This window comes from Hyaena hyaena, unplaced genomic scaffold, assembly GCF_003009895.1.
Source record: "Hyaena hyaena isolate Hyena2069 unplaced genomic scaffold, ASM300989v1 scaffold_541, whole genome shotgun sequence".
NCBI lineage: Eukaryota > Metazoa > Chordata > Mammalia > Carnivora > Hyaenidae > Hyaena > Hyaena hyaena.
In genome coordinates this window covers 160,532-225,606 of record NW_024081174.1, presented here as the reverse complement: position 1 = coordinate 225,606, position 65,075 = coordinate 160,532, and the positions used below count along the sequence as shown (strand labels likewise).

Genomic DNA, 65,075 nt, shown 5'->3' with positions numbered 1-65,075 from the left:
TTAAGTTACCTTTGATTTTAGAAGATTGATCAAAACAATATGGATACATCTTAAGCTCTGATTACAAAGTATAGAACAAAAAGAAACATGTTATTTAAAATGTAGCTTTTATTTATTTTTTTAATGTTTTTTTTTAATTTATTTCTAGGAGAGAGAGAGAGAGAGACAGCGTGAACAGGGGAGGGTCAGAGAGAGAGGGAGTCACAGACTGAAACAGGCTCCAGGCTCTGAGCCGGCAGTCAGCACAGAGCCCGATGTAGGGCTCGAACCCACGAACCGCGAGATCATGACCTAAGCGAAAGTCGGACGCTTAACCGACTAACCCACCCAGGCGCCCCTAAAATGTAGCTTTTAAAAAGACACATGACATGCATGTTATTGGGCTTTGATTAAAGATGCTTTCACAGACAATATTTCAAATTGTCCCTTTATTTGATGCCCCAGGGTCTATTTCACCTGCGGGCACTGCCCAATAGTAAGACGTCTTTATTGCCAACAAGTGAGAGACCCATTTGTGACACAGGTGGAAAGGAGAATAGGCATTCCCTTCCACCACAGGCAGGTAAGTTTCAAGCAGACACGTTTAGAAAAGAGTAGACATGACTTTCAAGTGTCTAGATATTGATTGTGATGAAATTATGACTCTGCGCCACAGCTGAAGACCACTGTTTCATATAACTCCTGAAATCACTGTAACTCCAAACAAAGTCTTTTATTCTCTGTCACCACGTCCTTAGTATTCACGCTCTGTGTTTATGCTCCTCCTCCTCTGATTTAATGACATTCTCAGCCAAGAGGAATCCTTCAATGCTGAGTCAGTTTGCAACACTTGACAAACAGTTTGATTCTTTGGATGTGGGGAGGATCCTAGGAGGGTACAGTGAAGACACAGATACACAAGGGCTTAGGAATGGGAGGAGGAGGAGGAGGAGGAAGGGGAAGACAGGACATAACAGGGTCAAACCGGAGGCGTCAATTACCCCATCTGGGGACACGAAACCCTCCCACACAGCATTGTGCAGAGCAGGAAGTGCTAATCCAGGTGTTCCTGCCGTCCACCTGGCTTTCCCATCACCCACCCAGGCAGAGGCTGCAAGCCAATGCGAAGCGGCCATGAGAGGCCATGGCTTCCCGTGACTCACCTTCTTTGCAGCTATTGTGGCACCATATCATTTAGAGAATATTTTTTAATCAAGTTTCCAAAGCCGTGTTGAGATTTTGCAAGCACCCGCCTTGTCCCAGCTGCTGGGTTTGGAAATCCTGGGCAACATTTGCAGTGACGCTGCTCCTCCTGGGGGCTCAGAGTTGGAGTGCCAGAAAAATCTATTAGCCTTAAGATGCCAATGAAAGGCTAATCTTAGTGGTGACGCTGAATATCCTGACTTGAGCGAGAAAGGCAGAGACTAGGCTAGGAAAAGCACTTAGAAGTGAAGGCAGCGTCTCTTCCAGGACTAGTTCGGCCACTCATTAGCTTCATGACATTTAACAAGACCTCAGGGGCCTCAACTACAAATCTGAGGGCTCTATGGGAACAAAATGGGAAAAAGAAACCCCCACAGTGGCAATAAATAAGTGCTGTTAGTATAGTGTGGCTGGTACGCGCCAGGCCTGGTCATCTCATTTGGCATCCTAATGTTAGGAGTTCGGTAAGGTAGACAAAGTGATTTTGTCCCAAACGATTATTTAGTTTGTAAGAACTGGTTTTTGAAAATCAAGGTAGCATATGGTAGAGCCTAAAGCTTGTTTCCTTGAGATAAAGAGGTCAGTTTGTGAATATGTGAAACACAATATGGACAGAGAGAAAGAGCATGAGTAGGGGAGGGTCAGAGAGAGAGAGAGAGAGAGAGAGAGAGAATCCCAAGCAGGCTCCACACTGTCAGTGCAGAGCCTGACTCAAGGCTTGAACTCACAAACCATGAGATCATGACCGGAGCCATGATTAAGACTTGGCCACTTAACTGAGCCACCCAGGTGCCTCTCTCTCTCTCTTTAATGTTTATTTTGAAAGAGAGAGAACATGTGAGCAGGGGAATTTTCTTTAACACTATATATTTCCAACCTTGTTGAGCTATTCTTTTTTCCTCTAATAAGAGAACACAAATGGAGAACAGTTTATAATAATCTGTGTATGTGTATACCCATGCAGTCATATATACTGGGGTGGTAGCATTTTAACTGACTAAAATCTTCTGGGGAAAAAAAAGATTCCCAATAAATCATAAAGCATTTTTAGCTCTTCTGGCTAGCTTTGGGGAATATAAAAATCATTGAGAAGAAAGTAAGATGGAAGAAGAGACTTTAAAAAAATTAATCTTTTGGGGCACCTGGGTGGGTCAGTCGACTGGGCGTCTGACTTCGGCTCAGTCATGATCTCACAATTCGTGGTTTCAAGCCCTGCATCGGGCTCTGTGCTGACAGCTCAGAGCCTGGAGCCTGCTTCAGATTCTGTGTCTCCCTCTCTCTCTGCTCCTCCCCTACTCATACTCTGTCTCTCTGTCTCTCTCAAAAATAAATAAAAAACATTAAACATTTTTAAAAATTAAAGTCTTTGTTAAGTAGCTGAGTTCCTAAAGCTTTTAAATACATATTTGTTAGGTTAAGACAAAGAGTTTAACAAAAACACATCATATGTGTAATACTTAAACACACACCACACACACATTCAAAGTCAGGAAGTAGTTATCACATGAAGACTGGAGGAGAAATTTCTTCAAGTGAGGTCTCTAAACTGGTCCAAAGATCTGAATCATCCAGTGATCCTGTTAAAATTGCAGATGACCTGGTGTCTACCTCAAACTCATTGAATCAGAATGTTTAGTGGGGAGGGGATTTGGGGGGTGCCCATGAGAATTTGTATTTTCAACAAAGACCCAGGCGATTCTTCTCATCAGGAAAGTTCAGGAAACTACACTTCTATGCAGATTTGCCCTATTCTGTTCTACGATAGCTCTGCAGCACAGAGAATTAAAACTGAAAAGTTTCTTTAAGATTTTTTATTCCACTGGGTAGGGTGTCAACTATCGATGGATTGCCTCTCAGGTGCAGACCCACCCTGCTCTGCCCAGCTTTGTGATACGGGAGCTGGGCCTCGGAAGCACGTCTCCCCTGTAGGCTGCCACAGTTTTAAGCTTCGCTGGTTATGTATGTTTGTGGTTTCCAAGTGAAGCCCTCCCAGCTTCTTAAGAATCAGCTAGGATTAGGTTATTTTCTCCACTTTTGAAACTGTACATTCAAGGACCTCCACACTGCTAACTGAAGGTAGCTTCTTACCTTTTTCCTTGATGGTTACCAGTAGTATTCAACACAGCTGAATGCTGCTTTCCCCTTGACAGACTTTGGTTTTCAAAACACAACCTTTGGTTTTATCCTTCCTGTCTTCCTGTTTCACGTTGTCTCCTTTGCTGGTTTCTCTTTTTCTCCTGACCCCTGGATTAGAGATGCCAGCCAACTCACACCCCAGACTTCTCTTTTCTATTTATGTCAAACTCCCTTGGTGATGAAATCTTGTGGCATGGCTTTCGTATCCTCTATTCACCGAAGATTCCAAAATTTGAGTTTGCAGCGTGGCTCTCTGTCCTAAATTTCATCTGCCTGTTCAATACCAACTTTGTTATCTAACAGAAACATCAAAACTTTACATGCTCCACAACTCAATTGCTGATCTTCCTCAGACCTATTTGTCTCCCAATGATCTTCTTCTCGGTTATTGGAAACGTTATGCTTCTAGTTGCTTAGGTGAGAAATCCTGGAATCTTCCTTGTCTCCTCACTCTTCTTCATGCATCCAGTTTGGGAGCAAAACCTGTTGGCTTTATCTTCCAAACCCACCTAGAATCTGATCTCTCCTCATCGCCTTCACTGTGAGCTCCTTCCTTCAAGCCAACAGGATGTTTTGTCTGGGTTATACAGTAGTTCCCTCCATCTCGATTGGCTAGAGTCTGTGATTGTCGAGATGACCTTCTGTCTTCATCTGTTCAGGATGCTATGATGAAATGACAGAATACCACAGAGAGCGCAGCAAAGGGGTGGCTTCTGTCCCACCAGTGGTTCAAAAGCTGGGCAGTGGCATCACATGTATTGGATGCTTAGAGCTCACAGAGAGGAGAGAATGTCCCTACTGCCAGTGTGACTCTCTTCCAACTCAGCAGTCTGGCCCATCCACAGAAATGCTGTGCCCTGAATCAGATGCTGCACATAGAGGGAGCTGGCCATAACTGGTACCTGCTAAGTAAGTGCTCGGCAAATGGTACTTAGTATTAATGACCAAGTTAGAACTGAAACCTAGACTCTGCTTTCTGCTTTCATTCCATCTGGGACATCCTAAGTGTCTTTTAGAACTGTTCAGAGGGCAGACCATTCAACCAGTATTTACAGAACATCTACCATATGCAAATGTTCCATTAGACACCATGGGGAACACGACAGTCCCTGTCCTCAAGAAACTTGAGTTTCAGGTTGACGGCCACACGAGGTCAGGCATCCGCGGCTGTGAACTAGAGTGTTCAGCGAGGCACAGCACGTTTCCTTCCTTTTGTATCAGACATTAGAAGGTTCTTTGTGGGCTCTAGGAACCCACTGAAGCTGCTCCAGACAAGTTCCAGAGATTGGCTCAACATCTTAACAGAGCGGTAACTGCACAGTATCTCATTGTTGACTATAAGCACATCCCTGGAATGTACTCAGCTTGCATGGCTGTAACTTTGTATCTTTTGAATAATAGCTCTGCACATCCTCCTACGTCATCTGGCAACCACCATTCTATTGCTTACCTCTCTACCTTTGACTGTTTTAGGTGCCTCATATAAAAGGACTCATGCACTCATGTAGTACTTGTCCTTCTGTGGTTGACTTACTTCCGTTGGCACATCTACCAGGTCCATCCATGCAAATGGTAGAATTTCCTTCATTTTTAAGGCCAAACTATATTCCATTGTATGCATATACTACATTTTCTTTATCTACTCATCTGTCAATGGATATTTTGGTTATTTCCATTTCTTAGCTCTTGTAAATAATGCTGGTGTGAACATGGGGGTGTAAGTATCTTTAAGAACCTGGTGTTAATTCTTTGGGATATATACCCAGAAGCAGGATTGCTGAGTTCATATGGTAGTTCTATTTTTAATTTTTTGAGGATCTCCATAGTATTTCCCCTAGCGACTGCATCATTTAACATTCCCATTGAGAATGTACACGGGTTGCACCCTCATGTACTGTTCATGGGAATCCAAAGTGGTGCAGCCACTGTGGAAATCGGTATGGAAGTTCTTAAAACAACAGAATTTCCATGTGATCCCATAATTTCACTACTGGGTACTTCCCAAAGAATACAAAAACACTAGTTTGAAAAGAGATGTGCACTCCCATATTTATTGCAGTATTATTTACAGTAGCTCCAATATGGCAGCAATCCAAGTGCCTATCAATACATGAATGGATGAAGAAGTGGTGTATATATGCAATGGAATATTGCTCAGCCATAAAAAGAATGAAATAACCTTGCCTCAACATGGATAGACCCAGAGGGTATAGTGCTAAGTGAAATATGCCAGTCAGAGAAAGAGAAGCACCATATGATTTCACTCATAGGTGGAATTAAAAAAAACAAAAAACAAAAAAGAGACAAGCAAAAAAATCAGACTTAACTGTGGAGAACAAACTGATGGTTATCAGAGGGGAGAAGGGTGGGCATGGGTGAAATAGGTGAAAGGCATTGAGTACACTCACCATGATGAGCACTGAGTAATGCACAGAATTGGCAAATACATGTGAAACTGACATACCTCTGTTCATTAGTTATACTGAAATTAAAAGAACAGGGGCACCTCAGGGACTCAGTCAGTTAAGTGTCCTGATCTCGATTTTGGCTCAGATTATGGTCTCATAGTCAGTGGGATCAAGCTCCATATTGGGCTCTGCACTGACAGCGTGGAACCTTCTTGGGCTCTCTCTCCCTCTCTCTCTCGGCCTCTCCCCTGCTTTCTCGCTCCGTCTCTCTCTTTACCCCCTCTCTACCCTCCCCTGCTCACACACACATGCTCTCTCTCTCTCTTCCTCAAAATAAATAAGCACTTAAAAAAAGAATAACAAAACTCTGAGAAACAGGAGAGTATCTGTGGCTTCCAACACCTCAGCATCCTTGTCAACACTTATCTTTTTTTCCTTTAATATCCCCCAACAGGCGTGAAATGATACCTCATTGTGATTTTGATTATAACAAAAAGGATCCTAATTCCACTTCCCTGAAATAGAGACCAATGACCAAAATTAAACTTCTTCTGCATTTAGAATGTCATTTAACATTATATTATTCACACTTTCTGTTTTAAAGATGTATTTATAAACATGATTTACATATAGTTCAATGAATATATCAAAGATTTTAAAACCATGCCCAATTTTTGAATACTTGATTTTTTTCTAAGGTTTTGCTTTTATAAGCAATGCTGTAACAAACATCTTTACAAAACCCTCTGATGATTTCCTTAGAAAAAGTCCCAGAATTTTGGATTTTCTCCCAGTGCATACATTTTCACGTTTCCTAATCAAAATGCATGAAAAGATTTTCAGATTTGAATTCTGAAAACCTGACCTTGTGGGGAAAAATGTTCAAGAATCAAAAAGAAATGAATATATAAGCAAACAGGTTCTAATTAGGTGACTCTTCCTGAACAACATTGGTGACCAGCTTTTTGAAAGAATTTCAAGCCAAATGGACCAAGGTCATTTTCAGATACTAGAATACAGCTTGGCAGGTAGAGTGGAGAACTTGGTAGAAAATAGCCAGAGTGTGTGCCCACTCAACGGCTCTGAAAAAAGAATGTCCTCAGCAGTGGTCCACTGAGAGTAGTGGACTTTGTGTAAGGTGCTTAACTCTTCGCTGCGCATGGTCAGAGATAGAAAAGTGTTTGCTGCTTTGCTTACATGGTGGCCATATTTACAACTAAAAATTGGCCACAGCGGAAAGTAGACCGAAAATCTACATATTGTAGGAAATCTACATATTGTAGGAAAGCACGCTTTTGTGGTCATAAGCTGTGTGTTCGGTTTTACAATTAAAATTCCATTATAATTATCCTTAATGGGAGTAAAAATTTCTGTTTTCTTATCCATGTAAACTTTGATTCAGTATCTATTTGTGTGAAGTGTGTGAGTAGCTCCTAGAAAATAATTATGTTTCAAAAAGTAATTTGTTGGGGTGGGGCGGGGGCGGGGGCGGGGAGGATTTTTCTACCCAGCATCGGTTTCGCAATAGTGCCATCTTGTGGTAAGAGTTTGCCTTTACAAGCAGGCGTCCGTCCGCTCTCATTCCACCCTGCTTGGTAAATCGTGATTTTGTTCCTGCGGATACTTGAGTGAGCCATGGTAAATCAGTCTCAGGAGACTACCCGCTAAAGATGCTGGTTTGATAGGTGCCTAAGGATGCAAAAACGTTCAGAATGCAGGAAACTAAGAAATGATGCTAAGCATATAAATTAACCAAGAGTGTGTCTAAACTTGGAATGGTTCGTTAGCGGCAACAGTTTTTTCGTGACAAACCTCACAAATGATTTACTGAGGATCTCAGGTTGAGAATCTCCTATCTTGATGTCCCAAATTCAGTGACTATAGCTACATTATCTATTCTCACTTAGTCAACTTTTCACAGTGTACTGAAAGCAAATTTCCCCTGTAGCTAAGGCCACTAATAGCTTACCGAACTAGTATCTGGGTGTGTGAAATCCTTTGTCGTATTGTGATACTTTTAAGCAAAAAATATATACCAATTCTCGATTGTAGAAAATAATTCAGGGGCACCTGGGTGGCTCAGTCGGTTGAGCGTCTGACTCAGCTCAGGTCATGATCTCATGGTTCATGGGTTTGAGCCCCGCGTTGGGCTCTGTGCTGACAGCTCAGAGCCTGGAGCCTGTTTCAGATTCTGTGTCTCCCTCTGTCTCTGACCCTCCCCCACTCATGCTGTGTTTCTCTCTGTCTCAATAATAATAAATATTTAAAAAATTAAAAAAAATAATTCAGAGGTGTTTTCTGAGATAAAAATGACGGCTATAAGACTTACCTGGCTTTTTTGTTGTTTTTATTTTCTTTTAAAAACTGTTTTATTTTTGTTTTTGAGAGAGAGAGAGAGAGAGAGAGACAGAGAGAGAGAGAATGAATAGAGGAGGAGCAGAGAGAGAGAGAGGGAGACACAGAATCTGAGGCAGGCTCCAGGCTCTGAGCTTGCTGTCAGCACAGAGCCCGATGCGGGGCTCGAACCCACGAACCATGAGGTCATGACCTGAGCCGAAGTCAGATGCTTAACTGAGTCACTTGGGCGCCCTTGTTGTTGCTATTTTCTAAACTTATCAAACAAACTTCTCAACAGAAAAGAAAGCTGACTTAAAGGGCCAGCTGATCTCATTTGAGGCACAGAAACCAAAATGTAGTCCTGAATTGATAAATGAATATTAAAAAATTGATAATGATTGTTTCCCTTTATTCCTTCTCTAAATCTGATATAAGCAAATCTCTTAAATCTGTCTCTATCTGTCTTTCTCTTTCTCTCTCTCTTTCACACACACACACACACACACACACAAACACACACACACACATGTGAAAATTGTTCATGTTATCTGAATCTTGGTCAGATAAAAGTAGATTTGACAAAGCATGACAAACCAGATCTGGACGCATGTGAATCTCGGTCTCTGTCTGAGAACTAAGATCTGAGCCATACTCCAAACAAGGAAGAAAGTACAGGCATCTCCGGTTCACCTGCTATATTTGGATTTGTGAGATCATTAGTCAGAGGTCTTACTTATCTCCTACACAAAAGTATTTCAAGGTCTGTGGGAGTTTTTTCCAGTTAAGGTTGATCAATCTTTATTACTTTCAATTTATAGCTTCCCAGATGCTCAAGTTGGCAAAGACTTTTTTTTTTAATTTTAGAAAAGCGAGTTCCTTGATTATAGTTAATAATACTATACTCCATTGAAAGTTGTTGAGAGAGTAGATCTTAAGTGTTCTCACCACAAAAAAGAAATGTTAATTATGTGATGTGATGCAGGTGTTAGCTAATGCAAGGGGGTGATCATTTTGCAGTAGATAAGTGTTTCAATCAACACGCTAAAACTACACAATGTTATAGGTCAATTAAAAAAGAAAAGGAAAGCAAGTTCCTTATCTGCCCTCCTTTACCCATTTTCAGTGACTTGAATTCATATGGCTATTAAAATTAATAACAGAAAGACTTAAAGAGATTTTCCTTGAAAGTCTCTGAGAACATGTACAGTGTAGCATGATGAAATAAGAGTGAGGGGCACCTAGGTAGCTCAGTTGGTTAAGTGTCTTAATCTTGATTTCTGCTCAGGTCATGATCTCACGGTTTGTGAGTTCGAGCCCTGTGTCCAGCTTTGTGCTGACAGCTCAAAGCCTGGAGCCCGCTTTGGATTCTGCGTCTCCCTCTCTATCTGCCCCTCCCCTGCTCGTACTCTGTCTCTCTCTTTCAAAACTAAAATTTTAAAAAGTAATAATAATACTGTATATGTAGAATGATTCTTTTGCATAACTGTCAAGGAAAAGAGAATGGGTGATATTTCTGGAGACATTAGCTTCACCCTTCAGTGGAGATTGGAGGAGAAACTTTCTTCCAATACAGTCAATAGGCTGGAAAAGTGTTATTTGTAGGGACTCCCCCACCCCCTTTTAAAAGACATTCAGATGCTTGCAAAGCAGATCCATAGGTCTGAGATAAGGTCTAAAGTTGGGGAGAACTAATAAAAGTATTTAACAAGTATGGGTGCCCATGGGTGACTGCCCTGGGTGAGGCCAGCATCAGAATGCAGGGGTGCAGTATCCGGCTCCCAGAGTAGAGGGAGGGGCTCAATGTCAGAACAGCTGGGACCAATGGACCTTGAACCAGAGACGGAGCATGTGTGAGATTTGCATGTGTAGTTTCTGCACGTGCTCCTTTGTACACTGTCATCCACAGTTCCTGTGTCTTTTCAGTTGTCTACAGCCCTTCACTGCTGAAGGATTGTCCTTCCTCTCCCCCAGATTTGAATTTCACTGAATTTCCGGGGGTGTACAGGCTCTCACGCTAGGTATAGGGGATGTGCCCTCCGTGACAGATGGCGTGCACAGCTTCGGCAAAACCACTCGCTGTGGTAATAGCGACGGTGTGTCGTTAAGAAGTCTTTGATATAAGAGATTTTCTGAGCCAAGTGAATTGAGCACAATAGATACTTCATAAATAATTGTGATTACTGGTTTCTAGGACTTATATTATCAATGCAAGCCCACCATCCTGGCTGGAGAAATGGAAGTTTTGAGAAAACCAGCCGACCGTGTATTACTAAGTCTGAAATAACCCAAGGAAACACTCTAATAGCATGAATTTCCTCCCAGACTGCAATTTCCCAATTGTTTATGCTGAATTCTGTTGAGCATACATATGTGACGATGTGACATCGTCTGACTGCTCAGACGATTTCCTGTGACACCCCCTCAAGTGGGAAGGCATCTGTTTGGTCTCCGTTGGGAAAGCATGCTAAAAATGTCTCCACTTTGGCATTGAGTCAGCTTATTGGAACAGGATATACACCAAAGTAGACATTTCTTCCTCTTCCTTTTTAGTAAGGTATTTCACATTCATAATCTATCTCTGGAGGATCCAGGGACTTTACATATTACACTTTTTATTTTATTTTTTAAATAAAGTTTATTTATTTTTAAGAGACACAGCATGAGCAGAGTGGGGGGGGGGTTCAGAGAGAGAGGGAGACACAGAATCTGAAGCAGGTTCCAGGCTCTGAGCTGTCAGCACAGAGCCTGACGTGGGGCTTGAACTCATAAACTGTGAGATCGTGACCTGAGCTAAAGTTGGACACTTAACCGACTAAGCCACCCAGGCACCCCATACATTGCATTTTTTAACTGTGAAGGTAAGGACATATTTTTGTTATCTTAAGATAGCAATTGTGTTAATTATGAGAGATAAGGGGGTAACTAAATATTTTTTAAAAAATCAACTCCCACCCTAAGCCAAAACTATGCCACTTAACAAAGTTTACCCTAAAGGAGGATTTTCATAATTTTTTTTGTAATAAACTGAAATTTTACTTCTAAGCAATAGAGAATGATTCAAGCTCTACATGTCTTCATAGCATAACAAATTCACTTAGCATATATAACGCTCTTTGATAAGGGAACATTAGCAGGTTACTTCCCAATGCTTTAGTGACACAAGAGAATTTATCCCAAATCTCTATCTGCTGTAGTAATGCGGGAGCTTTACTGTGCCATTTGAGTTATTCTGTGACAAGAAGAACGTCCATGAACTAGTGACTAGTGACACCACAGGTGTACATGGTGGCTAAAATAATAGCGTTGGAGTAGTATCTTCCTAGTGGATGGTCTTTCTCCAAGATGGCCCTTGTAGTCTATTTTTGTTTGCTATCATGAGAAAATACTCAAAGACATAGAACCATGGCTTACATTTTATAATTTGTTGGGTGATTTCACATACTTGTGGTGTTTCTACCAGCTTTGGAGCAGTTATGATTTCTCCCATTGGGCAGATATACTCCTTTGATAGTGGGATGAGTGTCCTATTCGCTAGAGTTGAGATATAGGGACTATGTGCAGCAGTAAAGGCTAGGTCCAGGGCAGGAAGCAGAATGTTATGGTGGGGGTGGGGGAGTGTGTTGCCATCAGGGGAAGCAGTGGCCAGAGTCTGGGAAGAAACTTGCCGAGGGAGGCCAACTTGTCTGGTCTAGCTGTACTAGGCACAAGCAGCCTTTGTAATTTGTGGTGCCTTCAACCATGCTTGATTTCTCCAGCTACCCTGGGTGTCACAAGTATGGAGGGACACCTCAGCATGCCTCTATTTACTGGAGTGTGCACAAGAGGACTCTGAGTTACTTAGAGTCATTAGACTAATGTCATTAGAATAGATTAGATCAGATTGGATTGGGTTAGATTAGATTAGAGTCATTAGATTAATGATGCAATGGCTTTCAAGGGTTCGTTGAAAGACACAGGACCCAAAGGAGTCTACGGAAGTGTCAACCGTATAAAACTCTAAAAAGGAAGAGATGCAGTGGGCCTGATGACTGACGGGAACCAGGGACACAAATGCCACCAGGGCCATTTTTTTCCAGCTCTGGGCTCTGTTTAACTCAGTATGTTGGCTTCATTCGCTCTTATTTCATATACTCTCTGCATTTGATGAACGCACGGCCACTGAGTTTAATGTCTCATGGTTCTGCTCTGAAAATATTATCTTTTACTCTGTCCAGTATTAAGTTGAATGTGTTTGCATACTAATGCTGGGGGAGTGAGAAGGTGGCAGTTAATTTGTATTTCTGAGTCAGGTGGTCAAAATTCCCAAGGAATTCCCACTGGACAGCTAAGCTCACAGACTCATCCTTGCATGCGTCAGCTGTGGTCGGGTGGGTGGGGTTCCTGAGAACATGGAACCGCCACTCTGGCCAGCTCCCTGGGAAGAGGGACATGGGCTTGGAGGACACATCATGGCTTCTGAGCACAGAAGTAGGATTCCATCAAGTCATGAGGCAGGAAGTCAATTCCTTTCATTATTGCTATCTGAATGCCCCCAATTTTACTTTCACTCAATTCTAAGCTTTATTTTTTGTTTCTTGTCCTTACCAAAAGTCATCATGTATAATAGATGCTTGAAAAGATTTTTGCTAAGTTGGATGGGATTTGTTTTCATGTCAATTATGACAAGAAACTTCATTTTACAATTTTCATATATGTAGTTGAGACTCCAGAAATCTGTGTCCCAAATTTCCTTTCCACATCTGTCAACAAAAATTTTGTTTTGCAAGGAGCCGTAGTCACTACCCCGGCTTCTGCTTTATATACACCAGCGAAGGGCAGAGATTAAGGACAGATCTGCCTGCCTTCTTTTTGAAATCCACAGTAAGGTGGCTGTACCAAGGGCAATGTGGTTAATAGGATGGTGTCCCACATTGGGTGTCACTGGCACACACAGGGCTCATAATGAATTACATGATGCCACTTCATGTGGAAGACTTTAGTAAAGAAAACAAGGCATTGTCGTCATGAAGAGAAGGCAGGAGTCTCCCATCTTCTTTCTTCAATTATCCCAAGAGAGATGGACCAGAGTCCACTGGACACACACCGCGGGTTGGGGGTTCAGTGGAGAGACCATCCTCGTAGGGGTTTTACGAGGCCAGAGGAAAAGCAACCATGCCAATGAGGAACACGGCATCTGTTTGGAAGCCAAGCAGCCTGGATTTGGTTGCCAACCGGTTCTAGGAGTTTTCCAGGGAAACAGGATGCAGATAACTCTGAAGGACATGGAGCCATTAGAACTATGGGAAGATGCGCTCAGAAACAGCTCTTCCTGCGGGAAGAAGGGGGAACTCTTGCTGTTTGTTGGAGCTGGCTTATTAACAGGAGAGTCATTTTGAGGGGGAGGGACTTTAGGGCTCCAGAGAAGAAAGAATGCTTTTACACTGAGGGGTCAATGTGTACTGGGTGTTTTCCATTTAGTCCTCCAAGGCTGCTTTCCTCTCTTCTTTGCCCTTCTCTGTGCTCCAGAAGACAGACTTGGTCACCCATGTGCCCTTTTCCTCTATCTTTTGGCCAGTGGGGGTCCCCAGTAGGTACGGGATGGAGAGAGGAGAGGAAGGCCAGGGAATCTACTTCCACAGCTTCAGCCTGTCTGTGAGTTGGCCTTGTCCTTCCTACTGAAGGTGACGGCTCTTCTATTATACTTATTCTCTTTGGTTTCCAGTACATGCTCCCTGACTTTGTCCCTTCGACTGTGGTGAAAACTACTCCTAAAACGTGATAACACTGCCACTGGCTGGGCCACAGTGTCTTCACTGAAATGGGACCTCGGTGGTGCATTCATGTGTTCACCGCACTTATGGCTTCCACATGTGTATCCAATGTCCCCCTGGTCTTCCAAGTCTTTTTTTTTTTTTAATTTTTTTAATGTTTCTATTTATTTCTAGGAGAGAGAGAGAGAGAGAGGCAGCGTGAGCAGGGGAGGGTCAGAGAGAGAGGGAGTCACAGACTCTGAAACAAGCTCCAGGCTCTGAGCTGGCAGTCAGCACAGAGCCCGACGTGGGGCTCGAACCCAGAACAGCAAGATCATGACCTGAGCGAAAGTCGGACGCTTAACCGACTAAGCCACCCAGGCGCCCCTCTTCCAAGTCTTTTCCAAAGTAAAATTCAATTGGTTCTGATTTTAACTTTTTATTCATACTTTAATCTGAACTTCTACTGTAAACCCAAGTGAATTTAACATTTTTTGAAGGCCAGCTATGAGTCTCATACTATATTAGATATTTTCATAATTTATCGTCTTTTACTTTTCTTTTTTTACAATAACTATGGACAATATATTATGAATCTCATTTTGAGGTTCCAAAAGACTGAGTTTAAGATGTCATGTCTATTTGGCACGGTTGCCTACATCATAACCACTATGCCACACTTCCTAAGTCCTTCATGCAACAAGGCAAAAGTAATTGACTAATTGAAGTAGAAGGAAGAAGAGGCACCCAGGTGGCTCAGTCGGTTGAGTGCTGACTTTGGCTCAGGCCATGATCTCATGGTTCCTGAGTTCAAGCTCCACATTGGGCTCTGTGCTGAGAGCTCAGAGCCTGGATCCTGCTTTGGATCCTGTGTCTCCCTGTCTCTCTCTGCCCCTCCCCTGCTCGCAATCTGTCTCTCTCTCTCTCAAAAATAAACATTGAAAAAATTTAAAGTAGAAGTAAGAACATAACCCACTCTATCCTTTGTCTGTTCTGCTCATATGATAAAGACGAAATTAGGACTAAGCAACCATGTTAGAATCAGTCAGTTGCAAGCTACCCCTTTAAAAATGCAAATTCTCATGGGGCGCCTGGGTGGCTTAGTCGGTTAAGCGTCCCACTTTCGCTTAGGTCATGATCTCGCGGTTCGTGGGTTCGAGCCCTACATCGGGCTCTGTGCTGACTGCAAGCTCAGAGCCTGGAACCTGTTTCAGAGTCTGTGACTCTCTCTCTCTCTCTGACCCTCCCCTGCTCACCCTGTCTCTCTCTCTCTCTCTCCTAGAAATAAATAAAAAACATTAAAAAAAATGCAAATTCTCTTCTTAAACTCATTTTGAGTTTTTTCCCTAGAGAGTCCTCAGCTGTTGCCTCTGACTTTCTTGGCTCCGTCCTTTCCTTTTATTCATCTGTCTTAAAATCAATTCACCATGGCTTCTGGACTTCTTGGATCCTTCTTTCTTCATCATAAGCCCCCATCTGTTTGCTGTTAATTCCAACCTCTCTCCCTTCCTTGGCTTCGCTCTGCTTCTACAGTCCTGGATTTTCAGTCTCACATCAGCCAATTTGACTAGCCCTCCTTCAAGCTTTGGTGGGAAAGAAGGCACCTTGCAGGGGAAGATGCGGTTCCCTTGGCACTGGGCTTGGCTAGTGGACCTTGTCTTTGTGCAAATAAGATACAGCCTTGAGCTTGAATGGCATGTAGTTTGGCTGGAGGACAGGAGCTGAAAAGAGTATTGGGATAATTGGGGAAAAGCAAAGAATTTAATGTAACCAGAGCCTACAATGTGGGATTGTGGGGCTGGGGTGTCAGGGCAGGCAGAAAGAGCCATAAGTAAACCGTAACTAGGGTAAAACCATTCGTAACAAAGTGCTCAAGTTGGCAAGAATATGGATCAGTAAGCATGAATCCCAAATACATTTTGATGATGTTGATGAAAGTTATCTTCGGCACCCACTGCCTGTGCTGTGGAGCCTTCCACCCACGCGTGTTTACACATGCTTTTCTCACTGCATAGTAGAAGTTCAAGTTAATACTAGGAGTTTCTGATTCCTACACAGATAACAGGTTGCTATTTTTTGAGACTTCTGCAAAATAAACTACTCAATGTTTTAAGAGGGTATATGTAAACCAGCGCAATATGCCAAGGTTCACTAGAAATGACTTGTAGTGGGTTGAATGGTGTCCCCCTAAAAGGTGTGTCCAAGTATAACCCCTGGGGCCTGTGAATTTGACCTTATTTCGAAAAGGGTCTTTGCAAATGTAACTTCTTTAAGGATCTTGGGATGAGGTCATCCTAGATATGCGGAGGGGGGTGCTAATTCCAATGGAAAATAAAGGAGAGGGAGATCTGACATGGAGACCCAGGGGGAACACCATGTGTAGACAGAGAGAGACTGGAATTATGTAGCAACTGACCAAAGAACGCAAAAGAATTTCAGCAACCACTAGAAAATGAAAGGCGTAAGGAGAGATTTTCCTCCAGGCTTCAAAGGGAGTGTCCCCGACTGACCACGTGATTTTAGACTTCTGGTCTTCAGAATTGGGGGAGACTACAGTTCTATCATTTTCAGCGACCAGGTTCGTAGTGATTTGTTACAGCAGCTCTGAAAGTAATATATAGCTTTTAATTGAATAGGCAAACGGTCTTATCCATAGTCACACGTCTGTTTATGACAGAGTACCATTTTCAGAATGATATGGACTTATTATCATGGCCATATTCAGAAGGCATTATCTCACGACGAAAGTCATTTTCTCGATATGGTCAACAAGTCTTTTTGTAATGGTTTAATGTTTAACCAAGCCTCGAAGCACATTAGACACTTTATATCTTTGACCTCTGCAAAGATTTCCAGGCGGTAATGACATTTTTTCCCCCAAATCAACTATATAGCTTGGATCAAGTTTCATCTCATTAATTCATAGAGTCTACTCAAATTTCCAGCCAACATTGATCTCCCCTTCCCAATGGCCTGTAGCCCTGCAGTTTTGTACAAAATATTTTGGCGTATCAATTAAATTTGATCCCACATCATATAGCTGGGTATGGGCGAATCCTGATTGTGTAATAATAGCTACCACTTCCTGAGGATGCAGTTTTTGTGTGTGCATCATATATATTATTTCTAACCCCTTCAGCAATGCTGTAAGGTAAGTATTGACCATATTTTATAAATGAGGAAGCTGAAATTCAGGGAAGGTAAGTGACGATGAATACAAGGCAGAATCATAACTGGAATTTGCTGTCTCTTTGACTCCAAAACCTGAAGCCTTTCACCTGGGTTATTCTGCTTTTTCAGAAATTTCTAAAAGTCAGTAATTTGAAATTTAAACATTTTTTTTCATTTTCTTATTGAACGAACTCAGGTCTTCCGGCAGCCATTCACTTTCCCTTACTGTATTTCTTTTTTTAAAAATAATTTACTATCAAATTGGGTAACATACAGTGTATACAGTGTGCTCTTGATTTTCAGAAAAAAATATCTGCCACATATTTATTTAACCTACAGTGTATCTGTACAGCAACATACACTGCCACAGGTGAATGCTCATGTATGAATTCCAGTGCGATAACATTTGAATAAATCCATTCCAGTTGGAAGAGCAGAATTTGGGAACTTAAACTCTGGATTACTGGAAGTCATTTGAGATGTTGGTAGGATTGGTTTGGTAAGATTTCTGATGAGGCAGGGGTTTAAAAATGAGATGAAAGAGATCCAAGGCTTTGGGGGAGCAAAATGCATATTCCTTTGCTAGATTGGACACCTAGTGGACCAGACTTTCTTCCTTCTGCTTCCCATTTTAGGAAGAGTTTTGTGGTTCAGGCATTCTGTCTACAGGCTTTCCTTTCCACTGCATTCAGCAGGTGACTTTGTTGGGAATTTCCTGCCTATTGCTGAGCAGAGCAAAAGCTCACAGCTTTTCCTAAAAATCTTAAAGTAAGCACAGAGCCCTCTAGGTATGTCCAATGATTGATAACCACTAGCATTTTTGGAGAAATATGACGCAGAAGTAATAAAAATGTAAAAATTTTCAAGTTAATAAATGTCCCCCCGCCCCTGGTATTCATTGGATGCAATTAACAAAAACTTTGATTTATTTTTCTTTTGCTATAAATACTTCTTAACTCTTAGGGGCACTAGACAAACTTCTCTTCCTTGTTTTTCTTCCAGAATAGTGGGTTGGGTCTCACATCTTTATAAAACAAGGCTCAGGCTATGTCTTTGCTTCTCAATGGCTTGGCTCTTGATAGTAAAGGTCATTCTTTTTTATTTTGGAGTTTTTTGATTAACCTCTAGGGGGCAGCAACTCCTTACTGCTTAATGTCATTCTCCCGGATGGGATGATGTAAATTTCCAGTGAATCCACGTTGGCTTGTTTGTTCTGTTTCTCTATTCAAATATGTTATGATATCACGGTTTTAATTCTATGATTCCTTCCAATAACTAAAATAGTGAACATGTGAATCAAAGTCAGATGTCTTTGAAAATTAAAAGAGGACAAATTTGTGCATTCAATGAAAAAATCAGTTGATAAATTGGCTCGCAGCTTAATTTAGCTTGCTTCCACTTTTCTGAAATTCATGGTGAGAAATTCATTTTTTTCGCACTAAATCACCCTAAAAATGAGTTGTTCTTTTTTTAAATAAAGTTTTTATTTAAACTCCAGTTACTTAATGTACAGTGTAATATTAGTTTCAGGTGTACAGTATAGTGATTCCACAATTCTGTAAATCATCCGGTGCTCACCACATGTGCACTCTTTAATCTCCATCCCCATTTCACCCGTTTCCCCCACCTCCCCTCTGGTAACCATCAATGTGTTCTCTACAGTTAAGAGTCTGTTTCTTGGTTTGTCCCCTTTCCCCCATTTTGTTCATTTGTTTTGTTTTTTAAATTCCACATATGAGTGAACTCATATGGTATTTATCTTCCTCTGGCTTATTTCACTTAGCATAATATTCTCAAGCTTCATCCACATTGTTACAAATGGCAAGATTTCATGCTTTTTGATGGCAGAGTGATATTGCAGTGTGTGTGTGTGTGTGTGTGCTTGCACGCGCTCGCGTGGGGCACATCTTCTTTATCCACTTATCAGTCAATGGACATTTGGGCTGTTTCCATAATTTGGCTATTGTAGGTAACACTACCATTAACATTGGGATGCATGTATCCCTTTGAATTAGTACTTTTGTATTCTTTGGGTAAATAAAAATTAGATTGTTCTTTAACTATTTAATGTGTTTGTTTCACACCTGTACTGTAACCTTCATGAGGTCAAAGGCTACAGGTTACACTTTTCATTTATTTTTTTAATTTTGCCCCATGCTTGTGAATGTATTTGTGTAGGTACTTAATGGTGTGAAAGCTATTGGCTTAAATTCAATAAATTATTTTAATGAATATTTAAGTGTCTGTTTTAGAAAAGGCTTAATTCCAGATAATTAGGACACAATGATAAATAAGATATAGTCATTTTATTCTCAAGGACCTCACCTATCTTTTTAAAAATCCTTATAAGCAAGTCTTTACGTATTGTTTTAAATAGGCACTAGAGACACGTGCTTCCAAGTTAAAGCAATGTGCTGAGATTTACATTGGGGAGTGTAGCTCCGTCTTAGGTCTCTGCTCGTCCCCCCTCCAAGTCCAATTAATCCCCAGTTGGTAATTATTTTCATTAATTTAACATGTTCTTTTAATGTTGCATTATATAGATGCAAGGAAATACATACACCTATTTCCTTATTTTATTTCTTTTTTTAAATGTTTTTATTTATTTCTGAGAGAGAGGCAGCATGAGCAGGGGAGGGTCAGAGAGAGAGATACAGAATCCAAAGCAGGCTCCGGGCTCTGAGCTAGCCATCAGCACAGAGCCTGATGCGGGGCTCAAACAGGGCTGGAACTCACCAACTGTGAGATCATGACCTGAGCCGAAGTTGGATGCTCAACTGACTGAGCCACCAGGCACCTCTCTTATTTTCTTTCTTACAAAAAATTAAGATGTAGGGGCACCTGGGTGGCTCAGTTGGTTAAGCATCTGACTTCAGCTCAGGTCATGATCTCACAGCTCGTGAATTGGAGCCCCACATCGGGCTCTGTGCTGACAACACAGAGCCTGGAGCCTGCTTGAGTTCTGCGTCTTCCTCTCTCTCTGCCCCTTTCTTGCTCACGCTCTGTCTGTCTCTCTCTCTCAAACAGAAGTAAACAATGGGGCACCTGGATGGCTCAGTTGGTTAAGCATATGAGTTTGGCTCAGGTCATGATCTCACGGTTTGTGAGTTCAAGTCCCGTGTCTGGCTCTGTGCTGACAGATCAGAGCCTGGAGCCTGCTTCAAATTCTGTGTCTCTGTCTCTCTCCTCTCCTGCTTGCACTCTGTCTCTCTCTTCCTCAAAATAAATAAACATTTAACAAATTAAAAAAATAAACACTAAAAAATTAAATTAAAAAAAGTTAGCACATATACCATTCTTACCTTACTTTTTCCACTTAATGTTTTCCAAAGAGGTTTTCTTAAATTTCTGTACATAGTGTTCTTTTTTTAAAAATTTTTAAATGTTTATCCATTTTTGAGAGACAGAGACAGAGCATGAGCAGGGGAAGAGTAGAGAGAGGGAGACACAGAATCAGAAGCAGGCTCCAGGCTCTGAGCTGTCAGCACACAGCCCGATGCAGAGCTCGAACTTACAAACTGTGAGATCATGACCTGAGCCGAAGTCGTACGCCCAACTGACTGAGCCACCCAGGCGCCTTAGTACATAGAGTTCTTACCCTATTTTAATGCCTGCATATATCTGATAAAGGGTCAGTATCCAAAATATACAAAGAACTTATACAATTCAACACCAAAAAAGCAAATAACCCAATTGAAATGGGCAGAAGGCACAATGAAACATTTCTCCAAAGAAGAGACACAGATGGCTCATAGACTTAAGAAAAAAGGGTCAACACCACTAATCATCAAGGGAATGCAAATCAATACCACAATGAGATACCACTTCACATCTGTCAGAAGGGCTAAAATAAAAAACAAGTGTTTTTGACACCAGGAAACAAGTGTTGGTGAGGATACGGAGAAAAAGGAACCTTCGTGCACTGTTGGTGGGAAGACAAACTGGTGCAGCCATTCTTGAACACAGTATGGAGTTTCCTCAAAAAATTAAAAATAGAATTACCACATGATCCAGTAATTTCACTACTGGGTACTTACCCAAAGAATATGAAAACACTAATTTGAAAAGATACATGCACTCCTAATTTTATTGCAGCCTTATTGACAATAGCAAAATTATGGAAGTGTCAAGTAGCCATTGGTAGATGAATAGATAAAGACTATGTGGTATACATATATATATATACACACACACACAGTGGAATGGAACATGCAATGAAATATACGATGGAATGTTGCATAGCCATAAAAAAGAATGAAATCTTGCCATTTGCAACAACACAGATGGACCTAGAGGGTATATATAATGCTAAGTGAAATAAGTCACTTAGAGAAAGACAAATACCATATGATTTCCCTCACATGTGGAATTTAAGAAATAAAACAAATAAACAAAGAAAAAAAGAGGCTAACTAAAAACCCCAGGCTTAACTATAAAGAATAAGCTGATTAGAAGGTTATTAGAAGGGAGATGGGTAGGTGGACGGGTGAAAGAAGCCGAGGGGACTAAGTACACTCACTGTCATGAATGTGGGGTAATGGTGTTGCATCACTATATTGTGTGCCTGAAACTAATAAGACACAACACCACCAAGATATATTTTTATATATTAACTATACCAGAATTAAATTTTTAAAAATGGCTGCATACTATCCATTCTGTGTATGATTGTTTAACTCATGATTTTCACCCCTGGCACTACCGAAATCTGGAACATGAGAAGCATTGTTACGGAGGTTGTCCCTTGCAATGTAGAAAACTGAGCAGCGGCCCTGGGGTTGCCCACTAGACTCCAGGACCACCCCTCCTTGGTGTGACAGCCAGAAATAAGTCACCTTGGTTGAGGACTGATGGTTGAAACAGTCTCCCAATGAGGACCAATTGGGTCATTTCCAATCTTTTATTATCACAAACCGTGCAAGAATGAGCCATTCTGTACATGATATTCTGTATATTTGCAGGATATAAATTCCTAGCTATGGGATTACTGGTTGAAGTGAAAAGTACCTTTGTAAATGTGGAAATATTGCAAAATTTCCCCCTCCTTAAGGTCATGCTGTTTTAGAGATCCTACAACAACATATGAGGTGGTGATTCTATGTAACAAACGACAACATAAAGAAACATGAAGAATCGTGACAGGCCTGGTGCGCGCAGAGATTCGAGTGTGGGGGCGCGTAGCGCACATACTGGGAACAGTCTCCTCCGACGAAGAAGGTAGGATTTTATGGACTGGAACGTGGAGCTCAGCGCAGCTGGTTCGCAGGAGACTGGCGCCGGGACAGAGTTCGGTCTGCGTCAAAGACAAAGCTGGGAGACACAGGAGACTCACCAGAGCTGGATGGGATTTGTGTCTGGACCTCGAAACCCTCCATGTGCAGTCATCCAGAGGGAGCCCATGGGGAATGGCTGGCACAGGGGATGGACAAAGGGAGAGCCCATGTCGGGGAGGTTCCCCTAAGTCTCCATGCTCTGCCCTCGCTCCCCCTCCATCCAACGTTACCTCCCTTCTCTGCTAACCCCCTCCCCCCCCGTAGAGCATTCTGCACAGACACTTAATTGCTTAGAATGGCCCATGAGGCCCTCTGTGACCTGCTAGGCTGTGACTCTGGGGACAACTGAGGGGTTTCAGGAAACAGGGATGGACACAGGCTCTATTTCTCATCTCCCCCGGTTTCTCTCTTCTTCTGTCCGTCATTCATCAGGCTTGGCAAGCCCCGCGGTGCCAGTCAGGGCAGAGGTGCACGCTGCTTGTCAGCAGGGATGGTGTGTGGCAATTTGATGTGTGTCTATAGTTCCTACCCTAACCTTTAATGTTGGTGGCATTGATGAATGTAGCAGCTGGAAGTAAGCAAATTAATTCTGCGTCTGTAACTGTTGAGTTTCTTGGCACGTTATTCCAGCTAACATAATACATTGTATTTTCTTCTGCCTGTGACTGTTACTAAGTCACTAATACACATGTGTTTATTGGTAGAAAGCTTCTTACCCAAGTTCCTCTTTTATTTATCTTCTTTCATTCTCTATGGTTTGCGATCTCTTTTATGGTTATTGTCCTTTTGTGATATACTGAACAATGGCCCGACCAAAGCTGTCCGCCTTATGCCTGAAACCTGTGAGTGTTACTTTATCATGGCAAAAGGGACTTGGCAGATGTAATTAATTTACAGATGTCAAGATGGGGATTGTCCTGGATTATTTTCATGGGGCCTGTGGAATCACAGAGTCAGTGTCAGAGAAAAGATGATGTGACCATGGCACCAGAGGTCGGAGTGATGCGCTTTGGTGAGGAAGGGGCCACGAGCCAAGGAATACAGGCAGCCTCCAGAAGCTGGAAAAGGCAAGGAAAGGGATTCTCCAGAAGAAATCAGTCCTGCTGACACCCTGACGTTAGCCCAGTGAGACTGACTTCAGCTCTCTGGCCTCCAGAATGTAAGATAGCAAATGTGTTGCTTTCATAGAGTTGTAATCCGTTACAGTAGCAACAGGAAACTAGTAACTACTAACAACTACTGTCATTATTATCAATCCCAGGAGCTGTACTTTGGTGATCAGGAGCAGTCTTTTGTGTTCAAAATAGTTGCGTTTCAACTATTGAACAAGTCCATTTCGTTCTCTAGTTTTCAGGAACCCAAATAACCTGCAACTGGGATATGTTTCAACCTGTTATTTCATAGTTTCTTCTTTTCTTGATCCCATAATTATGAATATGAGGGACACCTGGGTGGCTCAGTCAGTTAAGCATCTGGCTCTTCATTTCGGCTCAGGCCATGATCTCACAATTCATGGGTTTGGGCCTGCTCAGGGCTCTGTGCTGATAATCCTGCTTGGGAATCTCTCTGCCTCTCCCCTGCTCATGTGTACGTACACATGCACACTCTTTCTCTCTCCCTCAAAATAAATAAACTTTAAAAAATATGTAAAATGTTCTCTGTGCAACTGCTCAGTGACATGATTGTGAGATACACACACACACACACACACACACACACACACACACCGGGGCACCTGGGTGGCTCAGTCGGTTAAGTGTCTGACTTTGGCTCAAGTCATGATCTCCTGGTTCAAGGGTTCAAGGATCCAAGCCCCATGACAGCTCAGAGCCCGGAGTCTGCTTCAGATTCTGTGTCTCCCTCTCACTCTGCCCTTCCGCTGCTCACACTCTGTCTCTTTCTCAAAAATAAATATTAAAAATTTTTAAAAATTATATATTTACACATACATATAATGTATGGGTGTAACATAGATAATGTATCTGTCTGTGTGTGTATGTATAGATTGTAAGATAATGTAAATATATGTATGTATATGTATATATGTAAATATAGTTATCTATCCATGTATATGTATTTCTGTATGTATGTTTACATCTGTATAGTTCCATTAGAACATCAATAGGACTGTATGTTCTCATGTTGATAAAATAGTATTTCTTGTCTTAGAAAGCTCTCATAAAACTGTGAAGTTTTAATTTTCTCCTTAGTGATTTTTTCTGGAATGATTCCTCATATTGCTTCTGGTGCTATTTGCCTCTATCCCAAGGCTTGCTCCCTTCGGACTATATCCTAAGGCTATCATGGTCCTCATTTCTCCATTTATCTTAAAAAGACAAAGAAAGTAGCTATAATTCACTCAGAAAAAATAATGTTAAAATGCCAGGAAATATTAATGGGAATTGAAGATATGTTTAAAAACCCAAAACCATGTTTCAGGATATTGTTTTGCTTAAATTTGCTGGCAGCCCCAAATTAGTCTTCATTTTTCTGTACAGGGGTTATTTAATCTCAATAATTGAGATTTTCATTTCCAAGGCAATTTAAAGTGTTTTGTGAAGGTTTCACATCGACTCATTATTATTAACCTCAGGTAGCAGAGACATGAAGGGAAACAGTGTGTAAAAGGGAGAGCTTTCTAATGGCAGAGAGACTTAAATACAGGAGAATATTAGCTATTCCAAAAATAAAGTGTTTAATATAAACAGCCTTGGGAGATCCATAAACACAGAAACTTGATCCCTAATAAGGCTCACTTGGGCTTTAAATATTAAAAGGGCGAAATTAACATGTATAAACACCCCTCAGGTTCAAGGATGTCTTTAAATCACTTTACATGTACTTTCCCTTCTTAAAATGAATTAGCCATGTCAATACATACATGACACCCCCTTATCATCACTACTGTGAAAGCCTCAAGAATTACACAGTTTCTATGACCTGCCATTGACCTTCAAGCTCTTTCCCCCGCCCTCTACTCAAACTGCATTTTCCTTGACCGACCCCTGCACAGAGCTCTTTAGGGACCTCCACCTCTACTCCTAAAGCTCTCTGCGCATTTTTATGTACAGTCGTAGTCAGCATCTGCAATGTTTGGTGTTATCTTGTCTGCCTTTCCTACTAGAGCAGGAATTATTTGAAGGCAAAGGCTATGCCATGGTCATGGGCATCCTTATGACACGTTGTGTTCAATACATGTATTAACAACGCAAAATAAAGGAAGACATAATGTACTCTTCCTGGCTCAGGTTTTCTCTAAAAATTTCCCTGGGTATCTTTGAAATATTTACAAGTTAAACAGTGTCAGGATTTCCATGTCACATAAGTAAGTGTTAACAATGTAGCTGGCTCTTTTTTGTTGAATTTCTGTGTTGGAAGGAGACTGATGGAATGTGATGCCTTTCCCGGGTGGCCCATGGTCCCAGTGGGGAGTAGACAGGAAGGAAATTGTGTAGGTGGTTTAAGACAGAAAAAAATCTCCCTCAAATATTCAGACAATGGAGTCTGCATACATTCGAGCTGTTGTGGGGAGATGTTCATGAAGCATTATTTGCTTAATTTAGGTTAAATAGGCAGCACAAATGGCTAATGCAAGATAAAATCCACTTTGGGTATTGTAATGCCCAAATTTCTTTATTTTGTTATCACAGAATCACCAAGTCTGGTTTCTTTTCTATTATGTGGTACAACTGAAGCATTTGTTTGTTCGAGTCAAACGGGTAACAGTCTTCAGATTCTCTTTCCTGCTCACTAAGTTTCAGGGAATGACATTCACTTTTCATGACTAAGAGATGACCAGCCGATTGGTCAGTGGGTAAGGGGGTAAGGGGAGAACCCTACAGCAGATGTGTTAAGAGAAAAAAAAGTGGTTGAACTATTTGTGCGGAAATATTGGCATGAGACTGGTCTTTATGCTATTACTGGGAGCCTCATAATTGCAGGGTTTTAGGAATGTCTCTGGCTCTTCAAAGTGGTCTGAGGCTCTGTTCTGTATAGACAATAGCCCAAGGAAAAAGCCAAACATAGCTGGGGCTGAAGTACTTCCTTTAGTGTGGACCATTGAAGACTGCCTTAAAAATGCACTTATCTTAGAGAGCTACTAACATCAGTGCATATATTAGTGTAGCGGAGCTCTCTGGTGGGTCAGTTAGCTGGCAGAAGGGTTAATGCAGTCACTCGGCATCACTAGGCATCTGGGGATGAACACTTGAAGGAGAAGGGAAATTGTGAAATAAGTATTCAAAATTAATTTTGCCTGAAAAAAAACCCCTGTTTTTAAATCTTCAGATCAACTTCCTTATACCCAGAATGGGAAAGAAAGCTCTTGCATGAGTAAGTCATAAAATATTTGCTTGAATTATCCATTTCCCATTTTCATCCTTCTTATATTTGTATAGCTAAATGGAAAAGGCAGTGAATTTATTTTATTTTAATTTTTTAATGTTTTTTAATTTATTTCTGAGAGAGAGAGAGAGAGAGAGACAGTGTGAGCAGGGGAGGGTCAGAGAGAGAGGGAGAAACAGAATCTGAAACAGGCTCCAGGCTCTGAGCTAGCTGTCAGCACAAAGCCTGACGCGGGGCTCGAACCCATGAACTCTGAGATCATGACCTGAGCTGAAGCAGCGAATTTATTTTAAAAAATTTGCAAATTTTCCTTATTTTAGCCTTGAATCATTTTGCTATTTTTTTCATATAAAACATTCAATTAATTATAAGACATTTGTCTTGTGCCATTACCCTTTCAATCATGTAAACATACACAGACTATAATTACATAATTACTGGTTGTTAAAATGCAATGCTTGGCTTTTGAAATGTTAAATGAGATCCAAAAAGTAAGATATGCAACAGAAATGGATTTGTATTTCAGTTAGTACCATCAAAGTAAAATAATTCCTAATCGGATTACACAAACATCACTGTTTTTTCTCTCTGAAGGTAGAAAAAATAAAGCAACTGTTCCTACATCAATTATTCTCATGATGACCTCAAGGTATTTTAAATCAGTGTTACTGACCTACTAAATAGCACTTTAGAAATATAGAGGAAGGAAAAAAAAACCAGTGAAATTATATTTTAACAAGAAAATAAAAATTAAATTGCCAGCTTGTGTATATGAACATATCTAGTTAACTAGCTCCTCAATTCAGACAAAATTGAATCAAAAAAATCATCTAGACTCAAATTCTTTTTTTTTTTTTAATGTTTTATTTGTTTCTAGGAGAGAGAGAGACAGCGTGAGCAGGGGAGGGTCAGAGAGAGAGGGAGTTACAGATTCTGAAACAGGCTCCAGGCTCTGAGCTGGCAGTCAGCACAGAGCCCGACGCGGGGCTCGAACCCACGAACCGCGAGATCATGACCTAAGCGAAAGTAGGACGCTCAACCGACGAAGCTATCTAGGCGCCCCTAGACTCAAATTCTAAAGCAAATTTTGTCCAAATTAAGCTCAGATCTTAAAAATTCTCTTACTTGACGGATATCCTGGAAAAGCGAAATGGAGGGGTGTGTATCGAACCCCAGAATGGTCTGCAACCTGGCCTACGGCGGGAAGCTGGAGGAAGTGAAGGAGACGATCCTGGCTGATAAATCCCTGGCTACTAGAACCGACCAGGACAGCAGAACTGCACTGCATTGGGCCTGCTCGGCTGGACACACGGAAATTGTTGAATTCTTGCTGCAGCTTGGAGTGCCCGTGAATGATAAAGATGATGCAGGTTGGTCTCCGCTTCGTATTGCTGCGTCTGCTGGCCGGGATGAGATTGTAAAAGCCCTTCTGGGTGAAGGTGCCCAAGTGAATGCAGTCAACCAAAATGGCTGTGCTCCCCTACGTTATGCAGCTTCCAAAAACAGACACGAGATCGCCGTCATGTTACTGGAAGGCGGGGCGAATCCAGATGCGAAGGACCTTTATGAGGCCACGGCAGTGCACCGGGCGGCAGCCAAGGGTAACTTGAAGATGACTCATATCCTTCTGTACTACAAAGCATCCACAAATATCCAAGACACTGAGGGTAACACTCCTCTACACTTAGCCTATGATGAGGAGAGAGTGGAAGAAGCAAAACTTCTGGTGTCCCAAGGAGCAAGTATTTACATTGAGAATAAAGAAGAAAAGACACCCCTGCGAGTGGCCAAAGGTGGCCTGGGTTTAATACTCAAGAGGATGGTGGAGAGTTAAGCAGCTCAGATTCATTCTTTCTGTGTGCGTCTCATGCTTGTTCCCAGTGCCCAGGAAGCTTATGTACTCGTGCCCGAAGCACCATCTGTGGATTACGGAAATCTTTGCTCGTCTTCGGCGTCCTATAAACCTGTCGAATATCGTTTCTGCTGAGGTGTTGGGTCCAAGCTTGCGACTTGCTTTCCAGGCATCAATTCACTGTTGAGGTTGTTCTTCTGTTGTTGTGTATGATTCCATACTGAATCTTGGTTAATTTCGAGTAAGCGATTGTGTGGCTGTTGTGAGTCTTTGGCACCCTCCTCTGCACCCTCGAGTCCCCTGTGAGGGTAGCCCCAGGCCATTTGTCGCCGCCGGGTGTTCCTAGGGAGGTTCTCAAGTGTTCCCCCTGTCTGGTCGAAACACATCCTGACTTGTCTTTCAAGCCCACTCAGAAGCCTATACCAAATATTTCTGTTTTTCACAATGTGCGCTGCAACTTTATTTTTGTTACAGGAGGAATACCTATATATTTTAAAGGACCAAATTTTCTGTCAGAGGGCATGCTACCCAATTTCTGAATTTGTAAACACTAAAATAATGAAAAATAACAGCTTGTGTACCCATGTTTCTTTTTAATAAGCCCTTTCCTTCCAAAATAAAATGTATTGTTTTTAAAAAGGAAGTTTGAAAGTATGTATATTAAGTCATCATCCTGTAGTGCAAAGAAATGTTAAGCTTGTTACCATGATATGTAATAAAAATGAATTCTGATTTGTATTTCAAAAACCAAAAATAAAATGTTGTGAGAATAAAAAAAAAAAAAGAATTCTCTTACTTATTATATTGTCTATTGGGAATCTTAGGTATAGTTTTTATATAATTTTTTATTGAAAAAAGTTAATATGAAAAGAAAAAGTAGTATTTACTAATAGGCCAGCCTTCGATATCAATCATTTTGTTTCTAAAAATTCAGAGAAGTTTAATATACACAATGTATCTTCAATAAAATGGTTTAAATTGAAACTGAACATCTATGAGCTTCTTTAAATGGGCCTGGTTTGGTTTGTAGAAAGAATTGATTTTGGCCTTTTCTATTTAATCACTCCATTTTAAAGAATGGTCAGCTTCACCTAGGCAACGCTTCGACTCCCTGGGAATCTTGTGAAAGTGCAGACACTGATTTAATAGGTCTGGGTTGGGCCTGAGAGTCTGAATTTCATAAGAGCTCCCGGATGATGCTAATGCTTCGGGACCACACTCTAAGCATCAAAGACTCAGAGAAATGTTTTCACCTTTGATTGTCTCAGTAGGCCTTGAAAACTGGCTTGCAGGGCAGAATTGAGGCCTGTCCGTTGAGACTGGCTATGAAATGCACATCATGGGGGATAATTCCCCTTGGCTGATCTTCCTATCGCTTTATTGTTACGTTTAATTAATTAATTAATTAATTAATTAATTTAAATTCTAGGTAACATACACTGCAATATTGGTTTCAGGAGTAGAATCCAGTGATTCATCACTTACATACCACACTCAGTGCTCATTACCAGTGCCCTCCTTGGTACCCATCATGCATCTAGCCTACCCTCCATCCACCTGTTCTCCAGCGACCCTCAGTTAGCTCTCAATCATTCAGAGTCTCTTGTGGCTTGCTCCCCTCTCCTCCCTCCCTTCCCTTCCTTTTCCATGTGTTCATCTGTTTTGTTTCCTAAATTCCGCAGATGACTGAAATCATATGGTATTTGCCTTTCTCTGACTTATTTCACTTAGCATAATACATTCTAGCTCCATCCTCATCGTTGCAAATGGCAAGATTTCATTCTTTTTGATGGCTGAGTAATATTCCATTGTATGCATATACCACATTTTCTTTACCCATTGATCAGCCGATGGACATTTGGGCTCTCTCCATAGTTTGACTATTGTTGATAGTGCTGCTAGAAACATTGGGGTGCACATGCCCCTTCCAACCAGTATTTTTGTACCCTTTGGGTAAATACCTAAAAGTGCAATTGCTGGATCCTAGGGTAGTTCTATTTTTAGTTTCTTGAGGAATCTCCATACTCTTCTCCAGAGTGGCTGCACCAGTTTGCATTCCCATCAACAGTACAAGAAGGTTCCCCTTTCTCTGCATCCTTGCCAGCACCTATGTTGTTTCTTGTATTGTTAATTTTAGCCATTCTCTTTTTTATTTTTTACTTTTTCAGTCTTTATTTATTTTTTGAGAGAGAGAGAGAGAAAGAGAGAAAGAGAGCACACCAGCAAGCAGGAGAGGGGTAGAGAGAGGGAGACACAGAATCCAAAGCAGGTTCCAGGCTTTGAGCTCTCAGCACAGAGCCTGACACGGGGCTCGCACTCACAAGCCGTGAGATCATGACTTGAGCTGAAATCAGACGTCACTGACTGAGCTACCCAGGCGCCCCTGCCTTTTAATTGTGTTAATTGTTCCCTTTGTTGTGCAGAAGCTTTTTATCTTGATGAGGTCCCAATTGTTCCTGTTTGCTTTTGCTTCCTTTGCCTTTGACAATGTGTCTACTATGAAGTTGCTGCAGCAAGGTCAAAGAGGTTTCTGCCCGTGTTCTCCTCTAGGATTTTGATGTTTCCTGTCTCATATGTAGGTCTCTCATCCATTTTGAATTTATTTTTGTGTATGGGGCAAGAAAGTGGTCCAGTTTCACTCTTCTATATGTTGCCCAACATGATGTATTGCAGAGACTGTCTTTTTTCCATTGGATTGGATACTCTTTCCTGTTTTGTCAAATATTAGTTGGCCGAATAGTTGTGGGTCCATTTCTGGGTTTTCTATCCTGTTCCATATATCTATGTGTCTGTTTTTGTGCCAGTACCATACTGTCTTGATGACTACAGCTTTGTAATATAGCTTGAAATCTGGAATTGCGATGCCTCCAGTTTTGTTTTTCTTTTTCGGGATTCCTTTGGCTATTTGGGGGTCTTTTGTGGTTCCATACAAGTTTTAGGATTGTATGTTCTAGTTCTGTGAAAAATGCTGGTGGTATTTTGATAGGGGTTGCATTAAATGTGTAGATTGCTTCGGGTAGTATAGACATTTTAACAATATTTGTTCTTGCAATCTATGAGCATGGAATGCGTCTCCATTTCTTTGTATTCTCTTCAATTTCTTTCAGAGGTGTTCTATAGTTTTCAGAGTTTTCAGACCTCTTTATTTAGGTTTATTCTTAGGTATCTTATTGTTTTTGGTGCAACTGCAAATGGGATCAATTCCATGATTTCTTTTTCTGCTGCTTCATTATTGGCATATAGAAATGCAACAGATTTCTGCATGTTGATTTTATATCCTGTGACTTTGCTGAATTCATGTATTAGTTCTAGTGATTTTTTGATGGAGTCTTTGGTTTTTTTGCGTCGAGTATCATGCCACCTGCAAATAGTGAAAGTCTGACTTCTTCCTACCTCATTTGAACACCTTTGGGTTTTTGTTGTTGTTGTTGTTTGGTTGCTGAGGCTAAGATTTCCAGTACTATGTTAAATAGTAATGGTGAGAGTGGGCATCCTTGCCTTGTTTCTGACTGTAGGGGAAAGGCTCTCAGTTTTTCTCCATTGAGGATGATATTAGCTGTGGGTCTTTTCTGTATGGCCTTTATGATGTTGAGGTATATTCCACCTATCCCTACTTTGTTGAAGGTTTTTTTTTTTTTTTTTATCAAGAATGGATGGTGTATTTTGTCAAAACAATGCTTTAAAAGTATTTACTGTGGACACTTAGCATTATAAACTTTAAAATCTTTGAATAAAAGCAAGTCATTCTTTTAATGAAAAAAGTCTTCCTTAAAAAAATCTTACTTTAGAATACAAAATCCTAAAAGTGAATCTCAGAGTTATAAAACAAAAATACTTTAAAATAATTTAAAATCTATTTCAAAAGAGACTAAGGAGGTACTATTTGTACATCTTGAATGAAACACATTAATAGTTCTTAAAATCTAGGCAGTAACAAGATAGAATCTTTCATCCATAGAAACGAATTTGTTTCAGCTTCTGAATATCAACATCTATCAAAAAGTTCTGTATTCAGGACTTCAGGATTTCTGTCTCTCTCACAGAGAGTTTTCAAATTCATTGTAAGATATGATCCTTTCCATTGTTGTGTGAGGGAGAGTATCATTCATTTTAACTCTTGATCTGTCCTGTTCATTCTAGTAACTGTGGAAAGCAGAAAGAATGAGAACATCACCTTTCCTGTATCACAAGAGAGATCTGAAGGTCTAATAAATTTTAAAATTTCATAAAGAGATGTGGAGAGTAAGAAGTATGAGAGATTTTCCACTCGGCAGCGTAAGAGTAATTTTGTTTAAATAATATTTAAGGGCCATGTATTAATAATGGAAAGTCATTTGAGCTTCCATTTCAGCTTGGGTGTGTGGGAAGAAGGTGTACATACAAAACTACCATGTCATGGATTTGCTTGTTTTGACTATTCATTTATTTGGTGGTGAAATATTTTCAATAACAAATACACTTTTTCAGGGATATACTTTGCAAATGGTTTTGGACAGGTGGTTCTCAAAGTGGGGTCCCCACACCAGTAGCATTAGCATTGCCTGGGAACTTGTTTGTTTTTCCTGTTTTTATTTAACTTCTAGTTAGTTAACTTATAGTTTAGTATTGGTTTCAGGAGTAGAATTTAGTGATTCATCACTTAACACCCAGGGCTCATCCCAACAAGTGCCCTCACCTGGGGATTTGTTCAAGCTGCAAATCCTCAGATGCTGCCAGAGCTACTGAATCAGAAACTTCGAAGTTTAAGGAGGTCCCCAGATGATGCTGTTGGAGGTTTAGTTAAACTACATCAGTTGTTCTCAACAGGGGTGGATTTGCCCCCCACCGCCTCCTGGAGACTTTTGACTATGTCTGGAGACATTGTTGGTTGTTAACAACTGAGAGAAGGAAGCTACTGTCACCTAGTGGATAGAGGCAGGGATGCTGCAGAGGATTTTAACCATGTGGGTCCCCACCCCAGCCCCCAACAAAGAGCCCAGCAGCTCAGAATGTGGAGGCTGAGAAACTCTGGATTAAATCCTTAAGGAAATCAATAAAGAAGTAGCCACATTTAGTCAACAGAAAGGCAGAATGGATTGGAGAATGAGCAAAGGTGTAGAATTTAGGTTCTGGCTCTGCCAATTAATAGTTGTGTGATTTTGGGGCACCTGGGTGGCTCAGTCAGTTAAGCGTCCGACTTCGGCTTAGGTCATGATCTCGCAGTCCGTGGGTTTGAGCCCCGTGTCGGGCTCTGTGCTGACATCCAGCTCAGAGCCTGGAGCCTGTTTCAGATTCTGTGTCTCCCTCTCTCTCTGACCCTCCCCCACTCATACTCTGTCTCTCTCTGTCTCAAAAGTAAAAAATAAACGTTAAAAAAATAGTCGTGTGATTTCATGTAAATCTCTTGATCTCTCCAATTCAGCTGCCTCATTTATAAAATGGGAATGATCCCTGCCTGTTGCATGGATTACTATGAGGATCAAATGAGATAATGTGTATGAACACAGCTTGTAAACTGTAATGCTAATCAAACTGAACGGAAGGATTTTTCTGGGAGGGGGGTGGAGGGAAGGCATAGACAGGTGGGAGGAGGGTGCTGTAAAGGGGTAGAGCATCTGATTCAGCTGTCTGAAAATAACCAGACTCTGCATACATCAGAGTTGTGCCGGTTTTTTCCTTAGTGCTTCTTACATCCTTTCCTGTAACGACTTGAGTTTAGTTGTTCTTACTTTTAGTCACTGCAAGATACAGAAATAGCATGTTCTGTCTATGCTAGAGGTTCTCAGACTGAAGCCTGTGTCAGCCACCAGGAGATTTCCATTCCATTCCATTCCATTCCATTATATTCCATTGCATAGAACACTTAACCCTCTTCATAAATTTTCAACAATATATCATTGGCTATGGGTACAATCTTTACAGCTTTTTCCTTTTGCTTAACGGAAGCTTTAAGCTCATTGATTAATACCCTCAATTTCCCAGTCACTGGCAACCACCATCCTATTCTCTACTTCTATGACTTTGACCTCCTCAGAAACTTCATTTAAGTGGAATCGTTCAGTCTTCACCCTCCTGTGACCAGCTTATATCACTCAGCACAATGCCCCCCAGGTTCATCTTTGGTCCTCATATATTGTAACATCTTCTCCCTAAAGATTACATGGTATCCTGGTGTGTGTGTGTATAACACATGTGTTTAATCCACTCATCTGACCATGGACTTTGAGGTTGTTTCCACATGTTGGCTATTGTGAATACCACAATGAAAGTGGGAGCTGCAGATCATCTTTTCGAGATCCTGATTTCAATACTTTTTGGACAATTACCCTGAAGTGGGACTGCTGGATCATATGGTAGTCGTATTTTTCATTTTTCGAGTGACCTCCACACGGTGTTCCGGAGTGGCTGTACCGTTTTACATTCTCACCATCAGTAAACAAGGGTTTCATTTTCTCCACATTCCTACCAACAAGGCGCAGCCACTACCAGGAGCACCCTGTTAAGGCTTGTTGAAGCAAGATGGATGGGTTCTTGGTTCCCAAGCTTTTTTTGCTCAGGTAAGCCTGGGTGGGGGTGGTTGAGAAATTACATTTGGTGGTGTCCTGGGTGATGCTGCTGTTGGTCTGATGACCACAATTTTTAAGAGCTGCTGTTAGAGCCCATCAAGAACCAGAGGACAGGAGGTTGTGGTTGGAGCTCATTTCTAATGGTCACTGGTGAGCTTTGACTTCAGTGGCTTTTTTTTTTTTTTTTGTTCTTCTGACAAAAGGAATAGCTCTTATTTTCTTGGCAAGTGAAACTATCTCCCTTATTAAGTCCTTACCTGAAAAGGTCCATTTATTTCTCTTTCTGATTTTCGATGACGTTAACAATTTTAGCAGTTTAGTATTGAAAATGGCTTGTTGTCAGTTAATTGAGGCCACTTTAATTTAGCAATCATATTTAACGGCAGAGGATACACACTTGGCTTAAACAAAGACAAGATGTTCTAATGTATTTTAGATAAAGAATAGTTTTGTTATTCGGTGTTTATCTTTAATTCAGGAAACACTGTACTATCAAAATAACCAAAACCACAAACATGGAGGGACAGGTCTGAACTCAAGACTTTGTATTTGAAATGTCTTTTACAGTATGGCACGGACTATTTGTCTGAGTCATTTGGGATATTTGCTCAAATTGCAGTTTCTGGGGCCCCACTCCCGAAGTGAGGGTGCTTAAATATTAGTTGCTGTAGAGAGACTCTGAGGAGGGACCCTGAAGTGTTCTGCACAGAATGATGTCAGCAAAATGGCAGAATAGGAATTTTCTACCATCTTCCCCTCTCCAAAGCACATTGATGAATCTCCGGTGACACATCATTATCCTCCAAGGTCTATGATGTACATTAGAGTTCATTGTTGCTGCTGTACCTCTACAGGTTTGCACAAATGTGTAATGACGCGTGTCCATTACTATAGTATCATATAGACCATTTCACCGTCTTAAAAATCCTCTGTTGGGTTTCATTCTTATGTCCCCACTGTGCTGTGTAGCGTATGACATAACACATATTTATTGAATAAGTATCTGCTATACGTTAAGGTACGTTTTTCATACTCATGTCTCTGAAAATCACTGACTTTTTAACATTGAAAAGATTATTTACCTTCCCTTGGTTTTGTTACAGTTGAGGGCGCTGGGGTACAAAATGTTGGTTGCTTGTTCAAGGTCCTACAGAGAATTAATGACAGAGATAGAACTAGACTGCAAACATTTTACCTCCTGTAATAATTCTTTGTCACCTCACAGACTGAACACAGGGCAGAACCAGAGGCAGTGTGATTAGTGCCTAGTTACACATTTGTGTTCTAAGTAGACTTTTCTTTTTGTCATTAGAGGCATGAACAATTGTTTTACTAATCTATCACCTCTCCTCCTCATTTTCTAGCCACATCGATGCCTCACTTCCAATCCCTGGCAAAAACAAATATTTTCAACCCCTCTGTACCTTTGCTTACGCTGTTCCTGCTTTCTAGAATGTCCTTCCTTTCTCCCAGTCTTTAAATCCCAGCTCAGTCAAGGCTTTCTGACCTCACTCAATGTATTCTGTACTTTTTCCTCAGAGGTCCTTAGCATTCCAAATAGACCTGGCCAAACTGCCTCCTAACTGATAATGATTGCTAAGTGTAAGTTGGAGTCTTGGAGGAGACAGAGGTAGAAACAATACAGGATTCTGACTTGTTTGCTTGGAATCATTCTTTTTTTTGCATATATTTTTATTTCTAGGAGAGAGAGAGAGACAGTGTGAGCAGGGGAGGATCAGAGAGAGAGGGAGACACAGAATCTGAAACAGGCTCCAGGCTCTGAGCTGGCAGTCAGCACAGAGCCCGACGCGGGGCTCGAACCCACGAACTGTGAGATCATGACCTAAGCGAAAGTCGGACGCTTAACCGACTAAGCCACCCAGGCGCCCCTTGCTTGGAGTCATTCTTATGCACAATGAGGACCACCAGATTTACCCAGGCAACGTGGATTCTCTCTTTGTATGGATACGTAGCATATTCAGTCCATGGGAGTCTTCTGGTCCCCTGGGCACAGTACAGTATTGCCTACTGAATTCTGCCCAGCTAACACCTCTGGTTCAGTTCTGATTTCTAGGCTCAGAAAGACCCCCTTTCTCATGTTGGTGACAAACTGAATGGCTTCCTGTTTCCTATGAAATTCTGCCTTTTTTGTGTTGGTGGTCTCTCTGAACACAGTACAGTTCCTAAAGCATAACGGGATCTTGCCAGGGCGCCTGGGTGGCTCAGTTGGTTAAGCGTCCGACTTCAGCTCAGGTCATGATCTCATGGTTCATGGGTTTAAGCCCCCTGTTGGGTTCTGTGCTGACCGCATGGAACTTGAAGCCTGCTTTGAGTTGCTTGTCTCCCACTCTCTCTGCCCCTCTGCCCCTCATTCTCCCCCCCCCCCCGAGATAAACAAGATCTTGCCAATTCAATACTCCTAGCACACAACAGGAACCACACACATAGAGGCTGGTTATGAGCTTCCCTCACAGTGGCTAGTAAGCACTCAGTAAATGCTGGTTGAATAAATATATCAGAAAATAAAGGAAAGTAACCTATAATTTTACATGGCAGTGAAATGCAAACATCCTTTACTCTTGGCAGCGAGGCCCACACAGTATTGTTTTAATACCTTAGCTGAGGTAAAAAGTTTGCCCTTCGCAAATTAAGTATATAAAACTAACAATATTTATTTGTAATAGCAATTAGCCTTTCAATGTCTTCCCAATGAACTAGTCATGGCCTACTTCAACCCAGGATGCATGTGTTTCCTTATTCTTACGTTTCCTTAAATATATACTTAATATGTTGTATGTTCCTTATTCCTGCATTTAAATGAAAGTAGATACAAGCATACAATATATTTTTGTGTTAGGAGTCAGGCTCTTATCAGTTAGAGGAGATAGTGAGCTAGGGTCTAGGATTCACTGCACCTTTAGTGGATGAGCATCTTGTTATCCCTTAAGAACTCCTGAAGTATGTGAAGTGTTCATCAATATATTTCCTACTTACTGAGCCTTCTATCAATATTAATTGATAGTTATACAGAGTAGAACTTTGTATTATTAGAAGATATGTAGCTATCAGGAACAGTGTGAGCCTTTCAATCTTGTTAGAGTGACATGTATAGTTCATAAAATCTTTTTCTGTTGTGATATTAATATGTATAGAAAACTCTCAAGTAAACATTACTGACATTAATTAATTAACTTGCAGCAGACAATTATTTTAAAAAATCCATATTCAAGGCTGAGACATCTCTCTTTTCAACCACTGCCTCATTTTTCCAGTCAAATATTTATTGAACTCTCAAAACTCATGAAGAGCTGAGCTTGATAAAGAGAATATAACCACCGCGATAGCAACTGGTTGAGGCCTTGCTATGGATCTGTATATTCTACACTGTTACTCTGCCCTTTTTTTTACTCTTCATAAAAGACTTCTATGTATACATTTTGATATTTATTCATTTTTAGGAGGGAAATAAAGGGGGGGGAGGAATAGAGAGAGGGGGACAGATCTGAAACGGGCTCTGCGCTGACAGCAGAGCCCAATGAGGGGCTCAATCTCATGAACCACGAGATCATGACCTGAGTCAAAGCAGATGCTAAACCAAGCTACCCAGGCACCCAAGACTTGTATATTTTTAATTCTGCACAGCCTACTTGCGGCACTAAACAGCCCATGATCTACATGCTGTTTGGGAACTCCTTTGAAAGCAAATCACATATTTGCCTTCCATTTCAACAGGAGCATCACCATGTTCCTGAGGACCTAGTATGATGGGTTATGAAATAAGGATTGTGTACAATTTATGATCACCAAGGTGTTATATAATCTGGTTAATTAGCCCACAAAGATAAAAACACACAAGTGTTATGAGGCACCTTCAGAGTGCCGTATGTATAAGTTCTGGAGGAATTCAAAGGAAGGAAATATGCATGCAGGATTAGGTAATGCTATTGGCTGTCTTCACAGGTGTTGACTGACTCCACAGTGTGGTGCTGAAATCATAAAGCTACACCCTGCTTAAGGCTTTCTTCCAGTCATATGAGTAAAACACGAACAAACCTCGCTTTTATTTCTAACCTGGGCTTTCGAGCATACTCTTCATCCACTGGCCTGCCAGGCTTGTTTTAGCATTCAAACAGAAGCTGAAGACCAGAAAGAGCCCAGGTGGCAAGTGCTTGCTTTTAACTTGCAGGGGGGAAAAAAAAGCAACAAGAATTTAATTTCCCTGCAAAAAACATGGAGCAGCTGCTCTTTGCAGTAAGAGTATTGGCTTCTGCAGACCAGTATACACAGTGTGCGTTATGTGCAAGGCTGAAGTTCTGGAACCTTATAATTTGAGGTGTGTGTGTGTGTATTTCTCCAACCAGCCTTCTTGCTACATGACTCACCATGGAGTTGTCATGGGGGAAAGATGGGAAGATGAATCAGATGAACCAGCTCCTTGAAGAACCAATATATCCACCCACTGCTATGCCAGTTATGGCGATCCTCCTTTCTCCAAGGTTTCCCTTCCTGGAAGGAATTCTGGCTAATCCACACCAGCAGCACATGGTACTTACAGTCAAGGTAGAGTTTTGCAGAGAGCTTTTGAGCTGGGTACAATCCATGTTTTCGTGGAAGATAAGGGGATTTAACAAAATATTTAATGTTTATTGAGAGAGAGAGAGAGTGAGAGAGAGAGCGTGCGTAGGGCAGAGGCAGAGAGAGAGGGAGAGAATCTGGAGTGGGCTCCATGCTAATAGCAGAGAGCCCAAGGTGGGGCTCAACTCAGAAACCATGAGATCATGACCTGAGCTAAAGTTGGATGCTTAACCGACTGAGCCACCCAGGTGTCCCAAGGGGGATGTTTTTGACAGAATGAAAGGGAGAATGAAAAAATGGTTCCTTGTCCCTGTGATGAAACAAGTTCAAGGGTCACAGTCAAGCAAAGGGTCAAAGACTAGTTAGCATCCTAAAACCATTGTTTGCTAAAATAAGCAAATTGAGTTTTCTTTTGTTTATGTGTTCTCTTGCTTCATAGGTATTTGGTGTATTATACTAAATGAAGGTAAGTTTTCTCAAATCCTAATATATTCTAAATTTGCTCATTACTAAAATGTTATTCTCTTTGTTTCTTATCTTATGTTATTACATTATCCACCAGAGAAGAGTGAAACCCTGCTATTAGATAATACAGTTTAAATAGTTTCTAGTTCCTGTAAGCTTAATTTATAATAAATCATAAGATCAGAGTGTGATTTCTTCCATAAACTAGTCTCAAACCCAAGTTGTTGCAGAGGATATATATATATATATATATATATATATATATAAAATATTATATGATATACAATATTTAAGAAACATACATGTATTTAAAGATACAAGTAGCTCCTAGACACTCATAGAATTGTTAATCTGAAGCCTGAGTCACTTGCAGTTTTGGGCACAATTTTGTGTGAATATGCATTTCTCTGAAAATTGGATCCAGAACTTTCATCACTTCCCTCAAAGGATCTGTGATTCAAAAAAGATGATGAATTACTATATGAAATAAATAAGATAACTTCTGTAGTTTAGATATTGACAAAAAGCACTTAAATACCTTGAGACCTACCAGATAATGCTAGTAGGAATTATCACGATTAAGAAAAACATGTTTTCCTGTTAATAAATAAAATAAAAGTCTTTCCCCAAAGCCTGTGTTGCAGTAAACACTTAAATGAAAAGGATCATGGGGTATTTTCACCCTTTTTCTTTTGGCAGTTACAATATCACCATGTATTCATGATGTGTACTGACATTTTATAAATCAGAACTTGTAGTTTTATGGCTCAATAGTTAATCTAAAATAGAGTGGTTTTTCATCCCTACATTTCATATCTTTGCATCCACAACTTCTTGCTAGATTCCTTGTCGTTTAACTATATTAATGATGGACCTCTAAAAAAATTTATCCGGGTGTAGGGGCGCCTGGGTGGCTCAGTTGGCTAAGCATCTGACTTTGGCTCAGGTCATGATCTCACATTTGTCGGGTCTAGCCCCACGTCGGGCTCTGTGCTGACAGCTCGGAGCCTGGAGCCTGTGTCAGGTTCTGTATCTCCCTCTCTCTCTGACCCTTCCCTGCTCAAGCTGCTTCTCTCTCTCTCAGAAATAAATAAAACATCAAATAAATAAATAAAGATAAAAAATTTATCAGGGTGTAAATGCAGTTTATCTGGTTCTGTCATTAACATTGCCGAGAACAAAAGTCTCAATTTTTTCTTCAAAGTACATTTTATCAATACATGAACTATGTAGTGGTTTTATTTTTAAGAGTATTTTTTCCCAAGGTAGTTTCTTAAGACAGGCATTTGGAGAGTGGACAGACTGACATTTTAAAATGGTCATAAGGAAATAAAATTTCTCCATTTCAAGATACTGAAAGGCTCAGACATTTCATTTTTTTCAAAATGTGGGTTCCTAGTGTATTGCTGGGCACAATGTACCTGGCCTAGTGAAAATTAAAGGCATCAGAGTCCAAATCACTCACTGTAGACATAAAGAAACAGACTCTTCTGGATGGTTCTTTAGGAGGCCAAAGGAATCAGAGACCACCTGGTTGGTTCTCTTTAACCCATTCTTTTTTTTTTTTTTTTAAATGTTTTATTTATTTATTTCTAGGAGAGAGAGAGACAGCATGAGCAGGGGAGGGTCAGAGAGAGAGGGAGTGACAGACTCTGAAACAGGCTCCAGGCTCTGAGCTGGCAGTCAGCACAGAGCCCGATGCGGGGCTCGAACCCATGAACCGCGAGATCATGACCTGAGCGAAAGTCGGACGCTTAACCGACTAAGCCACCCGGGCGCCCCCCTCTTTAACCCATTCTTGTGCTCTGATAGATTTGGAGACTCACTCCCAGGCATTTCTAGAACAAGGAAACGAGATCACAGTGCTCTGTGGATGACCATGGATTAGTGGTACCACTTAGGCAATCCCATATTTTCCAATCCTTTTTCACAAATCAGGACACTCATTTTCCAGCCATTCTTAACAGTCCTAGCCATATGGCCATGCTGGGCCTAGAGCAACACCTCCTTCCACCCACCCGCAATGGGATCAAGTAAAACAAAAATGGGATCCTTCAAAAGCTTACAATTCTATTGTCTGTCAGTTGACACTCTTGGTTATTAGAGTTGCTACATTCAAGCTCAATGAAAGAATGTTCAAATGCATGCACACAGATTTAGGAAGATGGACCTGGAAAATGTTTAAGGCTTATTAAATTTGTGCCTCATCTGTTTTCAAGCTGTAACTTTCAATTACCATCTCATCAGATAAAATATAAAGTTCTCATCATGAGAAGGATAGCAACATCTCAGACAAAAAAACTGCAGCAACAGGTTTGGAGTCGGTAAGAAGTGGGTTGAATCTACTCAGGGATTGTTTTGTCCTTGGTTAAATTCCTTAATGTACCTGAATTTCAGTTTCTTCATCTGTTAAACTAGATACTGGTGGGGATGAATAGCAGGGACATCAAATGGTTTCATGAGTATCACATTTTACATGATCTATAGAAGAAATACAGCTCATGGCAGGCACTCAATAAGTAGTCAGCAGAGCTCACTCCACATACCGCTCTGGCCACAGATTTTACCAGGATAAGGAAAAATAAATCTTTAAAAACATTTATTTATAGGTCATATATTATAATCAAAAGTGGAAAGGCAAAGCAAAGTACTAGACTAGTACTTTCAAAATACTTTAAAATATCTTTAAAAGTAACATGTAGACTGAACATAATTAAAAATATTTCTTTCCAGCTTTTTAAGATCAACTTAGACTTTTGTTTGGAAAATAAAAGTAATAATAACAGTAGAAAAAAATCCACTGATTTTGAGGTAATTAATATAAATGATATTCTACAACTTCAGAAATTTAGTGATCTATAAATGAGTGGGTCTCTATAACCATAGTTCAACCAGTAAATAAAAACATTAGCAGAAAATATCATTGTAACTATTACAAAAAGTCCTATATACTATGAAAATAAAATTGCATAAATATATGCCTAGAAAACAAAGGTAATAGCTCCTGGTACCCTTAAAACCTAGTAAAATGCTTTTAGCATTAAATAAATTAAACTACTTTTTTTAAGTTTTATTTTTATTTTTATTTTAACACTTTTTACTTATTTTTGAGAGAGAGACAGCATGAGCAGGGAAGAGTCAGAGAGAGACAGAGACAGAGAGAGAGAGAGAGAGAGAGAGAGAGAGAGAGACTGAATCCAAGGAGAGGTTCCAGGCTCTGAGCTGTCAGCACAGAGCCCAACGTGGGGCTTGAACCCACAAACTGTGAGATCATGACCTGAGCCAAAGTCAGATGCTTAATCGACAGAGCCACCCAGGTGCCCTGAATTATTTGTTTTCTAATAGGAATAGTCCTAGCAAGTTAGAGTAGTTATGTAACTAATGATGGAAACGTTGACATTATTCTATCTGAATTTTGTCTAGTCATGCCTAACTGACATATATTCTGATTTGTTTGATCTGTAAGAAGAAATCAGTAGGAACTATTGGGATTTACTAAAAGTACAAGCTCTGTTTTGTTGTTATTCAAACTTTTTCCTCTTGTCTCTCCTCCTCCTTCTTTCTTCCTCGTCTTCCTCTTCTCATTATTAGTATTCTAATAATGTAATATTATTCAATAAAAGCTGTTTCATGGAATTAAATGTGTACCCAAACTGTCTTTCTAAAATTGGCCCCAATTTTAGTTGATTTTAACATAATACCCAGTATGTACTGAGTAAGTAGTAGTTGATGCCTGGGGAGAATAAAGAAGTAGAGCCATACCTGTGATAATATATCTATTTTCCTTTTCAACTGACATTCACCTTCATTGCCTCAGCTGAGCTAACACACGAATATGACTTAGGGTCACATTCAGTAAGTGACCAGTGCAGCTGCATGGGACTCTGCACTCAGAAGAGCCCTGTGTTTGGTATATAGCTCTGAAACTGATGTCTTGAGATTCTTAATTTTATCTTTGAATTTATGGGCACATGGGAGCGTGATGGCACTAATAGCAACCAGATCTCCTGAGGGTTTGCTATGTGTCTAGCACCATCTAGATGTATAACAGCTGCAAACCCATTTATCGCTTACCAGAACCTTGTGAGACAGATACCATTATTACTCTGATCTTATGGCAGAGAAAACTGGGGCTCAGAGAGGTTAAATGATGTGTTCTAGGCTACATAGCGCAGAACTGGCAGAACAAGAATCTTAATCTAGGCAATTGGTCTAGAGGCCATGCTCCTAATCATTACTGCACGGATAAGTTGCATTTGGAGTCTGGAGCTGGAGATTCAATTTGGGATGTCAATGTGTAAATGGTGTCATTACAGAGAGCAGCTTGAGTAATAACAGCAACATTTTCATTTCTCTCCCCCTTATTGACAGAAAAATAACCAAAGGGTCCAGGGAAAGAGCATGGGATGGAAATATCAAGGAACTTTTCGTCTAACAGTATCTTACATTTGCACATAACATTTTGTACTTTTCAAAGCATTTTCATTAGCCCTATCTCATTTATTTTGCAAAATGACTTGGTAAGACAGGTATTATTGTCCCCAGATAAGAAAATTGAAACTTGGAGAGATGAAGTGATCTCCATGTCCAAATAGCTTATTAAATGAAGATTCCAGTCTTCCTGTCTTCTTTCTGACTTGTTTCCACTGACGACTCGTAGGGAGAAAATTGTGAAGAATGAAATACTTTCTAATCTCAGTCAAAATCGTTAATTATAGTTTTCTTCTCAACTGAAATCACTTCCAAAGGCCGCTGTGCCTTCTCTACCTTATTAATTGAAATTACAATCAGCTGAAATAATTGAAAATTGAACTATGTAAGAAGAGAGCTCACAGATTTTAGACATGATTGAATCCAGTGTATTCATCAGAATAGCCATCTGGACATTGGTACTCATTATGTTATTTCTCCTTTGGGCCAATATTGCTAAACCAACTTTAAACAATTGTCTCTCAGTATATTTTATTCTTGAGTCAACGTTTAAGAAACACTATTTGAGAGTGGGCTTTGGCTTTGAATTATAAAGAGGGAATAAGGGGGAGGCAGAAAGGCTGACTCATCTTCCAGAATTATACATGTTGAAGAGGGCAGCACGTTGAGTACTGTTTCTGACATTTATAATGGATGCTGAAGGGAAGGGTTTGTGGGTGCTTACTGGCCATGGGGGTCTCTCTCTCTTTCTCGCTGGCTAGAGGTTGGCTTTTTCATTCATTTCTGTGTTTCTGCCAAGGGTATACTTTTGTGGCTGCCAACCCCTCGATTAGCATGGGTAGCACAATATTAAGAGATTGAAACCTGGTGTTTGTTTTCCTGAGCGCTCTAGGAAGAACAGGGTGAGAACATTGCCAAATTAAAGATGACAGGATGGTGAAGTTAATAATATCATGGGGTTTTTTTTTTTCCCTGTCATCATGAAGCTAAGTGCTTAAGTGCTGCGACTCTTAGAGAGCCGATGAAGATAGTTAATTAACTAATTAACGTGCCACGCTCTGTGCAGAGCTAAGGCTGCCATGGAAAGCCAGGAGAGATCAGGAGTTATCCACAGGAAGCTTACAACTCCATGGGAAAGAGATAAGGCAGCATCTGGTTAAGGTGATCAACCACCAATTATCCTGCCTTCTCATTATCCTGTCCAGTGAGTGGACGATGCTCAATGCAAAAGATTGTAGTGTAAGGGGCACCTGGGTGGCTCAGTCGGTTAAGCGTCCGACTTCGGCTCAGGTCATGAGCTCGCAGTTCGTGGGTTCGAGCCCCGTGTCGGGCTCTGTGCTGCCAGCTCAGAGCCTGGAGCCTGTTTCAGAGTCTGTGACTCCCTCTCTCTCTCTGACCCTCCCCTGCTCACGCTGTCTCTCTCTCTCTCAGAAATAAATAAAAAACATTAAAAAAAAAATAAGATTGTAGTGTAAGGCCCGATACTGAAGCGCAATATCATATGTGCCTGGACATTTGGAGAAAAATAAGAGGGCACCGAATGGCCTGCCTGCAAGTTTGCCTACCCACTCTGCTCCTGAGGACTGGATCCCCCGACCAAACAAGTTCCTTACCATGGGGACCAGGCATGGCGCCTGTCCATCCCTGCGGAGCCGGCTGTAGTTCCCTGCCAACCCACAGAATTATTCAACCAAGACAATGACATCTTTCTCTAGGAGCCAGTGGTCAACCTCCCTCTGTCACTACAGAGTCAGCCTCCTGCAGCCTCTGGTTGTTTGCTGTGTCCCAGAATACAATGCCCGTGTGGCCCTGCAGGGCAGTGTCCTCTTTACGTGGGCCGTGAGTATATGTGACACGTAAGCTGTTGTCAGTTCCATCTGTCCAGTGTTGGGTTTTGTGCATTTGGTTATAATTCCAGGGAAGGGATCTCCACTCTCACCAGTGGAGTAAAGAGAGGGTGATCACAACAAAGGTGCTTTCCACATTGAGTTGAGATTCAGTTTCTTATTATGTCCACTTGTTGCTGGGAGTTGAGAAGTGAATGGCATTTTGGTAATGGCTGATATAAATGCAGACTACTCTTTGAAGTAGTTGAACACCAAACACAGAACAATGGAAACTCCATGTACGGTCCACCTTCCCTCAAAACCTTGTTTTCATGTGCTCAGACATAGCTCAACAATAACGAACCTTTTCTGTCGATTAGTTTTATTAATCTGAGCGACAAACTGATAGAAGAATTTGGAGACTCTAAAGAGGCAGAGATGGAAATTTCGTATCGTTTGGTTCAAATGTTTGGCTCCTTTGAGAGGTTCAATTTTTCATCTGTCAGTTTTCAATCCTAACCTTGATTTAACAAGTCTTGCGGAAAATTATTCATCTTTGTGTGAGAAATCTACTGAGAACGGTTGACACGCACTTCTAATGCACACCAGGATAAAAATGAGGCAGCTCATGCATGTAGCAGTATTCCGGTTGTTTTCCAGAAGCAATCGCTCCCTGACTAAGCACGGACACCTCACTTATCATCCCATCTTAATTAACGTATATTTTCATTTCAGTCAAAAACAAACAATCACAGTCTGGCACCCCCGAAGATGAATGCTCCTCAAATCAGATGCTCGTTGGGCCGTGTGCCACGGCTTCTGTGATAATGATGATTTGAACTAAACTGGGATGATTTTTCCTTAATCAGACAAAAGGGAATTGAAATGAAAATATGTAATTGTGTGAAAAATTAATCAAAGTGGCCATATTGTGTCACTGAATAGAGTGGGAAAGAGTGAATCATAAATGATAACTCTACTGTTTCCCTAGGACAGTAAGTGTTGAGTGAGTTGTCCACGTGAGATGCAAGGAGAACCCCTTGACCCCCAGTATGCCTCGCTCTGCGACTGTGCAGATTGATCTTCCACTTGGAGACGGTAACTCTCTACCTTCTCCTGGCACCTTTAATTTTAGGGGGATTAGTCTGCTATTTTATTAAGGGACTAGATGGGGAAATAAGAAAGAAAAAGAGACTCTGAGATGAGAAAAACAGAATGATGGTGAAGACAAGGAGGCTCTTGTGTCAAATTTTCCTCATTTGAACAGTCTGGAGACACCCCAGGTCAGAGAATGGAAAGACCGGGCAGACAAGAAGACATGGAATTTGACAGGACATAATGGTTATAGCATCCACTGACTGAAAGTCTGCTGAGGGACAGGGAGTGTACTAGACATTTATATATAAATACTAGAGCAATAGGGTTCTTAAACTTGGCTGCATGTTGGAATCACCCAGGAAGCTTAAAAAAATACCATGACCTAGGTCTTCTCCCAGAGGTTTCCATTTAATAGGTCCAGAGTGAGGCTTGAGTTTCTGTACTTTTAAAGGCTCTCCAGGTGACACCAATGTGCAGTAGCGTTTGAGAAACACTGGATTTAATTTCTCTGCAACCTTAGAAGGTAGATCATAATCCACACTTTAAGAGTGGCACAAGGAAGATTCAGAAGTTAAATAAATGATCCCAAATCACGCAGCCAGTAAGTATCAAAGCAAGGACCGGAATACTGGTCTGCCCGACCCTGGGGCCTAGGATTTTCTGCGAGCTAATCTGCTGCTCTGATGGAGAATACTGGGGAGCAGGGCAGGGAGGGGAAGGAGATCTGCCCTGGGTAAATGATGGAGAATTGTTATTCTTTATTCATCTTTTATATGTGAAAACTGCTACTAACGTTTTAAAGCCCCTTATCCTACATTAAACTGATTTTCTATATTTAGGGACACACAAGCTAAGGTTGGTTCTCTGAGCTCCTCGACTGAGAGAAAAGCAAGGTTATATTGGAATTATGCTTCAAAGATTGAAATCAGTCCTCTTCTGTTTTATGAATGGATTGCAGTGAGTGTATTTGGCATTTTATAATTTTTCTTACCACTGCCATTATCTTTTTTCTAGCTCACTTTTCAAGTGACAGAGTGATTTATTGACTGTCTTTTAAAAGTTCCATTTCACTGAACAAATGGTGAATATAAAAATCTGCCACTTGACCTAACACTGACTCAGATATTCAAAAGCTTCGTTTGATTTAAAGGAATTCACAGAAGTGGAGACCAATAAATGTCAGATTATAAGAAAACTGAGAAAATTCCAAGATTTGTTCTTTTAAAAATCAGCAGGAGGTAATCTGAATGACATTTTCTTTTAGGGTGACCAGAGGCTGGGTTGGCTTTCTATTTGTAAGTCACACATGGCTGTCTGCCATTGACTTCAATTATCTTCACCTAATGAACCAAACTGCTAGCACATTTCAAGAAACCACCTCAACAAACTTATCTTCTTACTCTTCCTGCCCAAATCCAGAGCTGGTTATGCACAGGCGACTTGAGTGTGTAAAACAAGCATACATTGGAAGGGGAAGCCTCAAACCAAAATTAAACTTCTATATGCTTTTGGGAATTACTTACTTATGAAAGTCCGATGATTACTTCTAAAAGGAAAAGACTGGAAAGAGCCCAAATGATCCTCCATAGAGAACTGATTGAAAAAACAAAAACAAAACAATGAGGGGCATCTGGGTGGCTCAGTCGGTTAAGAGGCCAGTTCTTGGTTTTGGGTCAGGTCATGATCTTATGGTTTCATGAGTTGGAGCCTCCTATCCCACTCTGTGCCGACAGTGAGGAGCATGTAAGGGCTCCTCTCTCTCCCTCTCATTTCTGCCCGCCCCCCCCCGACTCACGCTGTCTCTCTCAAAAATAAATAAATAAATAAACTTAAGAAAAAAACAAAATTACAATGAAAAATCCTTGCTATGCAGCCTACATTGCACTAACTTTTTTTTTAAGGTAGGATAATATTGTGTTATGTGAGATAATGTCCATATTATTGTAATGAATACTGAAATGTGTAATGATAACATATCTGTGATTTCATTTAAAGTTCTCTAGCTAAAACAAACACAGCATCCCGTTCCAAACAAACAACAAAACAAGGTGAATGAGAAAACCTCTAAAGGGGTGAACTAAGTCTGGCAAAAATGTCGATAAATCTTTAACTCTGCGTGGTGGGTATATGGGAGTTTATTATGCTGTTCTCTCTACTTTTATGTTGGAAAGTATTCAAAATAGAAATATTTAAACACTGGTGGAATCTAAGAATTAACAGCCTGCCTCTTGCCACTTGCTGAGGGATATATAACCAAGCATTTCCATTCTTTGCTGCGCTCGTCACCCTTATGTAACAAGATGGATTGTTACAAACATTGAAGGAGGCCGCCTAATATAGTCCTCGGTTTTAGCTAACTATATGTGTGTGGAAATATCCCATAGATCAGGGTAAGTAGTGTGACCTCATGGAAAACTGGACCACAGACTCCATAAATGGAGAATGTTCTAGTTCCCATCAGTCTTGGGGAATATTACAGCCTTCATTCTTTAAACCTGACCAGTGGCTGTTTAACCGACATGATGCAGTTTACACTGGTTAGGATTCTAGCAAAACAAGATCTTGTTATTTACATACTGTTTAATAAGATTGGAAAGTACCTTTCGAAGGTCTGAAAACTGCCGGATAGGGCTTTAACCAGGTGTGGTCCCAGGTAAATGTGAAAGAAGGTACTGGAAGCTTGCTCCCAGGCTAAGTCCCACAGAACGCTCTGCACACTTAATCCTCATACTTATTTTCTTATCCTTCCTCTTTATGTGCAGGACTCAATGTGCAACTAGGGGACTCCATCTGGGTCTGCCTTTTTTTTTTAATGTTAATTTTTGAGAGAGAGAGAGAGAGAGAGAGAGAGAGAGAGAGATGGAGTATGAGCAGGGTAGGGGCAGAGAGGGAAGGAGACACAGAATTGGAAGCAGGCTCCAGGCACAGAGTTTCATGCTGGGCTCGATCACATGAGTTGGAAGATCATGACCTGAGCTGAAGTTGGACACTTAACCAACTGAGCCACCCAGGTGCCTTGGTCTGCCTCTTTTGTCAGGACTATGCCATAGACCCAAGGTACTCACTCAGACTTTGCTCCTCTCTCCTGCTTCCTTAGTCCTATAAATACCTGCTTTGAACTGGGAGATATGTGCAATCAGTGATGTGAAATAATTGGAATTTGGGGTAATTGAATTTGAGCCCTAAATGAAACTGAGGATACCAGAAAGGAGCTTAAAGGGTCCCAGGTTGCAGTAGCCCTGACTCCCAGGAGAAACAAACAAATCCTTCCTGAAGGTAATAATCCTGTTACAGCCTTTAGTTTCCCACAATTAGGATCAACTGAACATGAGCTCATAATAAAACATCATCAAACACCCATGAAAATAAATCACCAAGAATGAAGCTTAGCAGAAACAGCAAAAAATTGAGCCAGGGCACTACACTTTCAGACACTGGCATCATGAGATACAGAATATAAAATATCAGATTATGAAATGTTTAACAAAATATAGGGTAAAATTTTTAAAAATTATTAAGAACTTATCTAAAAGGACCAGTTATATGAAAATATGATGATACCCCATGACCAAGTTGGGGTGATCTCACAAATGCAATGTAAAATGGTACAAACCTACAAAAAAAGAAAATAGTTTGCTGTTTCTTATAAAACTAAACCTGCTCTTAACAATACAACCCAACAGTGGTGCTCTTTGGCATCTACTCCAAAGAAAATTCAGGGGCGCCTGGATGGCTCAGGTGGTTAAGCTTCCAACTGCAGCTCAGGTCATGATCTCACGGCTAGCGAGTTCCAGCCCCGCTTTGGGCTCTGTGCTGACAGCTCAGAGCCTGGAGCCTCCTTCAGATTCTGTATCTCCTTCACTCTCTGCTCCTCCCCAACTCGTACTCTGTCTCTCTCTCAAAAATAAACATTAAAAAAAATTTAAAAAGAAATGCAAACTTCTGTTTGTACATAAATACATACATGGACATTTATAGCAGCCTTGTCCATAATAGCACTGAACTAGAAACAACTCAAGGGTTCTTCAGTGGGTGAATGGCTGACATAAATGCATCCACGTCATGGACTACTCAGCAAGGGAGGAATTATTTATGCCTGCAACACTATGATGAATCCCAAATCAATTATGCTGAGTCGAGAATCAATTCCTCAAGTTTACCTACTGTACGATTCTATTCAGATAACATTCTTGACCTCAATTTATAGAGAAAGAAGATGTTAGTGGTTGCCAGGGTCTAGAGAGAGGTTGAGCATGGAGGAGGAGGGGAGGCTGATGTGGCTATAAATGTAGAGCATGAGAGATTCTTGTGGTGACGGAATTTTTGTCTGGGTGGAATATGACGGTGGCTACATGAGCCAATCTATGGATAAAATTATTAAACTGTAGGGTCACCTGGGTGGCTCAGTTGGTTTAGCGTCCAACTCTTGATTTGGGCTCAGGTCAAGATTCCAGGGTTGTGGGAACAAGCCTTGAGTTGGACTCTGTGCTGGGCTTGGAGCCTGCTTGGGATTCTCTCACTTTTTTTCCCTCTCCCCTGCTCGTGCTCTCTCTCTCTACAAAAATTATTAAAGTGTATTAGCAGACACCTAGAAAAGATCTAAATAAATGGAGAGATAATACACATTTATGGATTGAAAGACTTAATATCATAAAGATAAATTTGAGCGTAGAAATCCACTAAATTCCAATAAAAATTCCAACAGAATTTGTTAAGGAAGTTGACAAGCTGATTCTAAAATTTAGAGGTCCAGGGGCACCCAGGTGGCTCAGTCAGTTGAACATCTGACTTCAGCTCAGGTCATGATCTCGAGGTTTGTAAGTTCAAGCCCTGCATCTGGCTCTGTGCTGATAATTCAGAACCCAGAGCCTACTTCGGATTCAGTGTCTCCCTCTCTCTCTGCCCCTCCCCTGCTCGCACTCTCTCTCTCTCTGAAAAATAAATAAGCATTAAAAAAATAAAAAATAAAATAAAATTTAGAGACTCAAGAATACTTAAAATACCTCCAAGAGAAATAAGATGGAGATACTTACACTATCAAAATTGAGTACTTCTTATAAAGCTATGGAAATCAATACTGTGTGTTTATGGTCAGACATAGACAATTACCTATTGGAAAAATTCCTGTACATATGCAAATTTCTTTATAATAGTGCAAGCATTGTGGATTGCCCTAGAAGAAACTATTAATAAATAGTGTTGGACACTCTGTTATCTAAGTAAAAACAAATTAAGTTACTGTTTTATACCTTTCACAAAACTAAATACTTAAATATGAAAACTTTTAGGAGAAAATATAGGAAAATATTTTATGACATAGGTGTAAGAAAAAATTTCTTAAACATGATGCAAAAGGTACCAACATAGCAGAAAAGAGTGATCAATTTGGCAAAATTAAAATCAAGAACTTTGGTTCACTAGAACCCTATGAAGAAAATGAAAATAAAATCTCGAACTGGCAAAAAATATTTACAATGCATAAAATCAATAAGACATTCATAATCAGAATACATAAGAACTATAACCAGAGAATGTCAAATTGGTAGAAAAACTAGCAGCATGCAATAATAGGCATTATACAGAAAAGGAAATACAAATGTCCAATGAACTTATGGGAAAGTTGCTCAATCTTAGAGTTATCAGAACACGTTAAGTAAAACAACACTGAGATCCATTCTACATCACTAGATTGGAAAAAGCACAGAATGAGAATGTGAAGCAATGGATGAGTTTTACACACTGCTCATGTAAAAAAATATAAATTGCTACCATCACTTTGGGTGTGTGACAACAATTCCATTCTTAGAATACTCTTAGAGAAACTTCTGCACTTATGTCAGGATGTGTGCATACAGATTCTCTTTATGACATTGTTTTCGGTATCAAAAAATGAAGTCAATATAAATGGTTAGCGATAAAAAAAGATGAACTGTTGTATATGCAGTGAAATAGTACATAACAGAAACAATGAATGAAATATAGCTACATTGAAAACCTCAACAAATCTTTAAAAAATATATATTGAGTGAAAAAAGTAAGCTGTGGTAGACACGTTTAATATGTCATCATTTTTATAAAACTTAATGCAAACAAAATTAAAAATTATATTCATTATATATGATTACATTATTTTTAAAGCAGAAATGAATGCATAATTCAGGGTAACAGTTGCCTTTGAATGGGGTGTGGACACAGTTTGATGCAGGGAAATAACATAAGGAAAGACGATATATTGAAGATACGAGCTTCTTGGCAATATTCTAGATCTTTTTTTTTTTTTTTTACAAATAGTTTATTGTCAAATTAGTTTCCACATAATACCCAGTGCTCATCCCCATGAGTGAGCAATATTCTAGACCTTAAGTTATGAATTTAGAGTGATTCATTTTAATGTTTTGCTTCATAACTTACATATGTTATATATTTTTCATGTTTCAAATATTAAGTAATACATTTTAAATAGGAGAAAAATGGTCTAGTACAGCAAACTACAAATTAAAACTTCAAGAGGCAAGTTCACATCTCAGTGAAAATTCATACCCCTCAAGGGAATGAAAAGGCAAGCCACAGACTGGGAGAAATATTTGCAAAAGATTTTTCTGATAAGTGACTATTATCGAAAACATACAAGGAATTCTTAAAGCTCAACAATGAGAAAATAAACAACCCAGCTAAGAAATGAGGCAAAGATCATAACAGATACCCCACCAATGATGATATACAGAGATGGCAAATAAGCATACGAAAAGATGCTTTACATAACGTCTTCAGGGAAACGTCAATTAAAATGAGATAGCGCTACACATCTATTAAAATGGCCAAATCCAGAACACTGACAACACCAGATGCTGGAGAGGATGCAGAGCAACAGGAACTTTCCATTGCTGGTGAGAATGCAAAATAGTGCAGCCACTTTGGAAGACAATTTGGCAATTTCTTATAAAGCTATACACACTCTTAGCAACAATCACACTCTTTAGAGTTGAAGACCCAAAAGAGTTGAAAACATATTTACACAAAACCCTGTACATAGATGTTTACTATAGTTTTATTCATAATTATTCAAACTTGGACACAACCAAGACCCTTTAGTAAGTGAATGGGTAAGTAAACTGTGGAACATCCAGACAGTGGAATATTATTTAATGCTGAAAATAAATGAGCTGTCAAGTCATGAAAAGACATGGAAGAAACTTAGATACGTATCACTAAGCAGAAGAAGTTAATCCGAGAAGGCTACATACTATATAATTCCAACTATATGACAGTTTCAGAAAAGGCGAAAATACCATCAGTGGTTTCCAGGGGTTGGGAAGAGGGTTGAATAGGCAGAGCACAAAGGATTTTTAGGGCAGTGAAACTATTCTGTACTATAATGGCGACTATATATCATGGTGCATTTGTCAAAACCTGTAGAATGTACAACACCAAGAGTGAAGCCTAATGTAAACGATGGACTTAGAGTGATAATGATGTGTCACTGTAGGTCTGTGGATTGTAACAAATGTGCTACTCTGGTGCGGGATGTTGATCGCAAGGGACGCTGTGTATGTGCGTGAGAATGGGCATCTGCTGGAACCTCGTACTTGATTTTGCTGTGAATCTAAAACTGCCCTAAAAAAACCTAAAGCACTCACATATCAATGTTAATTTCCTGATTGAATTGTGGATATGAAGAGAACGTCCTCATATACAGGAAATATACCCTAAAAGTATAGCAGTGATGGGGCTTCATGTCAGCAACCTACACTTTGATACCTCAGGGGAAAAAATTGTGGTTGCAATTTCTCTTTAATTTTGAGATTGTTTCAAAATTTAAAAAATTTTTTAATGAAGTGAATAGTTATCAGTGTTGTAAATGGGATATTTCAGTGTTTTGTTTTTTTTTTCTTTCCAGATTTTGCCTTCTCTTCTTGTTTCCCCAAGTTAGAGGCATGTAGACTCCTAGTTACTTTGCAAATCTGTGAGGCCCCAGGGGAGCAATTATCCTCAATCTGGTGTTCACTTCAGATGGCCACGTTTTCTTCAGGGCTGACTCAGGTTGCTGACCCAGTGAGTAAGAGTCTCCCCCAGGAGACAAGTTATAAATGGCCATCTGCCCAGGTGCAATGTTTTTTTTTAGGGTTTCCGTTCCTGAGTTCTCAAATATGGGGATATCAGATATAGGCAGGAGAGCATTTTGGGTCATTCCCAGTCAGGCAACATAATGGAGAATCTCAACCTCTCCATCATGTGCCTTCCCCCTCACCCCCACCTTGATATTTCCCTACCACCCTCCCTTCAGGAAGACTTTCCTGTCTGGGCTGCCTTTCTCCCTGCATGGGCACCACTCAGACAGACCACGTTTCTGAGCAGCCAGAGTCATGTGCTTGACACTGATTGTCTATTTTTTGGAACTTTCTGGATTTTTTTCTCTAAATCAAGATTTACCTCTAAATAAAAATTGAGCTTAAGATAAACTGAGTGAGGGGCTCCTGGGTGGCTCAGTCAGTTAAGCGTCCGACTTCAGCTCAGGTCATGATCTTGCAGTTTGTGGATTCGAACCCCACATTGGGCTTTGTGCTGACAGCTAGCTCAGAGCCTGGAGCCTGCTTTGAATTCTGTGTTTCCCCCTCTCTCTGCTCTTCCCATGCTCATGCTCTGTCTCTATCTCTCAAAAGTAAATAAACATTAAAAAAAAGATAAACTGAGTGAACATAAGTTGGATTTAAATCTAGAAATGAGTCTAGTGTCAGGCTGAATGGCTTTCATCCTGGTGGAAAAGTCTGCAGGAGAAAGGTGGAGAAATGAGTTGAGTTTGGAGCCCAGGCTGTTCTAGGTGAAGTCACTGCTTGTAGGAGTGTTAGTTACCCCTGTCTTCTCACAAGCCTTCAGGAAAGATTGGTTTCATCTCATGGTGAAGGCTTGGAATTTGAATAGCTAAGGGATCGATGGTCAAGAAGAGCTTCTCAACTGACGGAAAGATGGTCACGAGAAGGAAGCTGACTCTTACCTTCGTTACGCTCTCTAAATTTTCTGCAAAGGGTACATAGAGAGCTTTTATAATCAAGGAAGTAGTAATATAAATCTGCGAGGATTACAAAGATACATGCTCCAATAGCAGGTCGCATGGTGAGTGTGTCAGGTCACAGGGAGTCCCATAAGGAAGCTATTTTGGAAGGACATCTGTACTCTTCTCCTTTTTCTAATTTTCCAACTATTGTAAGAACACTAGGTCTATAGGCATTTTTGCTCTTGAAAAAGAAAATCAAACTTGCTCTTTGCATTAATGGTGCCCACTGAAGTCAGTTTTGAAGACATGATTGACAGTGAAAAAGTAAATTTGGTGTAGATTCAGTGGTAACTTTAATGAAGAAGTTACAGTATTTACTAGATACTAGTCATGTACCAATAATGTGGCGAAAAGCTGTCAGATTTTCCTGAAAAGCTATGTTGTGTTTGTTCCTAAATATAGAAGAGAGTTGCCATTTTGAATCAATTTTGCAGCACTTTGAGTTCATTGTCTTTCCTTTCTTTTTTTTCTTTTTAAAGTTGATCAAACATTAATTGTGTCATTCAGTTGGAATATTAATATTGTAGGAGAAGGCAAGGCATTATGCAAACCTAAAGATAGTTTAAATGTAACTCTTGAGTTGGCAGGAGACTTAGTGTTAATTATTTAGAAGCTTTTTGAGTTTTTGTATTGAAATCTTAGTCATTGTTTAAAACGTATCATTCATAGTACTTCTTCTAGTTACCCACTCATTATTTATTCATCAAACTTACTTTGGGTTTCTGCTACGTGCAATATATGCCTCAGTAAATAAGAAGTGGTGTTTGTCGTCAGAGAGCTTACAGTCTAGTAGAGGAGATAAGACACATGAGAAACTATTATATACATTAGAAAGGGGAAGGAAGAACATGGGAAAGGAAAGAAGACAAGAACTCGAGGTCTGAAGTAAGAACAGTAAGTAGAGGCTACAGCTTATATAGAAGAACTGCTATGTCTCTAACCACTGTGGTTTATGTCAAGTGAATGATGGGTTTGTGGGCTTCAGGTTCATGTTCCCTAATAACCTCAAACCCATTACAGGTGATAGGAGGTTTCTGTGTGACATGGTAGACATATACTCATAAGGAAGTCCTTTAATTTCATTGGGAAGTGAGCTTTGTCTGTTCCGTTCACGAAGCTGAGAGAGATCTCAGTCATTGAGGAAGTAGGGTCTTTTTTTTTTTTTTTTTTTTTTTTTTTTTTTTTTTTTTTTTTTTTTTTTTTTTTTTTTTTTTTTTTTTTTTTTTTTTTTTTTTATGATCTTCACACCTGCACGGTCAGTTTTGCCTATCAACTTGGCTAAGCTACTTCCCAGTTACTCAATCAAACACACCAATTATGGTGTTGCTGTGAAAGTATAGATGTAAAGTCCATGATCAGCTGATTTTAGGTAAGGAAGATTGTCCTAGATAACCTGGGTGGGCTTGATTCAATCCATTGCAATGTCCTAAAAGCAGAACTGAGACTTCTCTGAGAGAGAAGAAATCCTGCCTGTGGACTGAAACTTCAGTGAGTGCCCTCCCTGACACCCTGCGCTATGGATTTCAGACTTGCCTAGCCAGCATGGAAGCCAATTCATTTCAATAAATCTCTTAATACTTATCTCTTACTGGTTCTGCTTTGCTGGTGACTCTGTCTGATACAACACCCAACACAAAGATTCTTATGCTCCCTTTTCTGATTTCGCTCTTTGGTTTCCTTTACTAAAAATTACTCTTTCCTAGTGGTCTAAGAGATGTCAAATTCTCTAATGCTCTTTTCCCAGGATTTATTTCTTTTTTTCATACTGTGAACTCATAAACTCATGATTTGATTTTTAAGAAGTTCATTTTACTCTCTTTATTCTTTGCTTCCTAGTATTGTGGTTTCTAGTATATTCTTTCCCTCTTTCATATCCATTAGTTTCTGTTTCACTCTTAGAAATTAAGTTCTACGGGGACAGGGGTCTTTGACTGGTTCATTGATGTTTGCCAAGCACCAAGAAGGGTGTCTGGTACATAGGAGATGCTAATTATGTTTCCTGAATGAATGAATTATATGTCTTTGTAAATATTCATCTTTACATTTACATGCTGTTCATACAATGATAACATTACATAAAACATTTATTTCTGTCTTCACTGTGGGGTTTGTTGGTGAGAAGCAGCTTTTTTGGGTAAGTGAATCTGCTTTGCAGATCCAAATTCTCCATTGGGTTTGTAATCCGAAGATTTAGACATGGGGTCAAATATAAGGTAGCTAGATACTGGCTGTAGATCTGAGCAATTCCCTCTAACTCAACCTAAACACAGGCAGTTTAACCTCTGTTCATCGAATGCCTACATTTATCTCTCAATCGGTTCCAAGCTCAGAGACAGTTCAAGAGGTATATTAATTACATCACCCAAACCCTGCAACATATATTTATGGTACAAATCTATTTTTGCTCTTTTCTGGGAAAAACATGCTTTTCTGAGGGGAGAAACTATTGCTTTTCCTATTTGAAAATTTTTGTTCTGGTGGGAACTGCCAGTCATGCAGTATTCAGTCCTTCTGTCCTCAAAGATGAGTGTACGACCCAAGCCAGATTCCTCCAAAGGATTTTTTTTTTTAATTGAAACTAAGGAAAGTATGCCTGTTCTTCTCTTGTGTCATTCTGATACATTTTATATTTTCCCTCCTTTTCATAAAAGGTTAGGGTGGTGATAGGCCATCTTTCTGCAAAGTTAGTTATGAATTTTGGAAAGGCATAAGGAGGCGACTGTAGAGCCAGTTGGCTAAGCATGCCACTGGTCCTGTGGTGTCACCAATCAAAATGAGAAATGCTTAATTCCAAAAGGCCCCAGTGCAGGTTCTTATAGAATTTTCTTTAGTGATGCCAAAAATGTAAGAGCAGGGAAGAGAATTATAAGGTGAGATAGGATGAGGGTTCCTAGCTAGAGTAACTTTCTTTTATTTTTTATTTATGTTTATTTATTTTTGAGAGAGACAGAGACAGAGTGTGGGTGACAGAGACAGAGAGAGGGAGACAGAATCTGAAGCAGGCTCCTGGCTTTGAGCTGTCAGCACAGAGCCTGACACAGGACTTGAACTCATGAACCATGACATCATGATCTGAGCTGTAGTCGGGTGGATGCTTAACCGACTGAGCTACCCAGACACCCCCGCTAGATTAACTTTGTGAGTGATTCAGATAGTAGGTAGTAAGATGTCATTCAGGCTGGATTATTGAAAAATGATTCAAATAGAAGCATACCAGCTACTGCTTTCTGTGCTCTAGACTCACCAATTCTCTCAGGTGAATAATACTTGGTTACTGTCCTTCGAAGCCTGTCTAGAATTTCCCAGTCCCGTGCTACGTGGGGCATCTTCTGGTAGTCTCTCCTCTTGGTTCTCAACTGAATCTGATACCCACTCTACATTTCTTTAATACCAACTTCTGCAAGTCATAAACCCTGCCGGGCACAATAATATCCAAGTTCTTTTACCAGACATAATATTACTTAGTCTCTTTAGTAATTTAAATCTTTCAAATTGTTCTCTACTAATGAAATAGGAATGTATTTTCATTTGGGAAAACATAAAAATTTATAGTCTTTTGAAATATTGGGCTTGTCTTACTTTGATTCAATACAATATTTATCACTTTTGGTCATTAGAACATAATGTTCATCTCAAAGAGAGTCAATACTTTTATATGCCTGTGAACATGAGGTACTGTCAGATCCTAAAACTGATTCAAGTAGACAATAGAGTGACTCAGCAGTGGGATTTTGCCCCTTTTTTGAAAATCTCCCATGTGTAGAAATTTGTGATTTATGAGTCAAGCTGAAAGGTTTATCAATCTCTCTGGTAATCAGATAAGTGTAGCAAAGTATACATTAGAACCTGGCAGAGGGATGTTTGAGGTCAAGTGTAGGCAAAATCAATGGCAACAAAACATTAAAACCTTTCAGACATATGTAATCAAGTCCAGTTCATTCAGAACACGAAGCATAAAAGTGTGCCTCTTATGATGGCCTGAGGGAGATGGGCATGTACGAAGTGTATAAGACAGATAACATAGGTGTTTCCTCTTCCACCTTGGGTAAAGGGCCAGCCGTAGTGTCTCACAGTGTTGCAGGATCGGGACCCCTCAAGGCTCGTGGAAATGGACCAGGAGAAAGACAAAGGCTGAGTGAAAATGCCTGCAGGACACAGAAGATCTCAGTAGGGGAGATAAAACGAGAAGCTACGAGCTGACGAATGGACTATGATGGACATGAGCAGCATGTCAGGAAGATGACATGAATCCACACATAGGGCTATAGTTAGGATTTAGGTACAAAGATTTATATTTTTATTCACTGAAATTATTTTTTTTAACTTTTTTTAATGTTTTATTTATTTCTAGGAGAGAGAGAGAGAGACAGCGTGAGCACGGGAGGGTCAGAGAGAGAGGGAGATACAGACTCTGAAACAGGCTCTAGGCTCTGAGTTGGCTGTCAGCACAGAGCCCGACATGGGGCTCGAACCCACGAACCGCGAGATCATGACCTAAGTGAAAGTCGGACGCACAACCGACTAAGCCACCAGGCGCCCCTTTTTTTTAACTTTTATATGGAAATATATAGAGAGAAGAGTAAACAAATCATAAAATGTACTTCATTGAGGTACCACACCCATGTAACCTTGACCAAAGTCAGACAATAGAATGTTACCAGCACCTCAAAAGCACCCCCTCCACCACCACCCTGTACTCCCACCTCAGGCATTACTAATTTCCTCCCACCCACCGTTCCCATATTTGCCTGGTTTTGAAATGTGTGTAAGTGGAAGCGATACAGGATGTATCCTTTCATGTCTGGCTTGTTTTGCTCAGCATGATGATTCTAGCACCTCTCCGACTGTTGCCTTATGCAAGATTTCATTCTTCTTCACGGATGCAAAATTTTCCATCATATGAATTTACAGAGCTCTATCTACACTTTCTACTGTCGATAGATATTTGGATTGTTTCCCGTTTGGGGTCTAATACAAAGGTTACGACAGTAAACATTTTGTACATTTCTCTACTATATCTTCATGTGTTTCTGTGGACTGAGTCACGAGGGTAAGCACGGGGCAACTTTAGTAGATTTTGTCAGTTTCCAAAGAGCTTGTATCAATTATTCTCCCTCCCCTAGTTGTGATCGTCGACTCCTATCGTTCCATAACCCTGTCAACACTTGGGTTTGTCAGACCTTGTATTTTTAACCCAGTGTGTGTGCCATAATATGTCATTAAGGTTTTAATTTGCTCTTCCATGATTATGAATGAGGTTGACCATCTTTCCACATGCTTATTGACAGTTAGGATATCCTCTTTGGTGAGTTGCCTGTTCAAATTTCTTCATGATTTTTCTATTGGATTGAGTTTTTTTTCTTATTATTTTGAAAGCATTCACTATAGGTTCTGAATATGAAACTTTTATCAGTCTCGCGTTCCACGTATCTTGTTCCCTCGTGGTCTTTGAAGTTGCACTTTTTTTTTTTAATTTTTTAATGGTTTTTTATTTCTGGGAGAGAGAGAGAGAGAGAGAGAGAGACAGCGTGAGCGGGGGAGGGTCAGAGAGAGAGGGAGTCACAGACTCTGAAACAGGCTCCAGGCTCTGAGCTGGCAGTCAGCACAGAGCCCGACTGTGCTGGGGCTCGAACCCACCCACCGCGAGATCGTGACCTAAGTGAAAGTCAGACGCTTAACTGACTAAGCCACCCAGGGGCCCCGAAGTTGCACTGTCTTGATGTCTTTTGATAAATATTTTCTTTATTTTAATGGAGCCCAATTTATCAGTCTTTTCCGCCTTGGTTAATATTCTCTGTGTTCCACCTAAGAGAAGTTTTCCTATCTCAAGAAGTTGGAGTTTTATTGTTTTGTTTTTTCACATTTAGACCTAAATTTACCTAGAATTTACATTTATATGTAGTTTAAGGCTGGGGACAAGTTTGCTTTTTCCCCGTATAGATATCCAGTTGACCCAGAATCATTTATTGCCAGGACTGTCTTTTCCAAAAGGAAAAAAAAAAATGGTGGTCTTTTCTTACTGTTCTGCCAGGCCGCATACATTAAAAATCAAGTCCATATATGTATGGATCTATTGCTGGACCCTATTCTGCCCTACAGCTATATTTTTCTATCCAGAAGTCAAGACTACTCTGTCTTAATTATTAACTTTTATAATATGTATTCATACATAGCTAGGTAAATTCTCACACTTTCTTCTTACTCTTTAAGATTGCCTTGGCTATTCTTGGTCCTTTGCATTTCAATGAAAATATTAGAATTCGATGGTCAATTTATGCCAGAAAACCCCCAAGACTACCAAAGCTGTCAGTGCTTGTATTAGGATTGCATTGAATCTGTGCATCAATTTAGGTAGAATTAACATCTTTAGTATTATCTTTCAGTATATAACATGGCATATCCCTTCATTTGTTTGGGCCTTGTTTAGTTTCCCTCAAAAGTGTTTTATAATTTTCTGGTTGGAAGTTTTGAACATATTTGTTTAGATTTACCCCCAAATCTTTTTTCTTGAACATTTTATTCTTATATGTATTTCTTAAACTCATACAGAAAACTACATACATTGTAAGTATGTGCAGCTTTGTGAATTTTCACAAATCAAGTACAATTCTGTAGCCAGCACTTGGATCAAGGAATGGAATATTCCAGAACCTTAGATGCCCACATTGTGCCCCCTTTCCATGACTAGTCTCCAGAGGGAAACACTATCCTCATTTTTAACACCATACATTAATTTTGCCCTTTTAAAAACTTGACATAAGTAGAATCCTACAGGATAAATTTTTTTGCTCAATGTTCTTCTGTTCATGAGTCATCAATATTATTTCAATAGTTGGAATATGTTTATTCACATTGCTGAACAGTATTCCACAGTATGAATATAAACATGTTTTCTATTCGTTCTTCCACTGGTTAGCATTTGGATAGATTTTCAGTTTTTGGCTATTGTGAATAGTGCTGCTATCATTTCTTGTACATGTCTTCTTTAAATTTTTTGAAAAAATTTCAATGCTTATTTATATTTTGAGAGAGAGACAGAGAGAGAGAGAGAACACAAGCAGGGGAGGTGCAGAGAGAGACAGAGACTGAATTTGAAGCAGGCTCCAGGCTCTGCGCTGTCAGCACAGAGACCAATGCAGGGCTCAAACCCACGAACCATGAGATCATGACCTGAGCCAAGGTTGGACGCCTAACCAACATAGCCGCCCAGGTGCCCCTTTAATTTTTTTTTAATGTTTATTTATTTTTGAGAGAGAGAGAGAGACAGAGAGAGAGAGAGAGAGAGAGAGAGAGAGAGAGGACAGTGTGAGAGAGTGCAGGAGACAGGCAGATAAAGACACATGCAGGATCTGAGCAGGCTCCAGGCTCTGAGCTCTTAGCACAGAGCTTGATGTGGGGCTAGAACTCATGAACCATGATCATGACCTGAGCTGAAGTCAGATGCTTAACCGACTGAGCCACTCAGGTTCCCCTCTTGGACAGATCTTCTGGTGATCCTACAGATACTTTTTTTTTAATCTTGCATAATGTCTTGGTGTATAATTCCTATGTCATAAGGTGGGTACATGCTTAATTTATTAGATGATGCTAAAGGGCTTTCCAAAAACGGTTATGGTAATTTACATTCCTACCAGCAGCAAATGAAAGTTCCAGTTGCTCTACCTCCTCATCAGCCATTTGCATTTTTCTATTTTAGCCATGTAGGCAGATATATAGTGGTATCTACATATTCATTTAGATTTTTAATTATAAAATATAAAAATATTTTTATATATAGAAATTATAAAATATAATTTCTAATTATATTTCCCTGATGTTTAATGAAGTGGAGGACTTTTGGTCACTTTCATATCTCTTGTGTGAAGTACCAGTTAAGCTTTTTGCTTCCTGGACTCCTTCTTAAAAATTGGATTATCTGTATTTTTGCTTATTAGTTTGCATGTATTTGAAGATGTATAGTTTGCATATTAGTCCTTTGCTGGAAAAATGCATTGCAAATATTTTCTTCTGCTATATGAATTGCCTTTCACTCTGTTACCTGTGTCTTGATGAACAGAAGTTCTTTATGACATATGGTCAAAAATTTAAAAATTTTTCTTTCTAGGTTAGCACTTTTTGTGCCCTATTTAAGAAATCTTTGCTTACACTGAGGTCATGAAGATATCCTCTGGTGTTTTTGCTTAAAACTTTATTGTTTTACCTTTCACATTTAGATCTGTAATCCATATAGAGGTAGATGTCAGATTGTTCTTTTTCTTATTTGTGTCCAATTGGCCCAGTGGTATTTATTGACACCCTCATCTTTCCCCCTCTATACTGCAGAGTAACCTATGGCATTAAGCAGGTGGTTGTATATGTGTGGTTCTTTTTCTGGACTCTGTGCAGTTCCATACTTGCACAAATTTCATATTTTTTACTTCTATATCTTCATAACAGGTCTTTAATACATAGTGGTATAAGTTTTCCAGGCTTGTTGTCCTTTAAAATTATCTGTACTTGGGGGCACCTGGGTGCCTCAGTTAATTAAGTGTCTGACTTTGGCTCAGGTCATGATCTCATAGTTCATGAGTTCGAGCCCCACGTCAGGCTCTGTGCTGACAGCTCGGAGCCTGGAGTCTGCTTTGGATTCTGCGGCTCCTTCTCTTTCTGTC

The 65,075-nt window shown here is 40.2% G+C and overlaps 1 protein-coding gene across 1 annotated transcript; it reads left to right on the top strand.

Annotated features, from left to right (window-relative positions):
* The first annotated feature begins 27,730 nt into the window (after positions 1–27,730).
* Positions 27,731–28,434, top strand: LOC120247700 (26S proteasome non-ATPase regulatory subunit 10-like). Its single transcript, XM_039255714.1, has one exon. It carries the CDS (start codon positions 27,731–27,733, stop codon positions 28,412–28,414), a length of 684 nt encoding a protein of 227 aa, XP_039111645.1. The 3' UTR covers positions 28,415–28,434.
* The last annotated feature ends 36,641 nt before the right edge of the window (positions 28,435–65,075 follow it).

Excerpts from the sequence above, each read along its gene's own strand:
- LOC120247700 (XM_039255714.1), top strand. The coding sequence starts at position 27,731 with ATGGAGGGGTGTGTATCGAACCCCAGAATGGTCTGCAACCTGGCCTAC.